Source organism: Labrus bergylta, chromosome 4 (genome assembly GCF_963930695.1).
Source record: "Labrus bergylta chromosome 4, fLabBer1.1, whole genome shotgun sequence".
Classification (NCBI taxonomy): Eukaryota; Metazoa; Chordata; class Actinopteri; order Labriformes; family Labridae; genus Labrus; species Labrus bergylta.
In genome coordinates, this window is record NC_089198.1 from 1,469,881 (window position 1) to 1,541,969 (window position 72,089).

Sequence of the window (72,089 nt, forward strand, 5' to 3'; positions counted from 1 at the left end):
GAATGTATGGCACAAAAAGACAACGTGCTGCAACCAGAAGGAGATGTGACTGCTACTGAAGGAGAGGCAGTAACTCTTGGCTGTCAATACAACAGCAGTTCATCAAATGAGTATCTCTACTGGTACAAACAGGATGGAAACAACAGCCCCAAATTCATACTGAGCCGCTTTAAGATTGGAGAAGGGAAAACAATAAAAGAGTTTGAGGAGAGATTTTCATCCACACTGGATTCTACTTTGAGATCAGTTCCTCTGAAGATCCAGAAGCTTCAGCTGACTGACTCTGCTGTGTACTACAGTGCTCTGAGGCCCACAGTGACAGGAAACACCACAACTCTGTACAAAAACCTCTGGAGAGAAGACAACACAATACTCCACAACATCCACTAGAGGGAACATCAGACCGAACAACTCAGCACCAACTCATACTAGTTCTTCCTTTACAGCACCTCACCTCTGTAAATGTGGGAGAACTCACAATGGCCTCCAGTTAAAAACAAGTTCAACTTCTAAATAAGGTGTTCCTCTGGCCACGCCCACTGAGGCAAACCAATGAGATTGTCTGTATCTTCAGAGCAGAAAAGTTTGAGGAAGTCAAATTAAAATCATGTCAAAGTAGAGGAGAACATCTGTGCAGCACAGAGGCTGTTTAGTTTAGAAGAACATTACTCATCTGCTGTCTGTTCGTCTTCAACAACTCCAAAGACATGCTGCTTTACCTCTTTTTACTTTGCTCTCACTTTATAGGTGAGTGTTACAACACACATCAAACTCTAATTTCACCTGCTGTTTAGACCAGATATCTGAACAACGATTTCAAAGTAGATGTTTATCTGTGGGAGCTACAAATTCCACTGATAGAAAAAGACTTTTGTTTTCTTCATGAATCTCAATGTGATCAAAGATGACTGATGAAGTAGAGGACTGATTTTCAGTCTCTTGATGTCTGAATCTCTTGCAGACTAACAGACATGTATAATACTTATTTTGCAGCCCTGGGCTCCATGAACAGCATAAACCCAGAAACAACTGAAGAAAAGGTTGAAGAGGGAGGAAACATCAACCTGACCAACATCCAGTGGTACAGACAAAACCAGAGATCCAGACCAGAGTTCCTGCTCTACATCACAGAGGGAGGATCGATTCATCCAACAGATTCTGATTTCTCAGCTTACATTAACAAAACGGAGAAACGAGTAAATCTGGAGATCTCCTCTGCTGCACTGACTGACTCTGCTGTGTACTACTGTGCTCTGCAGCCCACAGTGACAGGAAACACCACAACTCTGTACAAAAACCTCTGGAGAGAAGACAACACAATACTCCACAACATCCACTAGAGGGAGGCACACACTGATAAACTTCAACTGTAGGTATGGAGATGTTGGCTCGACTGTTTTGTAGTGATGATAAAGAGGCTCTCTGACAGGAGATAAACTAATACTACTCTGAATATAATATTAATGATCTACAAAGTACAGCTTGTTTATCATCATATCTACTCTGGTGTTTAATTTTACCACTGTTGAAGTGTATCATTTAAATAAAGTAACTTATTAAACAGCCTGCATTACAGATTCTGGTGTTGATTTCTTTTGTCTTCATATTTATTAAAGAAGTTTCTCTTTTGTTCTTTGTGGGCTTTAATTTCTTGAGGTGTTCCACAGGGTTCATTCCTGGGTCCTCTCAATTTTTAATTATATGCTGACCATAATATTTTTAAATTATTTGATCAGGTTTCCTTTGTTTTGGTTTAGATTAATTGGTCTTGTAAAACTGTTCAAAGCCTTCATAGAGTCCGGACAAAAACTTGCTGGAAGTCCCTTTTATACACAATTGTAATATTTTTTATCTCCACTAGAGGCAACATTATCAAGGGGGAAGATTACCTCAGCACTCTTTTCAAGCTTTCATGCGTAACAGCTGCTGTAAAGTGAACTATTCTCACACTTCTGGCTGAACATTAGCTCGGTTCTCTTGTTGGTTCAAACCTTGTTGTAGAGATGGAACTTTGACTGTGGATTTTTCTGGCTGCTCTTTTATTTGGTGAGATAAAAAGAACAACACATTTTAATGATTCTATTTATTAAATAAGTAAACTGGAGTTCAGAGCAGGAATCTCTGAACTGTTGACATGTGTCTGTTCTGACTATAACTATAGAGTTGACACTATTCACTGTCTTCCCTTCAGCCTCACTAACAATGTTTAGACTCATGGTGTCCATTCCTACACTTTTTACAGGATCAGCAGCTGGAGACAAAATCTATCCTGCAGTCGATGAAGTCAGAGGAACAGAAGGAGAATCTGTCACACACTTACATGTAACTATGAGACAACATCAGAATATGTTTACCTCTACTCAGTTGAAATGACCATGAGAGCTAACCCCTGAAGACACAGCTCTCTACTACTATGCTTTAGAAACACTGATACAAAGTGTAGACGAGCATGTACAAAAACCTGAACACAGATAACTGACTACTCTTCAAAGAAGAGGGAAGTGGGATTTAAACCACAGCTTCATGTCAAATGGATTCTGATGATTCATGTTTGATCAGAGTCTCTGTGGTTACAGCTGCTGATGAGACACTGAGGGAGGATTCACATGAGCATCACATATATAAAAGAAAATGAGTCTAGAATATGAGCCAAATCAGTCACGCTTTAGAGGGGCCAGTCTACTGAGCTTCTCATACCACTCGTATGCTGACGATACCCAGCTCTTCCTGTCATTCTCACCAGATGACGTTACAGTCTCAGAAATAATTTCCTCATGCCTCAAACCACAACTCTGTACAAAAACACAAACTGACAAACTGCTGAAAGCCGTTTGTACACAATGTAATGCCAAACTTTGAACCTCCACTAGAGGGCGAATGCTTCTGCACTGTGTTGAACCCCTCTGTTAATAAAAACTGTTGCTGAGAAGAAAAGTAATCTTTCTGTGAATGTTGAACATCAGAGAGTTCCTCCAGTTGGTTCAAACCTTGTTGTAGAGATGGAACTTTGGTTGTGGATCATTCTGGCTGCTGTTTTCTTTGGTGAGAAAGAAACTATAGCATAACAATTGTTCATGACCTTCTATTTTGAGTGTTTGTTCTTAACGCTAGGGAACTTATTTAACCTGAAGCCCTTTTTTCATGAATCAACAATTTATCTCTTCCTCTTTCTGTTCTCTTCTCAGAGTGTAAAGGAGAAGACAGAGTGATCCAGCCAACAGAAGATGTCTTTGCTTCTGAAGGAGACACAGTCACACTTGACTGTAAAGTTGAGACCACTGACACAACCCTCTATTTGTTCTGGTACAGACAAGAAATGGGTAATTTCCCAAAGTACCTGTGGAAAAGCTATGTAGGAATTTCAGAAAATGCTCCTGGGATCTCCAGAGAGAGATTTAAAGCTACAACAAACGGGACATCAGTTCCTCTGAAGATCCAGAAGCTTCAGCTGACTGACTCTGCTGTGTACTACTGTGCTCTGAGGCCCACAGTGACAGGAAACACCACAACTCTGTACAAAAACCTCTGGAGAGAAGACAACACAATACTCCACAACATCCACTAGAGGGAGTCACACACTGATAAACTTCAATGGTATGTAATGATACAGACCATCATCTTAACAGTGATTAAAACTAAAGACATGATGTAGAAAATGTGGTCATCTTAAAATAATTTGATCCCGTTTTAGATTCTATTAAAATCCAGTCATAGATTCAACCACTTTATAACATGAATTTCTGCTGTTCCAAACATTCACACTCTTTACAAACAGATGGAAGACTTCTCCCACATTGCTCTCCTGACATGTTTACCTCAGCTAGACAGCATCAACCTCCACTAGAGGGCGACATTATCTAGTAGGTGGTACAAAACCCAGATACTGAGCTCAACCTGTCTTTGAATAATAACTTCTGCTGAGAAGAGAACAAACGTCACTCTGAATGTTGAACATCAGAGAGTTCCTCCTGTTGGTTCAAACCTTGTTGTAGAGATGGGACTTTGGCTGTGGATTATTCTGGCTGCTCTTTTATTTGGTGAGATAAAAAGAACTACACATTTTAATGATTCTATTTATATAAGTAATTTATATAGTATAAGTAAACTAGAGTTCAGAGCAGGAATCTCTGAACTGTTGACATGTGTCTGTTCTGACTATAACTGTAGAGTTGACACTATTCACTGTCTTCCCTTCAGCCTCACTAACAATGTTTTGACTCATGGTGTCCATTTCTACACTTTGTGCAGGATCAGCAGCTGGAGACAAAATCTATCCTGCAGTCAATGAAGTCAGAGGAACAGAAGGAGAATCTGTCACACTCAGATGTAACTATGAGACAACAGACAATGATGTTTACCTCCACTGGTACAGACATCATTCTGACCTCCAGGCACCTCAGTTTATACTCTTGAAAGGAGCCAGATCAAGGAGTGGTGAATATATTCCAGATAAACGATATGAATCTCAAACATCACGCAGCTCAACTGAACTGACCATTAGAAAGCTAACCCCTGAAGACACAGCTCTCTACTACTGTGCTTTAGAAACACAGTGATACAAAGTGTAGAAGAGGCTGTACAAAAACCTGAAAACAGATATCTGACTACTCTTCAAAGAGGAGGGAAGTGGGATTCAAACCACAGCTTCATGTCAGATGGATTCTGATGATTCCTGTTTGATCAGAGTCTCTGTGGTTACAGCTGCTGATGAGACACTGAGGGAATTAAATACTCAGCTACTAACTACACATTTTGTATAGCACCAAATCATAACAAGTGTCATCTCAAGACACTTTACAAAAGAGCAGGTCGAGACCTTACTCAATGTTATATTAAGATAATCTGCATATTTTCAAAGTGCCATCAAATAACTACTCAAAATGAATCACAAAGTAGATAATGCTTGAAAGTTAGGTAGCTAATGTAACTAGCCCGGACGCAAGCTAATCTTTCTGTGAAGTCAATTAGAACTAGCTAATACATGTTTCTCAGAGTTAAATCTGTATTTGGGTGTGGTTATGTGTATCAAAGTACAAAGAAATATGAAATAATGCTAAAGCCACCTAGCTAATTGTTGTGGTTTTCTGTATTGGAGATGTCACAAAAATGTAGCGTAGCATTAGTTCAGGCAGGCCACAGAGTCACGCTCTTCTATTATGCCAGAGATTTTGGTAACAGCTGATCTCACGCAAACTTCATCAGCTGATTTGCTTCAAAGCATCCTATTGGCCAAATAGTACTTATGCTGCCTTATTATAACTGCTCTAGACTGCCTACTCTTTGCTGCTCCCTCTGCAAGCTACATTTACAAACCTCCTCCACCCCAGCTCCTCCTTTTATTCTGTTCTGACTTAATCAATGTCATGCTGTTGTCATTGATGCCTGCTCTGTTTGGGTGTGCTGCTTCTCTCCCTGCCTTAAGCTTTCCTTGTATGCACGGGGAGGGCAGGAATGTGTGCTGTTCCTGCCTAATGCTTTCCACATAAAGATGTGGACGGGCAGGGAGATCCCAGAACAACTGCTGAATATAAATAATTGCAATAAAGTTTTTGTTTTTTTTGACAAAGTGGTCCTGACTGAACTCTAGTTCTGTACGATCATTTACTTTAACTGTTCTTAAGAGTTAATGAGTTTGAATATGGCCACCGGTGATGTCATCAGAATTCACAGCACCCTTCAATTATATTAAATACAGCCTAATGAAGTGATGTTGAGGAAGGACGTTTTCATCTTGTCCTAACAACTTTAAAACCAATGAATGTGTACGAAACCCCAAAGGATTTTGGTATGTGAACTTCCATTAAAAAAATCAGCATGGTTTGTCCGTTAATGACCCCTTCAAGATGATACTCTACATGTTAAATGTGGTTTGGTGGTTGGTGCTGGGTTGATTTCATGTGCATCTTTTTCAGAATCCTCTCCTGCGATGGTGTTTTTGTCACAACCCTTTAAAAGTGACATATCCTGATAGATCAGACCTAGACCTCTACATCCAAGTAATCCAAGCCACCCCACAGCATCAACTGGAACATTTGTGTCCCCTGTCATGTATTAACAGATGAATCTTTATAGAGTCCACTCAGATCAACCAACCAACCAACCTGTAATAGTGGCTATGCATCCCTGGAAGAAGACCTTCTCCGGATCCACAACGGACCTCAACCAGGAGCGACAGGATGACACATAGATTTAACGGTACTGTGTCTGTATGTGCTGGCAGAGGAAAGAAGACTGCTTGGATACTTGGAAGTCTCTCCCAGAGGTGACGGATGGACGGTGGGTCTGGGACACACTTCTGCATATTTGCATCATAGTTGTAGGTTGATGCATTATGTAAGCATACAGAACCAGCAGGCTCACTGCAGAAGAACTGATCTGATCTATTTAACGTTTCTCCTCCACTTGAGGGCGACATTATCAGGTAGGCAGTTCATCACCTCTGCACTGAGTTCAACCTTTCTGTCAATACAAACTGCTGCAAGGAAGAGAACTTTTCTCACTCTGCATGTTGAACATCAGAGAGTTCCTCCTGTTGGTTCAAACCTTGTTGTAGAGATGGGACTTTGGCTGTGGATTATTCTGGCTGCTCTTTTCTTTGGTGAGAGACAAAGAACATATTCTGATTACTCTGTACATGTTTGTGTGTCTGATTCTCTAGCTACATAACTTTTTTAACATAGTGAGTATTTTTGGCAACAATTAAAATCTCCCTCCTCATGTTCTATTTTTTCTCAGAGTGTAAAGGAGAAGACAGAGTGATCCAGCCAACAGAAGATGTCTTTGCTTCTGAAGGAGACACAATCACACTTGACTGTAAAGTTGAGACCATTTCAACGACCCCCTCTTTGTTCTGGTACAGACAAGAAATGGGTGATTTCCCAAAGTACCTGTGGAAAAGCTATGCAGGATCTTCAGAAAATGCTCTTGGGATCTCAGACGACAGATTTAATGCAACAATCAACGGAAAATCTGTTCCTCTGAAGATCCAGAAGCTTCAGCTGACTGACTCTGCTGTGTACTACTGTGCTGTGAAGCCCACAGTGACAGGAAACACCACAACTCTGTACAAAAACCTCTGGAGAGAAGACAACACAATACTCCACAACATCCACTAGAGGGAGTCACACACTGATAAACTTCTATGGTATGTCACGATGAAGGTTTGATGTTTCTCAATTCAGAAATGAAACTAGTTCAACAGATGAGTCTCCTCCCAATGACTGCAGAGGTGTTTGATGACAGAGAACTGTTTGATTCCAGCTGTGAACATCAGACCAAACTCTACTCACAAAACTGAATCATACTGAACATTCAGTTACAGCATCTCACCTCTACAAACATGGAACAACTCACTGTTATTTTGTTCTTCTCAGCTCTCATAGGTATGTATGTAATAAATGGACAGTGTGTTGTGATTTTGAAAATAAAGAGTATTTCAGTTTGGACAGCAGCTGTCATTATAACATTAAATATGTTGGATGTAAAGTGCTGTAGTGATGCTGTAAAGATGCTGTAATTCACAAATTTCCCCCATGGGGGATCAATAAAGTTTATCTTTATCTTTATCTTTATGTTTGTTCAATATTTAGATTTAATGACATGACTTTGATTTATATCTATATCTTTTTTAGGTGTCAGCTGTGAAGAACTCACTCCAATGAAGAATGAAGAGCACAGTTTAGAAGACAGCACCGTCACTCTGTCCTACAGTTACTCCAAACAAGCTGATGGCAGTGATTATTTCTTCTGGTATCAACAATATCCAGGAAAACAACCACAGTTTATCGCCTCTCACATATTAACAGGACCACTTTCAGAACCCATCTCAAGACTGTCTGTTTCAGTGAGGGAGGATAAAAAACATCTGGATCTACAGATCTCCTCTGCTGCACTGACTGACTCTGCTGTGTACTACTGTGCTGTGAGGCCCACAGTGACAGGAAACACCACAACTCTGTACAAAAACCTCTGGAGAGAAGACAACACAATACTCCACAACATCCACAAGAGGCAGTCACTGTTCATTGTTTAAACATACTGTTCATAGTCTGATCGAAATATCAAAACTTGAGCTTTTCTTACATTTCAAGGAGGAGCACAGTTTAGAGTTAAGACGTCACTTTTTAGCTGCTATGACACACCGACCAATTACCTATTTAACAACTCAGCAGCCTGTCATGGGGCCTTTGATGATACATGGATGATTGCATCGTCGACATACGACTGGCAACAAACATTTTCACAGCTGTCTGGTAATTGGTTAATGTATAGGCAAAAGAGCAGCAGCCCCAGAATGGAGCCTTGTGGTACGCCAACATTACAGTGTTGAGGGGATGATATTGAACTATTGATTTTAACTCATTGCTTTCAAAATTCCAGACATGACTTAAATCACCTGAGAGCTTGATTACAGAAATGTAGATTTTTTTGAGTATTATAAATCAAGTCATGGTTTACAGTATCAAAGGCCTCTTTCAGGTCTAGAAATACTGCTCCCAAAACTTTACCGTCACCTGTGATGTGTGTTAGGGGCTTTACAAGTGAAGAATGCTTATTTATGAATTCAGTACCTAATCCAAACATATCTTTAGCCTGAGAGGTATTAGATTAATTATTTGTTGAATGTTGCCTTCATTAGTCTGTGTAATGAAGAATGAGTTTGATGCATCTGTAGGTAGTATCGCTTTCATTGTGCAGGTCTGAAAAAGAAGCCGATGCCAGACGCTGTCACACGTATCAGAAAGTATACATGTTAAAAACATATCTAAAACTGTGTAACAGAGAGACATGACAAATGCATAAACAGCAAATGTGCAGCAAATACATGAACCATGCAAATTTACAGCACCTCAACTAAATGAGTACATATATTCAGTCACTTTTCTCTCTCTCTTTCTGGGAATATGCATTTTTGACTTTAGAATCAATTCTGAATTTCAGTCCTGTCTCTCCAAATGGAAATCTCTTGACCTGTTGCAGCGTGGTTTCATTCCTCAGCCACAGTCCTACATAAGTAACAAACAAAGATGATTTTAGAGTTGAGTGGAGGGAGGGGTTAAAGGGAGGAGTCAAACTGTGACTCAACGACCAAAAAGAGAAACTTTCACAAATATGGTTCATAGAAAAGGAGACTATTTATGTTTAAAGATGCTTTCAGTATATTTGAGTCAGTTTGTGACTTTGTTTCTGCTCACATTAACAGGTAGGTCACTAAGAATATCAGAGCTTTATTCATTAAAAAAGATGATTTTGAATCAGAAGCACTTCTTTGTTCCTACTGGAAATCACATTAAGACAGTAAGTGTTATTGTTCCTTCAGGTGTTATCTGTGATGATCTCACTCCAGTCAAGAATGAAGTGTTCGGTTCAGAAGACAGCACTATAACTCTGTCCTACAGATACTCCAAGACTGTTTCTAGTGGTGATGATTTCATCTGGTACCAACAACATCCAGGAAAACCACCAGAGTTTATTCTGTATCTCTGGGCTTAATTCTTCAACACCAGCAGAATCTATCAAATCAGACTCAGAGTTCTCGACTAAGGTGTCTGGAAAGAACCATCTGGATCTACAGATCTCCTCTGCTGCACTGACTGACTCTGCTGTGTACTACTGTGCTGTGAGGCCCACAGTGACAGGAAACACCACAACTCTGTACAAAAACCTCTGGAGAGAAGACAACACAATACTCCACAACATCCACTAGAGGGAGTCACACACTGATAAACTTCAACCATAGTATGGAGATGTAGGCTCGACTGTTCTCTGTGCTCTAAAGATAAACTGAAGGTCTGAATATAATATTAATTATCTACAAAGTACATCTTGTTTGTCATCATATTTACTCGTGTTTAATTTCACCACTGTTGAATTGTATAATTTAAATAAAGTAACTCAGTAAACTTCCTGCATTCTTTTGTCTTGCGCTTTATTAAAGAAGTTTGTCTTTTGTTCATTGTAAGCTGCGATTTCTCGAGGTGTTCCACAGGGTTCATTCCTGGGTCCTCTCAGTTTTTACTTATATGCTGGCAGCGATATTGTTAATATTATTTGATCAAGTTTCCTTTGTTTTGGTTTAGATTAATGGATCTTGTAAAATTGTTCAAGACATTCATTGGCCCTTTTTCAAACCGGCCACTACACCCTACCTCTACGCACTATACCTCCGTATGCGCGTCCCTGCGGAGGGTCTGCCATATTAAGTCCATCCCAAACCAATTAGCGGGGAGTGGTAGTGGGTTATAAAACCCTCCACCAGCAAGTGTGCACCGATGCCGACTTTCGGATCACGTGCAATGCCTATTGTGTCTGGCCGTTATGGATGAAGCAACCTGTGAGTTCTGTGCAAGTGCCTATAAACACTGCTCCAACTAAGATAGACATTTAATATCCTCATACAGGCGTTAACAACTTCAGATGTGTATTGTATTGAGGATCAAATATATGTTTATTTATTGTGTTTCATATTTACAGGGACTGTTGCAAAAACAAAAGCATATTAAATCACGTTGCAGACAACTTTGTTGTGAACATTTATTTCTTATTTTTCTACTTTTGATGTCTTTGTGAAATCTCAATTCAACAATAAAAAATAAACTTTTTGCTGCTCTGATGTTCAACAATATTATCCTTCTCTTTGCATTTATTTAGGACACCCTGTTCTATGAAATTACAATAAATTAACTGAAATTATAAATTACAATAAACAATGTAGGCTCAATCTAATAGTTTTGTTATCAGTCTACACTAACATAACTGAAAAAGAGGAATAATCTAGGCTAAATAAAAAATTTTAAAGAATGCATTAGCTACAAAAAAAAGTCGTTCCCGCAAGATACCGCTGAGTAACCATGGTAACATACAGTTCCTGTTTCCACCTGAGAGAGGGAAGTTTTTCCTAAAGCCTGCCGCTGTATTTCTACCCTACACCTTGATGAAGGAGAAGGAGGGTTTGGTTTGAAGAAGGGCCATAGAGTCTGGAAAAAACTTGCTGGATGTAACTTTTAAACACAATTGTAATATTTTTTATCTCCACTAGAGGCAACATAATCAAGGGGGAAGATCACCACAGCACTCTGTTCAAACATTCATATGTAACAGCTGCTGTAAAGTGAACTATTCTCACACTTCTGGCTGAACATCAGATCAGGTCTCCTGTTGGTTTAAAACTTGTTGTAGAGATGGAACTTTGGCTGTGGATTATTCTGGCTGCTCTTCTATTTGGTGAGAAACTATAGCATAACATATTTCCTTTACTCCTCACTTGTTTGTGTGTCTGTTCTAAACGCTACGTAACTTATTTAACCTCAATCCTTTTTTTAATCAATCAAAAATTAATCTCTTCTTCTTTCTGTTCTCTTCTCAGAGTGTAAAGGAGAAGACAGAGTGATCCAGCCAACAGAAGATGTCTTTGCTTCTGAAGGAGACACAGTCACACTTGACTGTAAAGTTGAGACCATTTCAACGACCCTGTATTTGTTCTGGTACAGACAAGAAATGGGTGATTTCCCAAAGTACCTGTGGAAAGGTTATGCAGGATTGTCACAAAATGCTCTTGGGATCTCAGAAGACAGATTTAATGCAACAATCAACGGGAAATCAGTTCCTCTGAAGATCCAGAAGCTTCAGCTGACTGACTCTGCTGTGTACTACTGTGCTCTGAGGCCCACAGTGACAGGAAACACCACAACTCTGTACAGAAACCTCTGGAGAGAAGACAACACAATACTCCACAACATCCACTAGAGGGAGTCCCACACTGATAGACTTCTATGGTATGTCATGATGAAGTCTTGATGTTTCTCATTTCAGAAATGAAACTAGTTCAACAGATGAGTCTCCTCCCAATGACTGCAGAGGTGTTTGATGACAGAGAACTGTTTGATTCCAGCTGTGAACATCAGACCAAACTCTACTCACAAAACTGAATCATACTGAACATTCAGTTACAGCATCTCACCTCTACAAACATGGAACAACTTACTGTTATTTTGTTCTTATCAGTTCTCATAGGTATGTATGTAATAAATGGACAGTGTGTTGTGATTTTGAAAATAAAGAGTATTTCAGTTTGAACAACAGTCGTTATTATCACATTAAATATGTTAGATGTAAAGTGCTGTAGTGATGCTGTAAAGATGCTGTAATTCACAAATTTCACCCCTTTGGGGATCAATAAAGTTTATCTTTATCTTTATCTTTATCTTTATGTTTGTTCAATATTTAGATTTAATGACATGACTTTGAATTATATCTACATCTTTTTTAGGTGTCAGCTGTGAAGAACTCACTCCAATGAAGAATGAAGAGCACAGTTTAGAAGACAGCACCGTCACTCTGTCATACAGTTACTCCAAACAAGCTGTTGGCAGTGATTATTTCTTCTGGTATCAACAATATACAGGAACACCACCGCAGTTGATAATTTCTCATTCTGGAACAGGACGACTTATATCAGATCCAGTCTCTGGACTGTCTGTTTCAGTGAGGGAGGATAAAAAACATCTGGATCTACAGATCTCCTCTGCTGCACTGACTGACTCTGCTGTGTACTACTGTGCTGTGAAGCCCACAGTGACAGGAAACACCACAACTCTGTACAAAAACCTCTGGAGAGAAGACAACACAACATCCACTAGAGGGAGTCACACACTGCTAAAATTCAACTGTAGGTATGGAGATGTAGGCTTGACTGTTTTGTAGTGATGATAAAGAAGATCTCTGATAGGTGCTCTCCACATATCCACAACTGTTTGAATATAACATGAATTTAGTTTGCAAACTATAGATATAAATGAAGCTCTTAATATACAAAAAGTTAATATGATGTGATGGTTTGTCATCATATTTAATCTGGATCAAATCATTAGAATAAAATACCATCATAAACAGTTGGAACGACAAAATTAGAAGTGAGTTTATTTTGTTCTGTCTTTGATAAACACGTTCTTCTTTGGCTGTGATTTCTCGTGGTGTACAACAGGGTTGAGTTATAGGCCCGGCCTTTTTATTTGCAAGTTTATTTTGATTTAAAATAAATTGGTCTAGTTTCTTTTTTGTTGTTATTGATGAACAGATCTTATCTTAATCCAGTCATAGATGCCTCTATGTTACTACATCTGAGATGTAAGTGTTAAGAGGAGGAGCTACACAAATGAATATGAACAGTGTCACTTTGGAACAGAAGAGCTGCTGTGTTCTCTCTACTGTTCATTTATCACAGGAACAACAATGCAGCTTCCTTTGGTTTGGATGATGATAGTATTCTTTCATACTGGTAAGTACTAAGAAGACGTAATAAGATCTAAGACATGAAACATGTCTGTCCAGATAGACAACTACAGTCACAGTGAAATATATGTCTTTCTTTTTAGGATCCTCTGAGGAATTAGTGACACCATTCAGAGAGGTAATGATGGCTGTTGATGGAGAAAATGTGACTCTCTCCTGCAACTATTCAGGCTCTGCCAACAACCTCTACTGGTATCAGCAGAAATCAGGTTCATCTCCACAACTTCTCATAGGTGGATATTCAGAAAAAACAGAGAAGTTGTCTACAAGACATGACAAACAATCTAATGAGTTTCATCTGGAGATCTCCTCTGCTGCACTGACTGACTCTGCTGTGTACTACTGTGCTCTGCAGCTCACAGTGAGCAGAGTGTCAGTAAAAGATGTTCAGTGTAAAGTTGTCAGTCGGGGAATAACACAGGGCTGTGAATGAGACCTGTCTCTGTGATCAGGCTCCTCCTTCTAATCCTCTAACTTAGTGTTGATGTGGACTAAACACAGAGATCACAGCCTTCTTTATACTCTCTGTAACTCAGAGTTATTAACACTGCAGATATGATGTCTCTGGTTATCTCAGTGTTGCTGGCTGCTGTGTGTCTTGGTATGAACTCTGTTTCTTTGATATCAATCCAACACTGACATGATTCTTTAACAGCACACTAATACTATTTGTTACTGCTTTACAGAATGTATGGCACAAACAGACAATGTGCTGCAACCAGAAGGAGATGTGACTGCTACTGAAGGAGAGGCAGTAACTCTTGGCTGTCAATACAACAGCAGTTCATCAAATGATTATCTCTACTGGTACAAACAGGATGGAAACAACAGCCCCAAATTCATACTGAGCCGCTTTAAGATTGGAGAAGGGAAAACAATGAAAGAGTTTGAGGAGAGATTTTCATCCACACTGGATTCTACTTTAAGATCAGTTCCTCTGAAGATCCAGAAGCTTCAGCTGACTGACTCTGCTGTGTACTACTGTGCTCTGAAGCCCACAGTGACAGGAAACACCACAACTCTGTACAAAAACCTCTGGAGAGAAGACAACACAATACTCCACAACTAGAGGAAGTAACACGCTGATAAACTTTGATTAGATGTGTTGATACTGGATTATTTTTTAATGCTGATAGAAACTAAGTTGTTTTCATTAAAAACAAAACTGTTGTGAATGAGGTGCATTGTGATTTTATTTCCATGAACAATACCTCATCATATTTGTGTGTTACTCTGGTGTTTAATTTTACCATTGTTGAATTGTATCATTTAAATAAAGTAAGCCAGATAACTGCCAGCATTACAGATTCTGGTGTTGATTTCTTTTGTCTTGATCTTTATTAAAGAAGTTTCTATTTTTTTCTTTGTGGGCTGCGATCTCTTGAGGTGTTCCACAGGGTTCATTCCCGGGTCCTCTCAGTTTTTAATTATATGCTGGCAGTGATATTGGTAAAATGATTTAATGAGGTTTCCTTTGTGTTTGTTAAGATTAGTGGATTTTGTAAATATGTACAAGGCCTCCACAGAGTCTGAAAAAACACATGCTGGAAGTACCTTTAACACAATTGTAATATTTTTTATCTCCACTAGAGGAAACATAATCAAGGGGGCAGATCACCTAAGCACTCTGTTCAAGCATTCATATGTAACAGCTGCTGTAAAGTGAACTATTCTCACACTTCTGGCTGAACATCAGCTCGGGTCTCATGTTGGTTCAAACCTTGTTGTAGAGATGGAACTTTGGCTGTGGATTATTCTGGCTGCTCTTTTCTTTGGTGAGAGTCAAAGCATGTTATTCTAATTATTCTGTACATGTTTGTGTGTCAGATTATTTTGCTTCAAAAATCATTTAACCTTTTTTAATCTAGTAAGTATTTTTGTCAACAATTAATTTCTCCCTCCTCATGTTCTATTTTTCTCAGAGTGTAAAGGAGAAGACAGAGTGATCCAGCCAACAGAAGATGTCTTTGCTTCTGAAGGAGACACAGTCACACTAGATTCTAAATTTGAGACCTCAACGACCCCCTATTTGTTCTGGTATCGACAAGAAATGGGTGATTTCCCAAAGTACATGTGGAAAGGCTCTGGAGGATTTTCAGAAAATGCTCCTGGGATCTCAATAGAAAGATATAAAGCTGCAATCAATGGGACATCAGTTCCTCTGATGATCCAGAAGCTTCAGCTGTCTGACTCTGCTGTGTACTACTGTGCTCTGAGGCCCACAGTGACAGGAAACACCACAACTCTGTACAAAAACCTCTGGAGAGAAGACAACACAATACTCCACAACATCCACTAGAGGGAACATCAGACCAAACAACTCAAAACCAACTCATACTAGTTCTTCCTTTACAGCACCTCACCTCTGTAAATGTGGGAGAACTCACAATGGCCTCCAGTTAACAACAAGTTCAAGTTCTAAATAAGGTGTTCCTCTGGCCCCGCCCACTGAGGCAAACCAATGAGATTGTCTGTATCTCCAGAGCAGAAAGGTTTGAGGAAGTCAAATTAAAATCATGTCAAAGTAGAGAAGAACATCTGTGCAGCACAGAGGCTGTTTAGTTTAGAAGAACATTACTCATCTGCTGTCTGTTTGTCTTCAACAACTCCAAAGACATGCTGCTTTACCTCTTTTTACTTTGCTCTCACTTTATAGGTGAGTGTTACAACACACATCAAACTCTAATTTCACCTGCTGTTTAGACCAGATATCTGAACAACTATTTCAAAGTAGATGTTTATCTGTGGGAGCTACAAATTCCACTGATAGAAAAAGACTTTTGTTTTCTTCATGAATCTCAAAATGATCAAAGATGACTGATGAAGTAGAGGACTGATTTCCAGTCTCTTGATGTCTGAATCTCTTGCAGACTAACAGACATGTATAATACTTATTTTGCAGCCCTGGGCTCCATGAACAGCATAAACTCAGAAAGAACTGAAGAAACGATTGAAGAGGGAGGAAACATCAACCTGACCTGGAGATATGATGGTGTTATTGACAACATCCAGTGGTACAGAGAAAACCAGAGATCCAGACCAGAGTTCCTGCTCTACATCACAGAGGGAGGATCGATTCATCCAACAGATTCTGATTTCTCAGCTTACATTAACAAAAAGGAGAAACGAGTAAATCTGGAGATCTCCTCTGCTGCACTGACTGACTCTGCTGTGTACTACTGTGCTCTGCAGCCCACAGTGACAGGAAACACCACAACTCTGTACAAAAACCTCTGGAGAGAAGACAACACAATACTCCACAACATCCACTAGAGGGAGTCACAGACTGTGAAACATCAACTGTAGGTATGGAGATGTAGGCTTGACTGTTTTGTAGTGATGATAAAGACCCTCTCTGATAGGCGCTCTCCACATATCCAGAACGGTTTGAATGTAACATGAATTTGGTTTGCAAACTATAGATATAAATGAAGCTCTTAATATACAAAAAGTTAATATGATGTGATGGTTTGTCATCATATTTAATCTGGATCAAATCATTAGAATAAAATACCATCATAAACAGTTGGCACGCCAAAATTCAGAGTCAATTTCTGTCTTTGATGAGGAAGTTATTCTTTGACTGTAATTCCTCATGGTGTACAACAGGGTATAGTTCTAGGCCTGGTCATTTTTATTTGTAGGTTGAATTTGATTTAAAATAAATTAGTCTAGTTTCTTTTTTGTTGTTATTGATGAACAGATCTTATCTTAATCCAGTCATAGATGGTCCTTTGTTACTACATTTGAGATGTTAGTGTTAAGAGGAGGAGCTACACAAATGAATATGAACAGTGTCACTTTGGAACAGAAGAGCTGCTGTGTTCTCTCTACTGTTCATTTATCACAGGAACAACAATGCAGCTTCCTTTGGTTTGGATGATGATAGTATTCTTTCATACTGGTAAGTACTAAGAAGACGTAATAAGATCTAAGACATGAAACATGTGTGTCCAGATAGACAACTACAGTCACAGTGAAATATATGTCTTTCTCTTTAGGATCCTCTAAGGAATTAGTGACACCATTCAGAGAGGTAATGATGGCTGTTGATGGAGACGATGTGACTCTCTCCTGCAATTATTCAGGCTCTGTCACCAACCTCCACTGGTATCAGCAGAAATCATCTCCACAACTTCTCATAGGAGGATATTCAGAAAAAACAGAGAAGTTGTCTACAAGACATGACAAACAATCTAATGAGTTTCATCTGGAGATCTCCTCTGCTGCACTGACTGACTCTGCTGTGTACTACTGTGCTCTGCAGCTCACAGTGACAGGAAACACCACAACTCTGTACAAAAACCTCTGGAGAGAAGACAACACAATACTCCACAACATCCACTAGAGGGAGTCACACACTGATGAACTTTAGTTGTATATGTTGATACAGTTTAGATTCTTTTCCCTCATAATACAGTTGTGATAAAACTCTTCAGAAATGAAAATGATTTGATATGAGTCTCCTCCTACTGACTGCAGAGGAGCCTTATGACAGAGAACTGGGTCTTTGTAATATAACAATGAGTAAGGTCTTTTACCTGTTCTTTTGTAAAGTGTCTTCAGATAACATTTGTTATGAATTGGTGCTATACAAATAAACATTGATTGAGAACTCTTTTAATCAAGCTGTGAACATCAGACCGAACAACTCAGCACCAACTCAAACTAGTTCTTCCTTTACAGCACCTCACCTCTGTAAATGTGGGAGAACTCACAATGGCCTCCAGTTAAAAACAAGTTCAAGTTCTAAATAAGGTGTTCCTCTGGCCCCCCCCACTGAGGCAAACCAATGAAATTGTCTGTATCTCCAGAGCAGAAAGGTTTCAGGAAGTCAAATTAAAATCATGTCAAAGTAGAAGAGAACATCTGTGCAGCACAGAGGCTGTTTAGTTTAGAAGAACATTACTCATCTGCTGTCTGTTTGTCTTCAACAACTCCAAAGACATGCTGCTTTACCTCTTTTTACTTTGCTTTCACTTTATAGGTGAGTGTTACAACACACATCAAACTCTAATTTCACCTGCTGTTTAGACCAGATATCTGAACAACTATTTCAAAGTAGATGTTTATCTGTGGGAGCTACAATCCGACAATCCTCTCAGCCGTCTTCACAACCCGCTGCAGATCTTTTTTTTCTGCAGCAGTGCAGCTGGAGAACCACATAGTACAACAATAAGTTAAAATGTTCTCTATTGTGCAGCGGTAGAAGCTTATCAACAACTTCTGGGGAAGCCTGTTGCCTTTCAGGGTCCTCAGGAAGAACAGTCTCTGCTGGGCTCTTTTGATGATGTGGGAGGTGTTCAGGCTCCAGGTCTGGTCCTCATCAATATGCACACCTAGGAACTTAAAACTTCCCCGTTGATACCCAGTGATGGCTGATCCTGAGATGCTGAGGTCTGTAGGTGAGAAAGTCTTTAATCCGATGGCGGAAAGGGGCTCCCAGGCCCAGCGTTTGCAGTTTGTTGACCAGTTTTATTGGGTTGATGGAGTTGAATGCAGAACTGTAATCCACAAACAGCATCCTGACGTAGCTGTTGGGGTTTTCCAGGTGTGTGAGGGCTGCGTGCAGTGCGATTGAGATGGCGTCGTCTGAGGATCTGTTGGTCCTGTGTGCAAACTGGTGTTGGTCGAGGTCAGGAGGGATGCATGCTTTAATGTGGGGCTGTACCAGTCTCTCAAAGCATTTCATAATCACCGGGGTAAGAACAACCGGACGGTAATCATTCATGCTGGTGATGGCTGAGGTTTTGGGTACGGGGATTATGGTTGCGGTTTTCAGACAGGTGGGGACAGTGGCATCTGGATCTGGTCATGTTTACCTCAGCTAGACAGCATCAACCTCCACTAGAGGGCGACATTATCTAGTAGGTGGTACAAAACCCAGATACTGAGCTCAACCTGTCTTTGAATAATAACTTCTGCTGAGAAGAGAACAAACGTCACTCTGAATGTTGAACATCAGAGAGTTCCTCCTGTTGGTTTAAACCTTGTTGTAGAGATGGAACATTGGCTGTGGATTATTCTGGCTGCTCTTTTCTTTGGTGAGATAAAAAGAACAACACATTTTAATGATTCTATTTATTAAATAAGTAAACTGGAGTTCAGAGCAGGAATCTCTGAACTGTTGACATGTGTCTGTTCTGACTATAACTGTAGAGTTGACACTATTCACTGTCTTCCCTTCAGCCTCACTAACAATGTTTTGACTCATGGTGTCCATTTCTACACTTTTTACAGGACTAACAGCTGGAGACAAAATCTATCCTGCAGTCGATGAAGTCAGTGGAACAGAAGGAGAATCTGTCACACTCAGATGTAACTATGAGGCAACATCAGAATATGTTGAGCTCTACTGGTACAGACATCATTCTGACCTCCAGGCACCTCAGTTTATACTCTGGAAAGGAGCCAGATCATGGAGTGATAGCAAATACAAATATATTCCAGATAAACGATATGAATCTCAAACATCACGCAGCTCAACTGAACTGACCATTAGAAAGCTAACCCCTGAAGACACAGCTCTCTACTACTGTGCTTTAGAAACACAGTGATACAAAGTGTAGAAGAGGCTGTACAAAAACCTGAACACAGATATCTGACTACTCTTCAAAGAGGAGGGAAGTGGGATTCAAACCACAGCTTCATGTCAGATGGATTCTGATGATTCCTGTTTGATCAGTGTCTCTGTGGTTACAGCTGCTGATGAGACACTGAGGGAATTAAATACTCAGCTACTAACTACACATTTTGTATAGCACCAAATCATAACAAGTGTCATCTCAAGACACTTTACAAAAGAGCAGGTCGAGACCTTACTCAATGTTATATTAAGATAATCTGCATATTATCAAAGTGCCATCAAATAACTACTTAAAATGAATCACAAAGTAGATAATGCTTGAAAGTTAGGTAGCTAATGTAACTAGCCCGGACGCAAGCTAATCTTTCTGTGAAGTCAATTAAAACTAGCTAATACATGTTTCTCAGAGTTAAATATGTATTTGGGTGTGGCTATGTGTATCAAAGTACAAAGAAATATGAAATAATGCTAAAGCCACCTAGCTAATTGTTGTGATTTTCTGTATTGGAGATATCACAAAAATGTAGCGTAGCATTAGTTCAGGCAGGCCACAGAGTCACGCTCTTCTATTATGCCAGAGATTTTGGTAACAGCTGATCTCATGCAAACTTCATCAGCTGATTTGCTTCAAAGCATCCTATTGGCCAAATAGTACTTATGCTGCCTTATTATAACTGCTCTAGACTGCCTACTCTTTGCTGCTCCCTCTGCAAGCTACATTTACAAACCTCCTCCACCCCAGCTCCTCCTTTTATTCTGTTCTGACTTAATCAATGTCATGCTGTTGTCATTGATGCCTGCTCTGTTTGGGTGTGCTGCTTCTCTCCCTGCCTTAAGCTTTCCTTGTATGAACGGGGAGGGCAGGAATGTGTGCTGTTCCTGCCTAATGCTTTTGTAACCCAGGTTATTTCTGTAGTTTCATATTTACAGATGTTCCTTAAACACATCATAGATTTATGCAAGTTACTTGAATGTACCACCTGCAGGCCAGTGGTACAACCTGAAGCATAGGCAGAATTATGTTTTTTCTCCGTGATTTCTACAGACTGTGAAGTAAAATAGACACATAAAAAGGAAGATGTTACACATGAAGATGAATAAGATACGTTCATGAGCTGTTTCAAGAGTTAAAAAGCTTTTAGTGAAGCTGACAGTTTCGCCAGTTACAGTGTAGGAGAAGTTCACCGGCAGAAACTCAAAAGGTGTTCTCACCTTTAATGTGGATCTCCAGGCTGGTTTTTGTTTGAGGGACGATTCAACCACCGTCCGGGTCTTTGCTGCTTGAGGGTGCTGTCGTCTCATCTGGATGCTGATCTGCAGATAATGTGTTGTTCCAAAGGGTGGTAGGAAGCACAAGGATTTAACTGAAAGGACTTTTAATTTTATTTGCACTTCCTTTTTCCTGAGATCTCAGTATTTTTTTGTTTTGAGCCTAAAATTTAACATTAAAGGAACTCTCTTTTCATAACCGAAAAACAAAGTTGAAACAGACAAAGACTGAAACCTTAAAAGGGGATTTATTTCATTTTGTTAAAAAGGTGTTTTTTCCATCTTGTCTTTTTGTTTTGTTTAATTTAAGATATATGGAAGAGGTATTTTTTATTTTTAAGTGTATACATATTTCATATATGTGAACAGGAAAAGAACTGTAATCAAACCTCTTAAATACGTTTCTCTTTTATATCCATACATCAGTGTTGTGTGTGTTTGTGTGGACTGGAGGTCTTATTGCTCTTTATTGAGTCTGCTACTACCAATCTCCTTAAACAACCTAGTGAATCACAAGGTTTGAGTAACCTGAACAACTGAAACTCTAACATTCTGAAACTGTTCATTTAGAGATAATTTGATATTGATACTTAGAATATTTGATCTAGAGTATTCTGAATTGACAACCTATTTTAGGTTTAACCCCCCCCCCCCCCCCCCCCCCCCCCCCGGTTAGAGGAGTTACATTTCCACATAAAGATGTGGACGGGCAGGGAGATCCCAGAACAACCGCTAAATATAAATAATTGCAATAAAGTTTTGTTTTCTTGACAAAGTGGTCCTGACTGAACTCTAGTTCTGTACGATCATTTTCTTAAACTGTTCTTAAGAGTTAATGAGTTTGAATATGGCCACCGGTGATGTCATCAGAATTCACAGCACCCTTCAATTATATTAAATACAGCCTAATGAAGTGATGTTGAGGAAGGACGTTTTCATCTTGTCCTAACAACTTTAAAACCAATGAATGTGTACGAAACCCCAAAGGATTTTGGTATGTGAACTTCCATTTAAAAAATCAGCATGGTTTGTCCGTTAATGACCCCTTCAAGAAGATGCTCTAGATGTTAAATGTGGTATGGTGGTTGGTGCTGGGTTGATTTCATGTGCATCTTTTTCAGAATCCTCTCCTGCGATGGTGTTTTTGTCACAACCCTTTAAAAGTGACATATCCTGATAGATCAGACCTAGACCTCTACATCCAAGTAATCCAAGCCACCCCACAGCATCAACTGGAACATTTGTGTCCCCTGTCATGTATTAACAGATGAATCTTTATAGAGTCCACTCAGATCAACCAACCAACCAACCTGTAATAGTGGCTATGCATCCCTGGAAGAAGACCTTCTCCGGATCCACAACGGACCTCAACCAGGAGCGACAGGATGACACATAGATTTAACGGTACTGTGTCTGTATGTGCTGGCAGAGGAAAGAAGACTGCTTGGAAACTTGGAAGTCTCTCCCAGAGGTGAAGGATGGACGGTGGGTCTGGGACACACTTCTGCACATTTGCATCATAGTTGTAGGTTGATGCATTATGTAAGCATACAGAACCAGCAGGCTCACTGCAGAAGAACTGATCTGATCTATTTAACGTTTTTCCTCCACTTGAGGGCGACATTATCAGGTAGGCGGTTCATCACCTCTGCACTGAGTTCAACCTTTCTGTCAATACAAACTGCTGCAAGGAAGAGAACTGTTCTCACTCTGAATGTTGAACATCAGAGAGTTCCTCCTGTTGGTTTAAACCTTGTTGTAGAGATGGGACTTTGGCTGTGGATTATTCTGTCTGCTCTTTTATTAGGTGAGAGACAAAGAACATATTCTGATTACTCTGTACATGTTTGTGTGTCTGATTCTCTAGCTACATAACTTTTTTAACATAGTGAGTATTTTTGGCAACAATTAATCTCTCCCTGCTCATGTTCTAGTTTTCTCAGAGTGTAAAGCAGAAGACAGAGTGATCCAGCCAACAGAAGATGTCTTTGCTTCTGAAGGAGACACAGTCACACTTGATTGTAAATTTGAGACAACTGACACAACCCCCTCTTTGTTCTGGTTCAGACAAGAAATGGATGATTTCCCAAAGTACCTGTGGAAAAGCTATGGAAGTTTTTCAGGAAATGCTCCTGGGATCTCCGGAGACAGATTTAAAGCTACAACAAACGGGACATCAGTTCCTCTGAAGATCCAGAAGCTTCAGCTGACTGACTCTGCTGTGTACTACTGTGCTCTGAGGCCCACAGTGACAGGAAACACCACAACTCTGTACAAAAACCTCTGGAGAGAAGACAACACAATACTCCACAACATCCACTAGAGGGAGTCACACACTGATAAACTTCTATGGTATGTCATGATGAAGGCTTGATGTTTCTCAATTCAGAAATGAAACTAGTTCAACAGATGAGTCTCCTCCCAATGACTGCAGAGGTGTTTGATGACAGAGAACTGTTTGATTCCAGCTGTGAACATCAAACCAAACTCTACTCACAAAACTGAATCATACTGAACATTCAGTTACAGCATCTCACCTCTACAAACATGGAACAACTCACTGTTATTTTGTTCTTCTCAGTTCTCATAGGTATGTATGTAATAAATGGACAGTGTGTTGTGATTTTGAAAATAAAGAGTATTTCAGTTTAGACAGCAGCTGTCATTATAACATTAAATATGTTGGATGTAGATTTATGTTTGTTCAATGTATAGATTCAATGACATGTGACTTTGAATCATTTCTTTGGCTTCATCTTTTTTAGGTGTCAGCTGTGAAGAACTCACTCCAGTCAAGATTGAAGAGCACAGTTTAGAAGACAGCACCGTCACTCTGTCATACAGTTACTCCAAACAAGCTGTTGGCAGTGATTATTTCTTCTGGTATCGACAATATCCAGGAAAACAACCACAGTTCATCATCTCTCACACAGGAACAGGACGACTTATATCAGATCCAGTCTCTGGACTGTCTGTTACAGTGAGGGAGGATAAAAAACATCTGGATCTACAGATCTCCTCTGCTGCACTGACTGACTCTGCTGTGTACTACTGTGCTGTGAGGCCCACAGTGACAGGAAACACCACAACTCTGTACAAAAACCTCTGGAGAGAAACATGTATTTGGGTGCGGTTATATGTATCAAAGTACAAAGAAATATGAAATAATGCCAAAGTCAGCTAGCTAATTGACGAGGTAAGTAAGACGTTTTTAGTAATGTCATTGTTTAAGCGTTATTTTTTATATCCCGAAGATATGCACCTGTGTTAGGAGCTATTTTTTTTATTCTACTCCGGAGTAGGCGAATGTAATTTGTAGCTTGCAGTTTGCACTGCTACTGCTAGTTAGCCTTATTTTACCATAAAATGCTAGAAACAGCAATGAATAAGTGTTTTCACTTCAATCCCTCTGAATGTTTGCCATTTCTTTACAGTCGGATATCGGTATGGCTGCTGAAGAGAGGCCGGTCGGGGGTCCGAGGCCATTGCTTCAGCCATTTGGCATCATTCTCCCTGTGCTGCCTTGATGCAGATGTTTTGCGGGTCCACAGGAACTTTAGGGAGGACATCACTCTACTTGACATGCCGCTTTGCTGCATACAGAAGCTTTATATATTGGAAACCGGTTGGTAATTCCCAGCTGCTCTGTGTGGAGGATCAGGGATAAGTGGCCTGATCCCTATGTTCAGTATACTGGATATATTCTTGGCCACTAGCAAAACTTCTTTTACATGTGGCTACATGCACACTACTACTGCTACTCCTCACACTGTGGGGGGGGTGAATTTTTTTATAACTCATCGGATTTTATTCTATTAAGGAAAACGACTATGCCCATATTTGGTTGTGTCAGATTTGATTGACAGCTCTGCACGGTCAGCTGGTCAGGAGGCTAACAGCTTGATCCGTCTGATTTCTCCTCTTTCTTACATCGTTTGGAGAGTTTGTTTAACACATATCTGACAACATACACGGCTTGCTGTGCGGTTAACAGACCATCCAACAAGTTGATGCTTCAGTTTTTTTCGGTAAGTGATATAGTAGTGTTATATTTACTGTATACTCGTGTTTATATTTACGGACCTAGCTTGTTCAGCGTTAGCTTGTAAACCAGTCGGCTAACTGTGTAGCTCATTATTTACGGTCAATGGTTTAGAGATGTTTGTTGTTAAGATGTTGTTGTTGAAAATAGTGAGTTTGTGTGATGTTAGAAGCTAAAGGTTCACCTCGGTGGTTAACCACAGACTGTAAATATGGTTATCTGATGTTATGATGAATGTTATACTCCACGTAAATGTGGACATTAAAAAACAAACTTTGTGTAGTAATTATCCGTCAGTAACATAAACTGAACTGAACCTAATGTGCTGTGTAGGTTATAGAGGATGACATTAATGTTACATGGTTGATGTGCTGTCTTAAGATTTGAGCAAACTGTTAACAAATTTAAAAAAACGTCACTTTGTAAGAGCATCTGTAACCATTAAGAACTATATTAATAACCATATTAATTTTCACTGAACTCATACACAGAATATAGCTGTAGAAATATAAAATATAAATAACATATGGAATGAAAATAAGATTTAAAGCACATAGATATAAAGTATAAGAAATAGTTTGAAGAATACAGTCATGTACTGAGCTCATGTTAATAATAAATGAGTTACTGTATGTTTTGTACTAAAGCACAGAGAGTTGGGACCTGTTAATGATTTAAATAATTCAGGTTATATTTGTTTCATGTAGATGAAGTACTATTCACAATAAACTGCTGAATTTTTCCTCACACAAAATCTGAGACCATTTGATGTGGAATATCATTGTGTGAGTGAGAGAGCTGAAAACAGCATGATTACAATAATGTTTATCTTCTTAACTTTGAATAGATGTTGATTACCTGAATACTGGACCTTTGTTGTCTGGGTAGTACACTGTTGAATTTATAAATGTGCTCTTACACACACATGAATACAGAAAAATAGATGAGAACAAAAAAATGATTTAATGAATAACTGATATTTTCTCTCTTTCTTTGTCATCCTGAAGACCCCTCACTAAAAGTCCATGTTCTCCTGGATCCATGTCACATGCTCGAGCTTCTTCTGAATGACTTTTCAACAGTTGAAGTTCTGCTGAGAGAAGATGGCCAGCAGATAAGACAGCAGTACATGAAGGAGCTCCACAAGCTTCAGGAGGAGGAGGAGGGTTTGCACCTTGGAAGACTGTATTCATGCTGTTCAAATAAAAATAGATCTCCTCCAAACAACTTGCAATCAAACCATTTTCTTCCCATTTTAAAACCCTTTGTCCAGTTTAGATGGGAGAAGTTGATATTATGTGATATTGATCTGGGAAGACTACATTTCTAAATCATTTTTAACTGTGCTTTTATTCACAAGTTATTGATCTTATTTACTCTCCATGTATCTTGATTTAAGAATGGGGCTGTGTTTGAGGGCACATTTTTGCAATGACTCTGTTCCATCCCACTTTCAGAAATGAACTGCATTAGTATTTATCAAAAGAATAAGAAGTTGTGTAAAAGTAGACTTCCTTCCCTAAGCTATTGAGTTGAGCATTAATCTGAAATGTATACTCATAAGTAGACATAAAGGAGTGAACTTATATAGAAATATTTATTTAATCTGAAAAACAACATTAAAAAAAGTCTGTTTTTACAGCAGAGATGAACATGTTTACAGCTTGGTACAAAACAAACAAATAGGTGTGATTAGCTCATGTCTGGATGGACACACACTGTACGGGGGGGGGGGGTGAATGTTTTGATGACTCATCAGTTTTGATTTGATGAAGGATAAGAGTTATTCACAATAAGGCGTGTAGCTGACCTGATTGACAGGTGGGCGCGGTGTAACGGTTTGTCAGGAGGTTTAAAACCCGCCTCAGCTCTCAGCCTGTGGGTGTCATCACTCAGGCCATCCGGGGGAGACCTCCCTCACAGCGAGCTGTTGAAGAGAAGCAACTGAAGTCCACCCCAGAAGAACCAACAAATACAGATGTTGTTGAGGCTCAGGTTTCTTCCTCTGTCTCTGCAGCTCTCTGGGCACCTCGACGGACCAGTCACCAATAATCCACACTGTGTCTATAGGAGAAATACAAAGGTGTTCAATTAATGCCTCAGACAACATGTACAGTTAACTACATGTGACAGCTCAGGCTGTTTTTTTGTTATGAGCCACATCTGCAGGAATAATATTGAACAAGGTAGCTGCAACTCATAATAATAGATGCCAGTCTTAAACACTATTTTTTCTAATACTTAAAGTTTTTGGTGTGAAGCTGACAGTGTCCACAGACTCCATGACTTCACAGGTTCAATAGAAAACAAATGTCTTATAATAAATACTAAATAATTATTTTTCAGTTGTCATGTTCACCTCATCGCTGTTGACATCAGTAAATATAAAACACAGACATTCCTCTTTTTGTCAGAACAGTAACATGAACTGTATGCTTTGTAATATTGATTTCTTCTGGATGTCTCATTTATTTACAGTTTATGGATAAAACTTTGTTAATGTATTTCTCTGCTAACACTGACAAAGTCTAACTTCTCTAACAAATAACTAATAACCATAGTTGTATATTTAACAAAGTGTAGTTTTAAGACTTTAATTAAATATTTGTGTTGAATATAATTAGTTTTAACTGTGTTGTAGAAAAGTTAAATGATAAACTTACTGTTTATAGAGTTTTCTCAGGATGAGCAGGAATAGTTGATGATAGCAGCCTAGCTGTTAGCGATGCTGTGAAGTGGACTGCTGACGTCGAGCTGAATGGGCGGAGTTAAGTCCCGCCGGTCCCGCCTTACTGCTGTTGCTAGGTTGATCCGAAGTTAGGTTGAGACTGCAAATCCAATATGGATGCGGCCGTCGATTGGACTCATTTTCTGCCTATGTAACAGACGGGTCAGGGTTCGTCCAGTAATATTTACAGTCTATGGTGAAAACACATAAGTAAGCCACAGTTTTCTTGCTTATAATTACATGACAGTGAGCTGTTAATATTTACAAAGCAGAAGCATGTATGCATATTTTTGACATGTCTACACAGACAAGTATAGTCATTACAGCATGTGACTATCATACTGTAATTGAGTTCAATTTTTGGGGGGACAAAGATTAAAAACATTCGAAGCAGTCTTCTAAAAATAAAAGATCATCATTTACAGATACAGACTAAATAAGCCAACCAATTTACAGAAAAAAACAATTAAAAAGCTGTTGATAAGTATTTATTTATTGCAATAATGCTCTGAACATTTACACAAAAAATGCTAAATGTGTTCGTACAAAAAATAGACCATGCTGATATTATTGAACTTAGCAGCCTGTGATAAAACAGCACGATTGGTGCAAAATGGATATTTGTTTGACAAAGTCCATAAAGTCATAGTGCATTAAAAAAAAAGGTGCGTTTGAAGTGATTGGTTCGAGGGTCGTAGAAAAAGGCACTTTTGTTTTGATGCGGGGAGCAAATTGCTGGTTTTACCACAGCATGCGGTCCTCCTATATTACAGCAGCTGTACTTGTAGCCAGAAACTGCAGATGAATGTTCGTACAAAAGGAGGCCATGTGCTTTCACAGCAGCTCTTGTTGTCTGGCTGTGCTGGATCTGCAAATGGGGACCAAAAATATCAAATTGTAAGTAAATGATTATAAATTTAATTCAAATATTCACATCTAATACTCTTCAGTTAGTCACATTTTTATGAATTACATACCAAGACCTTGTCTGAGTTGTTTCTCAGCAAGTTCTGCAGTGGGTGGGGGGGAATGGGTGCCAATGGTCCAAGCTTCCGAGGGTCGTCTGGACGCTGTTCATGTACATGTTTATGTTTCTGATTCTCAGGCAAGTTAACTAGAATCCTAAATATTCATTTATTGAATCATTAAACAATAAATATCTTCTTTCTGTTCTCTTATCAGAGTGTAAAGGAGAAGACAGAGTGATCCAGCCAACAGAAGATGTCTTTGCTTCTGAAGGAGACACAGTCACACTTGATTGTACATTTGAGACCACTAGAACAAGCCCCACTCTGTTCTGGTATCGACAGAAATGTAATGATTTTCCGAGATACATGTTGAAATCTTACTCAGACAACGCAGAAAAGGCTTCTGAGTTCCAGACAGACAGATTTAATGCTGCAATCAACGGGACATCAATTCCTCTGAAGATCCAGAAGCTTCAGCTGACTGACTCTGTTGTGTACTACTGTGCTCTGAAGCCCACAGTGACAGGAAACACCACAACTCTGTACAAAAACCTCTGGAGAGAAGATAACACAATACTCCACAACATCCACTAGAGGGAGTCACACACTGATGAACTTTAGTTGTATGTGTTGATACAGGTTAGATTATTTTCCCTCATGATACAGTTGTGATAAAACTCTTCAGAAATGAAAATGATTTGATATGAGTCTCCTCCTACTGACTGCAGAGGAGCCTTATGACAGAGAACTGGGTCTTTGTAATATAACAATGAGTAAGGTCTTTAACCTGCTCTTTTGTAAAGTGTCTTCAGATAACATTTGTTATGAATTGGTGCTATACAAATAAAGATTGATTGATTGAGTTCAAGTTCTAAATAAGGTGTTCCTCTGGCCCCGCCCACTGAGGCAAACCAATGAGATTGTCTGTATCTCCAGAGCAGAAAAGTTTGAGGAAGTCAAATTAAAATCATGTCAAAGTAGAAGAGAACATCTGTGCAGCACAGAGGCTGTTTAGTTTAGAAGAACATTACTCATCTGCTGTCTGTTTGTCTTCAACAACTCCAAAGACATGCTGCTTTACCTCTTTTTACTTTGCTCTCACTTTATAGGTGAGTGTTACAACACACATCAAACTCTAATTTCACCTGCTGTTTAGACCAGATATCTGAACAACTATTTCAAAGTAGATGTTTATCTGTGGGAGCTACAAATTCCACTGATAGAAAAAGACTTTTGTTTTCTTCATGAATCTCAAAATGATCAAAGATGACTGATGAAGTAGAGGACTGATTTTCAGTCTCTTGATGTCTGAATCTCTTGCAGACTAACAGACATGTATAATACTTATTTTGCAGCCCTGGGCTCCATGAACAGCATAAACCCAGAAACAACTGAAGAAAAGGTTGAAGAGGGAGGAAACATCAACCTGACCTGTACATATGATGGTGTTATTGACAACATCCAGTGGTACAGACAAAACCAGAGATCCAGACCAGAGTTCCTGCTCTACATCACAGAGGGAGGATCGATTCATCCAACAGATTCTGATTTCTCAGTTTACATTAACAAAACGGAAAAAAGAGTAAATCTGGAGATCTCCTCTGCTGCACTGACTGACTCTGCTGTGTACTACTGTGCTCTGCAGCCACAGTGACAGGAAACACCACAACTCTGTACAAAAACCTCTGGAGAGAAGACAACACAATACTCCACAACATCCACTAGAGGGTATGTATGTAAAGGAAAATGTGGGTGTTTAGGGAAACACATGTTTAAAGGAGTTGAATTTCAATAACATACAATTCTGTATAATTTCTCTTTCTTTTTAGATTTCAGTTATGAGGAGCTCACTCCAGTTAGAAGGCAGCACTGTTACTCTGTCATACAGTTACTCTGAACTGTCAACTGGTGATTATTTCTTCTGGTATCGACAAAAACGTCTGGAGAGAAGACAAGACAATACTCCACAACATCCACTAGAGGGAGTCACACACTGACAAACTTGATATGTCATGATGAAAGTTTGATGTTTCTCAATTCAGAAATGTTCTTCTCTCTTCTCTTCTCTCTTTTCTTTTGTTCTTCGGAGGCTGACATTTCTTGAGGTGTTCCACAGGGTTCATTCCTGGGTCCTCTCAGTTTTTAATTACAGGCTGACCATGATATTGTTAAAATAATTTGATCAGGTTTCCTTTGTGTTGGTTAAAGAGCCCATATTATGCTCTTTTTGGGGTTCATATATTTAATCTATGTACCTACTAAAGTATGTTCACAATAGCTAAAGTTCTGTACTGCCGCTCCATGCACCGGCTCCCTTCTGACTCTCTAAGGCTCTGAAGTGCCCACGTTCAGAGTCCCCACGTGTGTTAAGTCTGATCTGATTGGTCGGCCTGTTGGCTGAGCCGTAATTGGTCAGTCGCTCAGCACGGTTCTCGGAAATCAATTTCAATCAATCTATCAATTTTTATTTGTATAGCGTCAACTCATAACAAGTGTTATCTCGAGACACTTTACAAAAAGCAGGTAAAATACCTTACTCTTTGTCTTTTAACATTACAAAAGAGCAGGTAAAAAGACCTTACTCATTGTTATGTTACAAAAAGCAGGTAAAAGACCTTACTTATGCTATATTACAAAGACCCGGCCTATCCATCATGAGCACTTTAGCAAAGCAGCAAAAGTTACAGTGGTAAGAAAAAACTGCCTTATTAAAAGGCAGAAATCTTCGGCCGGATCCCCGGCTCATGACGAAACAGCCTTCACAGGCCTAGACTGCACCGGGCTTGGAAGGGGATAGGGGGAGAGATGGGATAAGATGCAGGAAGAGGGATAGGGAGCAAGGGGGTGGGGGGAGGCACGCCGCCCATCAACAATCCGGTGGGGAGGGGGGAGGGGGGGTTGTTCTGGCAGGCCGTCAACCAACGATCTCGAGGTGCCAGTTCCCCCGGTAGTTTAAGCCTATAGCAGCATAACTAAGAGCTGGTCTACACCAGCACCAGCCCTAACTATAACATTTATCAAAAAGGAAAGTTTTAAGTCTATTCTTAAAAATACAGACTGTGTCTGCCTCCCGGACCCTGGCTGGAAGACGATTCCAGAGGAGAGGAGCCCGATAACTGAAGGCTTTACCTCCCATAGTACACTTAGAGACTGTAGGTACCACTAGCAGGCCTGCATTCTGGGACCGTAATGTTCTTGAGGGGCAGTACGGCACTAGTAGCTCCTTAAGATAAGATGGTGCCTGGCCATTTAGAGCTTTGTAAGTGAGAAGAAGGATCTTGAATTCTATTCTAGACTGTATAGGGAGCCAGTGCAGAGAAGCCAACACAGGAGTAATGTGGTCCCTTTTCCTAGTTCTAGTCAGTACACGAGCTGCAGCGTTCTGGACCAGTTGAAGAGTCTTTAGAGATTTGCCAGAGCACCCTGATAAAAGAGAGTTACAATAAACCAATCTGGAGGTAACAAATGCATGAACTAGTTTTTCTGCATCATTTTGCGACAGGATATTCCTGATCTTGGCTATATTACGAAGGTGAAAATAGGCTGTTCTTGAAATTTGCCTGATGTGAGAGCTAAAGGACATATCTTGATCAAAAAGAACTCCTAGATTCCTAACAGTGGTGCTAGATGCCAGGCTGATGTCACTAAGGACAGTCACATCACTAGAAAAAGTCTCTCTGAGGTTTTTAGGGCCTAGCACAATAACTTCAGTCTTGTCTGAGTTAAGGAGCAAAACATTTCTGGTCATCCAGGTCCTAACGTCCTTAAGGCACGTTTCTAGCTTACATAACTGACTGGTGCCATCGGGCTTCATTGATACATAAAGCTGAGTATCATCTGCATAACAATGAAACTGTATGGAGTGTTTCCTCATAATATTTCCCAGAGGAAACATATATAATGTAAAGAGAATTGGTCCAAGCACTGAACCTTGTGGCACTCCATTGCTAACTTTGGTGTGCATAGAGGACTTATCATTAACATGTACAAACTGAGATCGGTCTGATAAGTAGGATTCAAACCAACTTCTAGCTACAGCACTATCAGATAAACTTCTAGAGAGCACATTTTTATTAAGCAGAGATAATTCTGGTAGGACAAAGTCGAAAGTAATAAGGAAATGGTCTGATAGTCACACTGGCAAAACATTTTCGAGGGGGGCTAGAACCAAGCGTTACATGCAGCTATTGCTGCAGCTAACAGGAGGACGTAGGAGTAGCCGCGTTTCCGTGGACTTTGAATTTTTGCAAATAGATGAACCTAAACATGCACAGGACACTTGGAAAACACACTAAAGAGCAGATAAAACCAGAAGAAGAAGAATATGGGCCCTTTAAGAGAAATGGATCTTGCAAAACTGTTCAAGACCTTCATAGAGTACTCACAAAAACCTGCTTGAAGTCCCTTTTATACACAATTGTAATATTTTTTATCTCCACTAGAGGCAACATTATCAAGGGGGAAGATCACCACAGCACTCTGTTCAAGCATTCATATGTAACAGCTGCTGTAAAGTGAACTATTCTCACACTTCTGGCTGAACATCAGATCAGGTCTCTTGTTGGTTCAAACCTTGTTGTAGAGATGGAACTTTGGCTGTGGATTATTCTGGCTGCTCTTCTATTTGGTGAGAAACTATAGCATCATACATTTTTTTTACTTCTCACTTGTTTGTGTGTCTGTTCTTAAGGCTATGTAAATTATTTAACCTCAATCCTTTTTTTCATCAATCAACAATTCATCTTTTATTTTCTGTTCTCTTCTCAGAGTGTAAAGGAGAAGACAGAGTGATCCAGCCAACAGAAGATGTCTTTGCTTCTGAAGGAGACACAGTCACACTTGGTTGTACATTTGAGACCACTGAACCATATCCAAATTTGTTCTGGTACAGACAAAAACTGGGTGATTTCCCAAAGTACATGTTGAGATGCTACTCAAAAGACGTATATAAAGCTCCTGAGTTCCAGACAGACAAATTTAATGCTGCAATCAACGGGACATCAGTTCCTCTGAAGATCCAGAAGCTTCAGCTGACTGACTCTGCTGTGTACTACTGTGCTCTGCAGCCCACAGTGACAGGAAACACCACAACTCTGTACAAAAACCTCTGGAGAGAAGACAACACAATACTCCACAACATCAACTAGAGGGAGTCACACACTGATAGACTTTAGTTGTATATGTTGATACAGTCTAGATTCTTTTCTCTCATGATACAGTTGTGATACAACTCTTCAGAAATGAAAATGATTTGATATGAGTCTCCTCCTACTGACTGCAGAGGAGCCTTATGACAGAGAACTGGGTCTTTGTAATATAACAATGAGTAAGGTCTTTAACCTGCTATTTTGTCAAGTGTCTTCAGATAACATTTGTTATGATTTGGTGCTGTACAAATAAAGATTGATTGAAAACTCTTTTAATCAAGCTGTGAACATCAGACCGAACAACTCAGCACCAACTCAAACTAGTTCTTCCTTTACAGCACCTCACCTCTGTAAATGTGGGAGAACTCACAATGGCCTCCAGTTAAAAACAAGTTCACATTCTAAATAAGGTGTTCCTCTGGCCCCGCCCACTGAGGCAAACCAATGAGATTGTCTGTATCTCCAGAGCAGAAAAGTCAAAGTAGAGGAGAACATCTGTGCAGCACAGAGGCTGTTTAGTTTAGAAGAACATTACTCATCTGCTGTCTGTTTGTCTTCAACAACTCCAAAGACATGCTGCTTTACCTCTTTTTTACTTTGCTCTCACTTTATAGGTGAGTGTTACAACACACATCAAACTCTAATTTCACCTGCTGTTTAGACCAGATATCTGAACAACTATTTCAAAGTAGATGTTTATCTGTGGGAGCTACAAATTCCACTGATAGAAAAAGACTTTTGTTTTCTTCATGAATCTCAAAATGATCAAAGATGACTGATGAAGTAGAGGACTGATTTTCTGAATCTCTTGCAGACTAACAGACATGTATAATACTTATTTTGCAGCCCTGGGCTCCATGAACAGCATAAACCCAGAAACAACTGAAGAAAAGGTTGAAGAGGGAGGAAACATCAACCTGACCTGTACATATGATGGTCGAATCCAGAACATCCAGTGGTACAGACAAAACCAGAGATCCAGACCAGAGTTCCTGCTCTACATCACAGAGGGAGGAACGATTCATCCAACAGATTCTGATTTCTCAGCTTACATTAACAAAACGGAGAAACGAGTAAATCTGGAGATCTCCTCTGCTGCACTGACTGACTCTGCTGTGTACTACTGTGCTCTGAAGCCCACAGTGACAGGAAACACCACAACTCTGTACAAAAACCTCTGGAGAGAAGACAACACAATACTCCACAACATCCACTAGAGGGAGTCACACACTGATAAACCTATGATTATTTCATTCATGATACAGTTGTGATAAAACCTTTAAGGAATTAGAGTAGTTTAAAGAGTCTCCTCCTCCTGACTGCAGAAGAGCCTGATGACAGATAACTCTTTAAATCAAGCTGTGAACATCAGACCAAACAGCTCACCAAACTTACTCATACTTGTTCTTCACTTACAGCGTCTCACCTCTACAAACATGGAACAACTCACTGTTATCTTCATTTTAACTCTCCTTGGTATGTTTGTGTTTAATAAGAAATCTAAATGACAAAGAAGCTTTTAAAGAATTTCAGATCCAGTATGAATTTTTGGATCAGCCACAGATCAATTTAACATTTCAAAAACACTTTCTAGAAAACAACACTTCTTTACTGATGACTGTTTCTAGTATTGTTTGTTTGAACACAAGATGTTTATTGTGTGATATCTTTAAACTACAGTATGTCTGATGTTGAAACATCATGTGTTTGTCTCCATCAGGTAACACCTTGGAGGATGATATTACTGCCAGCAGTGCTGAAGTGTTTTCATCAGAGGGTCACAGTGTTACTCTGTCCTGTAAATACTCAGTTAAAGCTGATAATCTCCAGTGGTATCAACAGGATCCTGGATCAGCTCCTCAGTTCCTTCTCCTGATCAGCGACACTTCAGATCCAACTGTAGTGACAGCAAAACCTCCACACCCTCGACTGACTGTTAAACTGAATGAGGAGAGAAACCGTGTGGATCTACAGATCTCCTCTGCTGCACTGACTGACTCTGCTGTGTACTACTGTGCTCTGCAGCCCACAGTGACAGGAAACACCACAACTCTGTACAAAAACCTCTGGAGAGAAGACAACACAATACTCCACAACATCCACTAGAGGGAGCATCAGACCGAAACAACTCGGCACCAACTCATACTAGTTCTTCCTTTACAGCACCTCACCTCTGTAAATGTGGGAGAACTCACAATGGCCTCCAGTTAACAACAAGTTAAAGTTTTAAATAAGGTGTTTCTCTGGCCACGCCCACTGAGACCAAGGGCCCGTTTCAGAAAGAAGGTTCAACAAACTCTAACTCTGAGCTCTGAGTTGATTTACCCTCAGGTGGGAAACTCTGAGTTTTGGGTTCCAGATCAGCTGATTTGAGTTAAATCAACTCTGAGTAGGTTCACTCAGTGTTCAGCGTGTGCACCACTACTATAAAAAGACAACATTAATGGAGCCATGGCAACAGGTGACAAAAAAGAGATCCTCTTACTTTAACCATCTGGAAATATAACCTTTCTACATCTTCATGCAGACACACTACAAATATAAACCAGTTTTAAGAAAGAAAGAAAAAGTAACACTGCTGCAGCAGCACAGGAGAGAAAGAAGTGGTGAAGGAGAAAACTGCTGCTCGCGTCAGCATGTAATGAAGTCTATTCATCTAATATTTAATCAGAATAATAGTTTTGCAGGTAAAAACCAGTGTAATGGTGTTTAAACTAACATTTATTGACATGAAGATTCAATTAAGCAGGAGAAAAGCAACTTTAAAGCAGCTCAAGATGAAATAGGCTATAAGAACAAACTAGGCTCATGGTGGGAGCCAACCTTATTTTATTCATATTTGACAAAGTAAACTTAGCCTAATTCATTTGAAAGTGCATTATCAAATGTTCTTTTTATACGCTATAGCCTTCCTAATATATAACATTAAAACAACCTGGATTTTTATTCAGACAAAGCGGTGAATCTTCACTAATATTCACGTGATACGGACTGAATGAAAGAATGAGGAAAACCCAGTTTCCCTCATGTCATGGTTAACTGACTCAGTGTTTGTTAAAAACCTGCTTACTGAAACAGGCCCCAGGATTAAAGTATTTCAGAATATCCAAACAGTACTTGACATAAATATACAATATCTGAACAGTACGTCTGATATGTTGCTTTTTCATATTAATTCTTTAGGGCAATTCATCGATAGTTTGGTATCAAATTTCTGAATAAATTATCCCTGTAAACATCTAGAAACACATGATTGATTACTGTGTACCACATGGTTCAACCCTGTGTCCTCATTTCTTCTTTATGTGTTGACTTTGATATTTTAAAAATGATTTGATCTATTTTCATTTGTGTAATAATAGTAAGAATGGATTATATATAAATTCATTAACATGTGCATCAGGTTCAGAACATTTTAAATGTGTTCCAGTATGCAGTTCAGAGACGCGTTCCAGGATGTCACTTCTAGAATTTCTGCACTACATTTTTACAATTCCTCCAGGGGGAGACATTATTGACCAGGTAATGAACTACTGTGTTCAAACATTATATTAATACCAGCTGCTGCTGTAAAGAGAACACTTCAACACAGTGAACATTGAACATCAGAGAGTTCCTCCTGTTGATTTAAACCTGGTTTTAGAAATGGAAATTTGGCTTTGGATTATTCTGGCTGCTCTTTTCTTTGGTAAGATATAAAGCACAACATGTCTTCAGTGTTTTTAAGTTCTGAGCAGGAATCTATGAACATTTGAATTATTTTGTTCTTGCAGTAAGACCGAACAACTGATATTTTCCACTGTCTCATCTTCTCAGTCTCTTGAACAATATTTAATCTAATGGCTTCATTTTCTTTACGTTTTACAGGACTAACAGCTGGAGACAAAATCTATCCTGCAGTCGATGAAGTCAGAGGAACAGAAGGAGAATCTGTCACACTCAGATGTAACTATGAGACAACATCAGAAGATGTTTTCCTCTACTGGTACAGACATCATTCTGACCTCCAGGCACCTCAGTTTATACTCTGGAAAGGAGCCAGATCAAATAGTGATGAATATATTCCAGATGAACGATATGAATCTCAAACATCACGCAGCTCAACTGAACTGACCATTAGAAAGCTAACCCCTGAAGACACAGCTCTCTACTACTGTGCTTTAGAAACACAGTGATACAAAGTGTAGAAGAGGCTGTACAAAAACCTGAACACAGATATCTGACTACTCTTCAAAGAGGAGGGAAGTGGGATTCAAACCACAGCTTCATGTCAGATGGATTCTGATGATTCCTGTTTGCTCAGAGTCTCTGTGGTTACAGCTGCTGATGAGACACTGAGGGAATTAAATACTCAGCTACTAACTACACATTTTGTATAGCACCAAATCATAACAAGTGTCATCTCAAGACACTTTACAAAAGAGCAGGTCGAGACCTTACTCAATGTTATATTAAGATAATCTGCATATTATCAAAGTGCCATCAAATAACTACTCAAAATGAATCACAAAGTAGATAATGCTTGAAAGTTAGGTAGCTAATGTAACTAGCCCGGACGCAAGCTAATCTTTCTGTGAAGTCAATTAGAACTAGCTAATACATGTTTCTCAGAGTTAAATATGTATTTGGGTGTGGTTATGTGTATCAAAGTACAAAGAAATATGAAATAATGCTAAAGCCACCTAGCTAATTGTTGTGGTTTTCTGTATTGGAGATATCACAAAAATGTAGCGTAGCATTAGTTCAGGCAGGCCACAGAGTCACGCTCTTCTATTATGCCAGAGATTTTGGTAACAGCTGATCTCAAGCAAACTTCATCAGCTGATTTGCTTCAAAGCATCCTATTGGCCAAATAGTACTTATGCTGCCTTATTATAACTGCTCTAGACTGCCTACTCTTTGCTGCTCCCTCTGCAAGCTACATTTACAAACCTCCTCCACCCCAGCTCCTCCTTTGATTCTGTTCTGACTTAATCAATGTCATGCTGTTGTCATTGATGCCTGCTCTGTTTGGGTGTGCTGCTTCTCTCCCTGCCTTAAGCTTTCCTTGTATGCACGGGGAGGCCAGGAATGCTTTTAATGCTTTTGTAATCCAGGTTATTTCTGTAGTTTCATATTTACAGATGTTCCTTAAACACATCATAGATTTATGCAAGTTACTTGAATGCACCACCTGCAGGCCAGTGGTACAACCTGAAGCATCGGCAGAATTACGTTTTTTCTCCGTGATTTCTACAGACTGTGAAGTAAAATAGACACATAAAAAGGAAGATGTTAGACATGAAGATGAATAAGATACGTTCATGAGCTGTTTCAAGAGTTAAAAAGCTTTTAGTGAAGCTGACAGTTTCGCCAGTTACAGTGTAGGAGAAGTTCACCGGCAGAAACTCAAAAGGTGTTCTCACCTTTAATGTGGATCTCCAGGCTGGTTTTTGTTTGAGGGACGATTCAACCACCGTCTGGGTCTTTGCTGCTTGAGGGTGCTGTCGTCTCATCTGGATGCTGATCTGCAGATAATGTGTTGTTCCAAAGGGTGGTAGGAAGCACAAGGATTTAACTGAAAGGACTTTTAATTTTATTTGCACTTCCTTTTTCCTGAGATCTCAGTATTTTTTTGTTTTGGGCCTAAAATTTAACATTAAAGGAACTCTCTTTTCATAACCGAAAAACAAAGTTGAAACAGACAAAGACTGAAACCTTAAAAGGGGATTTAATTCATTTTGTTAAAAAGGTGTTTTTTCCATCTTGTCTTTTTGTTTTGTTTAATTTAAGATATATGGAAGAGGTATTTTTTATTTTTAAGTGTATACATATTTCATATATGTGAACAGGAAAAGAACTGTAATCAAACCTCTTAAATACGTTTCTCTTTTATATCCATACATCAGTGTTGTGTGTGTTTGTGTGGACTGGAGGTCTTATTGCTCTTTATTGAGTCTGCTACTACCAATCTCCTTAAACAACCTAGTGAATCACAAGGTTTGAGTAACCTGAACAACTGAAACTCTAACATTCTGAAACTGTTCATTTAGAGATAATTTGATATTGATACTTAGAATATTTGATCTAGAGTATTCCGAATTGACAACCTATTTTAGGTTCAACCCCCCCCCCCCCCCCCCGGTTAGAGGAGTTACACTTTCCACATAAAGATGTGGACGGGCAGGGAGATCCCAGAACAACCGCTAAATATAAATAATTGCAATAAAGTTTTTTTGTCTTAAAAAAGTGGTCCTGACTGAACTCTAGTTCTGTACGATCATTTACTTAAACTGTTCTTAAGAGTTAATGAGTTTGAATATGGCCACCGGTGATGTCATCAGAATTCACAGCACCCTTCAATTATATTAAATACAGCCTAATGAAGTGATGTTGAGGAAGGACGTTTTCATCTTGTCCTAACAACTTTAAAACCAATGAATGTGTACGAAACCCCAAAGGATTTTGGTATGTGAACTTCCATTTAAAAAATCAGCATGGTTTGTCCGTTAATGACCCCTTCAAGATGATACTCTAGATGTTAAATGTGGTATGGTGGTTGGTGCTGGGTTGATTTCATGTGCATCTTTTTCAGAATCCTCTCCTGCGATGGTGTTTTTGTCACAACCCTTTAAAAGTGACATATCCTGATAGATCAGACCTAGACCTCTACATCCAAGCAATCCAAGCCACCCCACAGCATCAACTGGAACATTTGTGTCCCCTGTCATGTATTAACAGATGAATCTTTATAGAGTCCACTCAGATCAACAAACCAACCAACCTGTAATAGTGGCTATGCATCCCTGGAAGAAGACCTTCTCCAGATCCACAACGGACCTCAACCAGGAGCGACAGGATGACACACAGATTTAACGGTACTGTGTCTGTATGTGCTGGCAGAGGAAAGAAGACTGCTTGGAAACTTGGAAGTCTCTCCCAGAGGTGAAGGATGGACGGTGGGTCTGGGACACACTTCTGCATATTTGCATCATAGTTGTAGGTTGATGCATTATGTAAGCATACAGAACCAGCAGGCTCACTGCAGAAGAACTGATCTGATCTATTTAACGTTTCTCCTCCACTTGAGGGCGACATTATCAGGTAGGAAGTTCATCACCTCTGCACTGAGTTCAACCTTTCTGTCAATACAAACTGCTGCAAGGAAGAGAACTTTTCTCACTCTGCATGTTGAACATCAGAGAGTTCCTCCTGTTGGTTTAAACCTTGTTGTAGAGATGGGACTTTGGCTGTGGATTATTCTGGCTGCTCTTTTATTAGGTGAGAGACAAAGAACATATTCAGATTACTCTGTACATGCTTATGTTTCTGATTCTCAGGCAAGTTAACTAGAATCCTAAATATTCATTTATAGAATCATTAAACAATAAATATCTTCTTTCTGTTCTCTTCTCAGAGTGTAAAGGAGAAGACAGAGTGATCCAGCCAACAGAAGATGTCTTTGCTTCTGAAGGAGACACAGTCACACTTGATTGTACATTTGAGACCACTAGAACAAGCCCCACTCTGTTCTGGTATCGACAAAAATGTAATCATTTTCCGAGATACATGTTGAAATCTTACTCAGACAATGCAGAAAAAGCTTCTGAGTTCCAGACAGACAGATTTAATGCTGCAATCAACGGGACATCAGTTCCTCTGAAGATCCAGAAGCTTCAGCTGACTGACTCTGCTGTGTACTACTGTGCTGTGAGGCCCACAGTGACAGGAAACACCACAACTCTGTACAAAAACCTCTGGAGAGAAGACAACACAATACTCCACAACTAGAGGAAGTAACACGCTGATAAACTTTTATTAGATGTGTTGATACTGGATTATTTTTTTTAATGCTGATAGAAACTAAGTTGTTTTCATTAAAAACAAAACTGTTGTGAATGAGGTGCATTGTGATTTTATTTCCATGAACAATACCTCATCATATTTGTGTGTTACAACAAATCCTCTGTTACCTATCAGAGTGTAAGTTTACCTAAATGGATCAGTCAGATCAGGAGCTCTCTGCTGGGTTCTCTCTTCATAATCAGACCCACTGATTGACAAACAATTGTACCGTAAACTAAAGATCTGATTAAAATATGAAATATCTTCAAAGTAGGTCTTGTTTTTCATCATATTTACTCTGGTGTTTAATTTCACCATTGTTGACTTGTATCATTTAAATAAAGTAACTCAGATAACTGCCAGCATTACAGATTCTGGTGTTGATTTCTTTTGTCTTGATCTTTATTAAAGAAGTTTCTATTTTTTTCTTTGTGGGCTGCAATCTCTTGAGGTGTTCCACAGGGTTCATTCCCGGGTCCTCTCAGTTTTTAATTATATGCTGGCAGCGATATTGGTAAAATGATTTAATGAGGTTTCCTTTGTGTTTGTTAAGATTAGTGGATTTTGTAAATATGTACAAGGCCTCCACAGAGTCTGAAAAAACACATGCTGGAAGTACCTTTAACACAATTGTAATATTTTTTATCTCCACTAGAGGAAACATAATCAAGGGGGAAGATCACCTAAGCACTCTGTTTAAGCATCGATGTGTAACAGCTGCTGTAAAGTGAACTATTCTCACACTTCATTCTGTACATCAGCTCGGGTCTCCTGTTGGTTTAAACCTTGTTGTAGAGATGGAACTTTGGCTGTGGATTATTCTGGCTGCTCTTTTCTTTGGTGAGAGTCAAAGCATGTTATTCTAATTATTCTGTACATGTTTGTGTGTCAGATTATTTTGCTATAAAAATCATTTAACCTTTTTTAATCTAGTAAGTATTTTTGTCAACAATTAATTTCTCCCTCCTCATGTTCTATTTTTCTCAGAGTGTAAAGGAGAAGACAGAGTGATCCAGCCAACAGAAGATGTATTTGCTTCCGGACGAGACACAGTCACACTTGATTGTACATTTGAGACCACTGACACAAATCCCTTTTTGTTCTGGTACAGACAAGAAGCAGGGGACTTTCCAAAATACATGTTGAGATGCTACTCAAACAAAGCAGAAAATGCTCCTGGGATCTCGGAAGACAGATTTAAAGCTGCAATCAACGGGAAATCTGTTCCCCTGAAGATCCAGAAGCTTCAGCTGACTGACTCTGCTGTGTACTACTGTGCTCTGCAGCCCACAGTGACAGGAAACACCACAACTCTGTACAAAAACCTCTGGAGAGAAGACAACACAATACTCCACAACATCCACTAGAGGGAGTCACACACTGATAAACTTCTATGGTATGTCATGATGAAGGCTTGATGTTTCTCAATTCAGAAATGAAACTAGTTCAACAGATGAGTCTCCTCCCAATGACTGCAGAGGTGTTTGATGACAGAGAACTGTTTGATTCCAGCTGTGAACATCAGACCAAACTCTACTCACAAAACTGAATCATACTGAACATTCAGTTACAGCATCTCACCTCTACAAACATGGAACAACTCATTGTTATTTTGTTCTTCTCAGCTCTCATAGGTATGTATGTAATAAATGGACAGTGTGTTGTGATTTTGAAAATAAAGAGTATTTCAGTTTGGACAACAGTCGTTATTATCACATTAAATATGTTAGATGTAAAGTGCTGTAGTGATGCTGTAAAGATGCAGTAATTCACAAATTTCCCCCATGGGGGATCAATAAAGTTTATCTTTATCTTTATCTTTATCTTTATCTTTATGTTTGTTCAATATTTAGATTTAATGACATGACTTTGAATTATATCTACATCATTTTTAGGTATCAGCTGTGAAGAACTCACTCCAATGAAGAATGAAGAGCACAGTTTAGAAGACAGCACCGTCACTCTGTCATACAGTTACTCCAAACAAGCTGTTGGCAGTGATTCTTTCTTCTGGTATCAACAATATACAGGAACACCACCGCAGTTGATAATTTCTCATTCAGGAACAGGACGACTTATATCAGGTCCAGTCTCTGGACTGTCTGTTTCAGTGAGGGAGGATAAAAAACATCTGGATCTACAGATCTCCTCTGCTGCACTGACTGACTCTGCTGTGTACTACTGTGCTCTGAGGCCCACAGTGACAGGAAACACCACAACTCTGTACAAAAACCTCTGGAGAGAAGACAACACAATACTCCACAACATCCACTAGAGGGAGTCACACGCTGTTAAACTACGATGGTATGTAATGATACAGACCAGATCATCTGAACACTTATTAAAACTGAAGACATGATATAGGAGGGATGCATGCTTTAATGTGGGGTTGTACCAGTCCCTCAAAGCATTTCATAATCACCGGGGTGAAAGCAACCAGACGGTAATTGTTCATGCTGGTGATGGCTGAGGTTTTGGGTACGGGGATTATGGTTGCGGTTTTCAGACAGATGGGGACAGTGGCTTGCTGTAGTGACAGGTTGAAGATGTGTTTGAATACTGTAGTGAACTGGTCAGCACACGCCTTCAGTACTCGTCCTGAAACGCCTTCAGGCCCGGCTGCTTTGTTGCAGTTGATGTTGAGTAGTGCTCTCTTTACCTCATATGTCTGGAGAGTGAGTGGCTGGTCACTCTCAGGAAAGCTGGTTATGGCATCTGGATCTGGTCATGTTTACCTCAACTAGACAGCATCAACCTCCACTAGAGGGCGACATTATCTAGTAGGTGGTACAAAACCCAGATACTGAGCTCAACCTGTCTTTGAATAATAATTTCTGCTGAGAAGAGAACAAACGTCACTCTGAATGTTGAACATCAGAGAGTTCCTCCTGTTGGTTTAAACCTTGTTGTAGAGATGGAACTTTGGCTGTGGATTATTCTGGCTGTTTGTTTGTTTGGTGAGAGGCTGAGCAAATCTTATTTTTAATGTCTCTAAAATGTTTGTGTTTGATCCTCTGACTAGGTAACTCCTTCATAATAAATATTTTTATTCAATCAACAATTAATCTCTTCCTCTTTCTGTTCCCTTCTCAGAGTGTAAAGGAGAAGACAGAGTGATCCAGCCAACAGAAGATGTATTTACTTCTGAAGGAGACACAGTCACACTTGATTTTAAATTTGAGACTTCAACGACCCCCTATTTGTTCTGGTACAGACAAGAAATGGGTGAAATCCCAAGGTACCTTTGGAGAGGCAATGCAGGCTTTTCAGAAAATGCTCCTGGGATCTCAGGAGATAGATTTAAAGCTACAATAAACGGGACATCAATTCCTCTGAAGATCCAGAAGCTTCAGCTGACTGACTCTGCTGTGTACTACTGTGCTCTGAGGCCCACAGTGACAGGAAACACCACAACTCTGTACAGAAACCTCTGGAGAGAAGACAACACAATACTCCACAACTAGAGGAAGTAACACGCTGATAAACTTTTATTAGATGTGTTGATACTGGATTATTTTTTTTAATGCTGATAGAAACTAAGTTGTTTTCATTAAAAACAAAACTGTTGTGAATGAGGTGCATTGTGATTTTATTTCCATGAACAATACCTCATCATATTTGTGTGTTACAACAAATCCTCTGTTACCTATCAGAGTGTAAGTTTACCTAAATGGATCAGTCAGATCAGGAGCTCTCTGCTGGGTTCTCTCTTCATAATCAGACCCACTGATTGACAAACAATTGTACCGTAAACTAAAGATCTGATTAAAATATGAAATATCTTCAAAGTAGGTCTTGTTTTTCATCATATTTACTCTGGTGTTTAATTTCACCATTGTTGACTTGTATCATTTAAATAAAGTAAGCCAGATAACTGCCAGCATCACAGATTCTGGTGTTGATTTCTTTTGTCTTGATCTTTATTAAAGAAGTTTCTATTTTGTTCTTTGTGGGCTGCGATCTCTTGAGGTGTTCCACAGGGTTCATTCCCGGGTCCTCTCAGTTTTTAATTATATGCTGGCAGTGATATTGGTAAAATGATTTAATGAGGTTTCCTTTGTGTTTGTTAAGATTAGTGGATTTTGTAAATATGTACAAGGCCTCCACAGAGTCTGGAAAAACACATTCTGGAAGTACCTTTAACACAATTGTAATATTTTTTATCTCCACTAGAGGAAACATTATCAAGGGGGAAGATCACCTAAGCACTCTGTTTAAGCATCGATATGTAACAGCTGCTGTAAAGTGAACTATTCTCACACTTCATTCTGTACATCAGCTCGGGTCTCCTGTTGGTTCAAACCTTGTTGTAGAGATGGAACTTTGGCTGTGGATTATTCTGGCTGCTCTTTTCTTTGGTGAGAGTCAAAGCATGTTATTCTAATTATTCTGTACATGTTTGTGTGTCAGATTATTGTGCTACAAAAATCATTTAACCTTTTTTAATCTCGTAAGTATTTTTGTCAACAATTAATTTCTCCCTCCTCATGTTCTATTTTTCTCAGAGTGTAAAGGAGAGGACAGAGTGATCCAGCCAACAGAAGATGTCTTTGCTTCTGAAGGAGACACAGTCACACTTGATTGTAAATTTGAGACAATTGACACAACCCCCTCTTTGTTCTGGTACAGACAAGAAATGGGTGATTTCCCAAAGTACATGTGGAAAGGCTCTGGAGGATTTTCAGAAAATGCTCCTGGGATCTCAATAGAAAGATATAAAGCTGCAATCAATGGGACATCAGTTCCTCTGACGATCCAGAAGCTTCAGCTGACTGACTCTGCTGTGTACTACTGTGCTGTGAAGCCCACAGTGACAGGAAACACCACAACTCTGTACAAAAACCTCTGGAGAGAAGACAACACAATACTCCACAACATCCACTAGAGGGAACATCAGACCGAACAACTCAGCACCAACTCAAACTAGTTCTTCCTTTACAGCACCTCACCTCTGTAAATGTGGGAGAACTCACAATGGCCTCCAGTTAAAAACAAGTTCAAGTTCTAAATAAGGTGTTCCTCTGGCCCCGCCCACTGAGGCAAACCAATGAGATTGTCTGTATCTCCAGAGCAGAAAAGTTTGAGGAAGTCAAATTAAAACCATGTCAAAGTAGAGGAGAACATCTGTGCAGCACAGAGGCTGTTTAGTTTAGAAGAACATTACTCATCTGCTGTCTGTTTGTCTTCAACAACTCCAAAGACATGCTGCTTTACCTCTTTTTACTTTGCTCTCACTTTATAGGTGAGTGTTACAACACACATCAAACTCTAATTTCACCTGCTGTTTAGACCAGATATCTGAACAACTATTTCAAAGTAGATGTTTATCTGTGGGAGCTACAAATTCCACTGATAGAAAAAGACTTTTGTTTTCTTTCTCAAAATCAGAATCTCAAAATGATCAAAGATGACTGATGAAGTAGAGGACTGATTTTCAGTCTCTTGATGTCTGAATCTCTTGCAGACTAACAGACATGTATAATACTTATTTTGCAGCCCTGGGCTCCATGAACAGCATAAACCCAGAAACAACTGAAGAAAAGGTTGAAGAGGGAGGAAACATCAACCTGACCTGTACATATGATGGTCGAATCCAGAACATCCAGTGGTACAGACAAAACCAGAGATCCAGACCAGAGTTCCTGCTCTACATCACAGAGGGAGGATCGATTCATCCAACAGATTCTGATTTCTCAGCTTACATTAACAAAACGGAGAAACGAGTAAATCTGGAGATCTCCTCTGCTGCACTGACTGACTCTGCTGTGTACTACTGTGCTCTGCAGCCCACAGTGACAGGAAACACCACAACTCTGTACAAAAACCTCTGGAGAGAAGACAACACAATACTCCACAACATCCACTAGAGGGAGTCACACACTGATAAACTTCTATGGTATGTAATGATGAAGGCTTGATGTTTCTCAATTCAGAAATGAAACTAGTTCAACAGATGAGTCTCCTCCCAATGACTGCAGAGGTGTTTGATGACAGAGAACTGTTTGATTCCAGCTGTGAACATCAGACCAAACTCTACTCACAAAACTGAATCATACTGAACATTCAGTTACAGCATCTCACCTCTACAAACATGGAACAACTCACTGTTATTTTGTTCTTCTCAGCTCTCATAGGTATGTATGTAAAGGAAAATGTGGGTGTTTAGGGAAATAATATGTATCTACATTTTAAAAGAAGTTGAATTAAAACAATAGATTTTTGAGGTGTGATGGATTGTGTTGCATTAAGAGTTGAATTTCAATAACATATTATTTTGTATAATTTCTCTTTCTTTTTAGATTTCAGCTATGAAGAGCTCACTCCAGTTAAAAATGACGAGTACAGTTTAGAAGGCAGCACTGTTACTCTGTCATACAGTTACCCTGAACTGTTAACTAATGATTATTTCTTCTGGTATCGACAACATCCAGGAAAACAACCACAGTTCATCATCTCTCACTCATCAACAGGACGACTTATATCAGATCCAGTCTCTGGACTGTCTGTTACTATGAGGGAGGATGAAAAACATCTGGATCTACAGATCTCCTCTGCTGCACTGACTGACTCTGCTGTGTACTACTGTGCTGTGAAGCCCACAGTGACAGGAAACACCACAACTCTGTACAAAAACCTCTGGAGAGAAGACAACACAATACTCCACAACAACCACTAGAGGGAGTCACGGACTGTGAAACATCAACTGTAGGTATGGAGATGTAGGGTTGACTGTTTTGTAGTGATGATAAAGAAGATCTCTGATAGGTGCTCTCCACATATCCAGAACTGTTTGAATGTAACATGAATTTGGTTTGCAAACTATAGATATAAATGAAGCTCTTAATATACAAAAAGTTAATATGATGTGATGGTTTGTCGTCATATTTAATCTGGATCAAATCATTAGAATAAAGTACCACCATAAACAGTTGGCATCACAAAATTCAATGTCAATTTGTTTTGTTCTGTCTTTGATAAACACGTTCTTCTTTGGCTGTGAATCCTCATGGTGTACCACAGGGTTTATTTCGAGGCCTGGTCATTTGTATTTGTAGGTTGAATTTGATTTAAAATAAATTAGTCTAGTTTCTTAATCGTTGTTGTTGATGAACAGATCCTATCTAAATCGAATCATAAATGCCCCTATGTTACTACATTTGAGATGTTAGTGTTAAGAGGAGGAGCTACACAAATGAATATGAACAGTGTCACTTTGGAACAGAAGAGCTGCTGTGTTCTCTCTACTGTTCATTTATCACAGGAACAACAATGCAGCTTCCTTTGGTTTGGATGATGATAATATTCTTTCATACTGGTAAGTACTAAGAAGATGTAATAAGATCTAAGACATGAAACATGTGTGTCCAGATAGACAACTACAGTCACAGTGAAATATATGTCTTTCTCTTTAGGATCCTTTAACTCATTGCTTTCAAAATTCCAGACATGACTTAAATCACCTGAGAGCTTGATTACAGAAATGTAGATTTTTTTGAGTATTATAACTCAAGTCATGGTTTACAGTATCAAAGGCCTCTTTCAGGTCTAGAAATACTGCTCCCAAAACTTTACCGTCACCTATGATGTGTGTTAGGGGCTTTACAAGTGAAGAATGCTTATTTATGAATTCAGTATCTAATCCAAACATATCTTTAGCCTGAGAGGTATTAGATTAATTATTTGTTGAATGTTGCCTTCATTAGTCTGTGTAATGAAGAATGAGTTTGATGAATCTGTAGGTAGTATCGCTTTCATTGTGCAGGTCTGAAAAAGAAGCCGACGCCAGACGCTGTCACACGTATCAGAAAGTATATGTGACGCCCACAAAATGTGTCGTCACATTTTATGTAATGTGTCTGTGTTTTTATTTTGGAATAATATTGCCAGGAAAGATCATCACTAATATGTGCTATAATAGCCAGGTAACAGTACACTTCAGTGTCGCCAGCAAGAGGCAGTGTGGCGCTGGGCTTCTCCCATGCATGGACTCTCTTCGTTACGGGACTCTCGTTTCCTCCTCATTCTACCGAGTGAAGCTGAACTGAATAGAAGCACAGTTGCCTGTCTCATTCTTTTCTTCTGTTTATACAGGTTTGTATGGTTAAAACACATGTGTAAGTGCATATAAATATTGATAAACACAAAGGAAACATTCTACATCGCATTTGTAAAGGTAGTTGAACTTTATGTGTTTGTGAACTAGTGGATACTATGCTAAGGTTACCGCGTGCGGGCCAAGATGGCGCCGGCGATCGTCGTGTCTTTTGTGTTGATTTAAATTAGCTCCTGCACATCTCATTTCGAAACAGATATTATATTAACAGTGTGATTAAGTGTTCTGAAGGTTATGGATATTGTTGTTATTGTCATATGTGTACGGTTTCAATGTTATAAGGAGTTACAGTTGTCAGTCTTCAGCTATTGTACTAGGAGCAACATGCTAGTCTCCCTTTATTTACATCTGTGAGTGAGGTTACATTCAATTACCTTTTAATAGCCCGGGAAATTATACAGCTGAGGTTAATATTGTCCTCAAGTAGTTTTAGAGTAAAAGTAAACTCTAGTTCAGTTATAGAGCTGATTAAATGTGTGTTTATGTCGTTTAACACCCGTAGCATATTGGATCATTTTGTAGAAACCGTAAATATAAGTTTTATCTTGAAAACCAGATATGGAATTGGTCGACAGTTGGTATTGTGATTATTTGTGATGTTGTGAATTCTGTATTAATGAAGCACTATTAAGATACAGAAAACAAAACACAAAGTGTCAGAAAAAGAAGCATTTATTTTGAATACTGTTTAATAAAGATTCTACCGAGTGAAGCTGAACTGAATAGAAGCACAGTTGCCTGTCTCATTCTTTTCTTCTGTTTATACAGAAATTCTCATCTGCTTATGGGATCTCATTTTGAGACCTACAACATATACATGTTAAAAACATATCTAAAACTGTGCAATAGAGAGACATGACAAATGCATAAACAGCAAATGTGCAGCAAATACATGAACCATGCAAATTTACAGCATATCAACTAAATTAGTACATATATTCAGTCACTTTTCTCTCTCTCTTTCTGGGAATATGCATTTTTGACTTTAGAATCAATTCTGAATTTGAGTCCTGTCTCTCCAAATGGAAATCTCTTGACCTGTTGCAGCGTGGTTTCATTCCTCAGCCACAGTCCTACATAAGAGACAAACAAAGATGATTGTAGAGTTGAGTGGAGTGAGGGGTTAAAGGGAGGAGTCAAACTGTGATTCAACGACCAAAAAGACAAACTTTCACAAATGTGTTTTATACAAGAGGAGACTCTTTATGTTTAAAGATGCTTTCAGTATATTTGAGTCGGTTTGTGACTTTGTTTCTGCTCACATTAACAGGTAGGTCACTAAGAATAACAGAGCTTTATTCATTAAAAAAGATGATTTTGAATGAGAAGCACTTCTTTGTTCCTACTGGAAATCACATTAAGACAGTAAGTGTTATTTTTCCTTCAGGTGTTATCTGTGATGATCTCACTCCAGTCAAGAATGAAGTGTTCGGTTCAGAAGACAGCACTATAACTCTGTCCTACAGATACTCCAAGACTGTTTCTAGTCTTGATAATTTCTTCTGGTATCGACAACATCCAGGAAAACCACCAGAGTTTATTCTGTATATCTCTGGGCTTAATTCTTCAAGACCAGCAGAATTTCTCAAATCAGACTCAGAGTTCTCGACTAAGGTGTCTGGAAAGAACCATCTGGATCTACAGATCTCCTCTGCTGCACTGTCTGACTCTGCTGTGTACTACTGTGCTGTGAAGCCCACAGTGACAGGAAACACCACAACTCTGTACAAAAACCTCTGGAGAGAAGACAACACAATACTCCACAACATCCACTAGAGGGAGTCACACACTGATAAACCTATGATTATTTCATTCATGATACAGTTGTGATAAAACCTTTAAGGAATTAAAGTAGTTTAAAGAGTCTCCTCCTCCTGACTGCAGAGGAGCCTGATGACAGAGAACTCTTTAAATCAAGCTGTGAACATCAGACCAAACAGCTCAGCAAACTTACTCATACTTGTTCTTCACTTACAGCGTCTCACCTCTACAAACATGGAACAACTCACTATTATCTTCATTTTAACTCTCCTTGGTATGTTTGTGTTTAATAAGAAATCTAAATGACAAAGAAGCTTTTAAAGAATTTCAGATCCAGCATGAATTTTTGGATCAGCCACAGATCAATTTAACATTTCAAAAACACTTTCTAGAAAACAACACTTCTTTACTGATGACTGTTTCTAGTATTGTTTGTTTGAACACAAGATGTTTATTGTGTGACATCTTTAAACTACAGTATGTCTGATGTTGAAACATCATGTGTTTGTCTCCATCAGGTAACACCTTGGAGGATGATATTACTGCCAGCAGTGCTGAAGTGTTTTCATCAGAGGGTCACAGTGTTACTCTGTCCTGTAAATACTCAGTTAAAGCTAATAATCTCCAGTGGTATCAACAGGATCCTGGATCAGCTCCTCAGTTCCTTCTCCTGATCAGCGACACTTCAGATCCAACTGTAGTGACAGCAAAACCTCCACACCCTCGACTGACTGTTAAACTGAATAAGGAGAGAAACCGTGTGGATCTACAGATCTCCTCTGCTGCACTGACTGACTCTGCTGTGTACTACTGTGCTCTGCAGCCCACAGTGACAGGAAACACCACAACTCTGTACAAAAACCTCTGGAGAGAAGACAACACAATACTCCACAACATCCACTAGAGGGAGCATCAGACCAAAACAACTCAGCACCAACTCATACTAGTTCTTCCTTTACAGCACCTCACCTCTGTAAATATGGGAGAACTCACAATGGCCTCCAGTTAAAAACAAGTTAAAGTTCTAAATAAGGTGTTTCTCTGGCCACGCCCACTGAGACCAAGGGCCCGTTTCAGAAAGAAGGTTCAACAAACTCTAACTCTGAGCTCTGAGTTGATTTACCCTCAGGTGGGAAACTCTGAGTTTTGGGTTCCAGATCAGCTGATTTGAGTTAAATCAACTCTGAGTAGGTTCACTCAGTGTTCAGCGTGTGCACCACTACTATAAAAAGCCAACATTAATGGAGCCATGGCAACAGGTGACAAAAAAGAGATCCTCTTACTTTAACCATCTGGAAATATAACCTACTACATCTTCATGCAGACACACTACAAATATAAACCAGTTTTAAGAAAGAAAGAAAAAGTAACACTGCTGCAGCAGCACAGGAGAGAAAGAAGTGGTGAAGGAGAAAACTGCTGCTCGCGTCAGCATGTAATGAAGTCTATTCATCTAATATTTAATCAGAATAATAGTTTTGCAGATAAAAACCAGTGTAATGGTGTTTAAACTAACATTTATTGACATGAAGATGCAATTAAGCAGGAGAAAAGCGACTTTAAAACAGCTCTAAATGAAATAGGCTATAAGAACAAACTAGGCTCATGGTGGGAGCCAACCTTATTTTAATCATATTTGACAAAGTAAACTTAGCCTAATTAATTTAAAAGTGCATTATCAAATGTTCTTTTTATACGCTAGCCTTCCTAACATATAACATTAAAACAACCTGGATTTTTATTCAGACAAAGCGGTGAATCTTCACTAATATTCACGTGATACGGACTGAATGAAAGAATGAGGAAAACCCAGTTTCCCTCATGTCATGGTTAACTGACTCAGTGTTTGTTAAAAACCTGCTTACTGAAACAGGCCCCAGGATTAAAGTATTTCAGAATATCCAAACAATACTTGACATAAATATACAATATCTGAACAGTACGTCTGATATGTTGCTTTTTCATATTAATTCTTTAGGGCAATTCATCGATAGTTTGGTATCAAATTTCTGAATAAATTATCCCTGTAAACATCTAGAAACACATGATTGATTACTGTGTACCACATGGTTCAACCCTGTGTCCTCATTTCTTCTTTATGTGTTGACTTTGATATTTTAAAAATGATTTGATCTATTTTCATTTGTGTAATAATAGTAAGAATGGATTATATATAAATTCATTAACATGTGCATCAGGTTCAGAACATTTTAAATGTGTTCCAGTATGCAGTTCAGAGACGCGTTCCAGGATGTCACTTCTAGAATTTCTGCACTACATTTTTACAATTCCTCCAGGGGGAGACATTATTGACCAGGTAATGAACTACTGTGTTCAAACATTATATTAATACCAGCTGCTGCTGTAAAGAGAACACTTCAACACAGTGAACATTGAACATCAGAGAGTTCCTCCTGTTGGTTTAAACCTGGTTTTAGAAATGGAAATTTGGCTTTGGATTATTCTGGCTGCTCTTTTCTTTGGTAAGATATAAAGCACAACATGTCTTCAGTGTTTTTAAGTTCTGAGCAGAAATCTATGAACATTTGAATTATTTTGTTCTTGCAGTAAGACCGAACAACTGATATTTTCCACTGTCTCATCTTCTCAGTCTCTTGAACAATATTTAATCTAATGGCTTCATTTTCTCTATCTTTTACAGGACTAACAGCTGGAGACAAAATCTATCCTGCAGTCGATGAAGTCAGTGGAACAGAAGGAGAATCTGTCACACTCAGATGTACCTATGAGACAACAACAGAATATGTTTACCTCAACTGGTACAGACATCATTCTGACCTCCAGGCACCTCAGTTTATACTCTGGAAAGGAGCCAGATCAAGGAGTGATAGAAAATATATTCCAGATGAACGATATGAATCTCAAACATCACGCAGCTCAACTGAACTGACCATTAGAAAGCTAACCCCTGAAGACACAGCTCTCTACTACTGTGCTTTAGAAACACAGTGATACAAAGTGTAGAAGAGGCTGTACAAAAACCTGAACACAGATATCTGACTACTCTTCAAAGAGGAGGGAAGTGGGATTCAAACCACAGCTTCATGCCAGATGGATTCTGATGATTCCTGTTTGATCAGAGTCTCTGTGGGTACAGCTGCTGATGACAGTGCACAGGCTGCCTGTTGCAGTTGCTCCTGTTTGTTTTTTAACTTTCTAGTACTTTACTGTCAGAGTCAGAGGGAGTATCGGGAGTGCAGCTTGATGTGCATCATTAAAATGCGGTTGCATCAGGATGTTCCCGACAACAACGTCTCTTTGGACCAGGATGCCAGAAAACAGAAAACACTACAACTCTGTACAGAAACACAAGCTGACATGATGACAACCTGCTGCTGGGAGCATTTCCTAAATGTTAAAACTGCAATTTCAATCTCCACCAGAGGGCGGCATTACTACTGCAGCAATGAGTTCAACCCTTCTTGAAATAAAAACTGTTGTTGAGAAGAAAACAAATCACAGACTGAATGTTGAACATCAGAGAGTTCCTCCTGTTGGTTTAAACCTTGTTGTAGAGATGGGACTTTGGCTGTGGATTATTCTGGCTGCTCTTTTATTAGGTGAGAGTCAAAGAACATATTCTGATTACTCTGTACATGTTTGTGTGTCTGATTCTCTAGCTACGTAACTTTTTTAACCTACTGAGTATTTTTGTCGAAAATTAATCTCTTCCTCTTTTTGTTCTCTTCTCAGAGTGTAAAGGAGAAGACAGAGTGATCCAGCCAACACAAGATGTCTTTGCTTCTGAAGGAGACACAGTCACAATTGATTGTCAGTTTGAGACTTCAACGACCCCCTCTTTGTTCTGGTACAGACAGAAAATGGGTGAAATCCCAAGGTACCTTTGGAGAGGCAATGCAGGCTTTTCAGAAAATGCTCCTGGGATCTCAGGAGATAGATTTAAAGCTACAATCAACGGGACATCAGTTCCCCTGAAGATCCAGAAGTTTCAGCTGTCTGACTCTGCTGTGTACTACTGTGCTCTGAAGCCCACAGTGACAGGAAACACCACAACTCTGTACAAAAACCTCTGGAGAGAAGACAACACAATACTCCACAACAACCACTAGAGGGATTCACACACTGATAAACTTCTATGGTATGTCATGATGAAGGCTTGAGTCTCCTCCCAATGACTGCAGAGGTGTTTGATGACAGAGAACTGTTTGATTCCAGCAATCCAAGCCATCCCACAGCATCAACTGGAACATTTGTGTCCCCTGTCATGTGTTAACAGATGAATCTTTATAGAGTCCACTCAGATCAACAAACCAACCTGTAATAGTGGCTATGCATCCCTGGAAGAAGACCTTCTCCGGATGCACAACGGACCTCAACCAGGAGCGACAGGATGACACATAGATTTAACGGTACTGTGTCTGTATGTGCTGGCAGAGGAAAGAAGACTGCTTGGAAACTTGGAAGTCTCTCCCAGAGGTGAAGGATGGACGGTGGGTCTGGGACACACTTCTGCACATTTGCATCATAGTTGTAGGTTGATGCATTATGTAAGCATACAGAACCAGCAGGCTCACTGCAGAAGAACTGATCTGATCTATTTAACGTTTTTCCTCCACTTGAGGGCGACATTATCAGGTAGGCGGTTCATCACCTCTGCACTGAGTTCAAACTTTCTGTCAATACAAACTGCTGCAAGGAGGAGAACTTTTCTCACTCTGAATGTTGAACATCAGAGAGTTCCTCCTGTTGGTTTAAACCTTGTTGTAGAGATGGGACTTTGGCTGTGGATTATTCTGGCTGCTCTTTTATTAGGTGAGAGACAAAGAACATATTCTGATTACTCTGTAGATGCTTATGTTTCTGATTCTCAGGCAAGTTAACTAGAATCCTAAATATTCATTTATAGAATCATTAAACAATAAATATCTTCTTTCTGTTATCTTCTCAGAGTGTAAAGGAGAAGACAGAGTGATCCAGCCAACAGAAGATGTCTTTGCTTCTGAAGGAGACACAGTCACACTTGATTGTAAATTTGAGACAACTGACACAACCCCCTCTTTGTTCTGGTACAGACAAGAAATGGATGATTTCCCAAAGTACCTGTGGAAAAGCTATGGAAGTTTTTCAGGAAATGCTCCTGGGATCTCGGATGACAGATTTAAAGCAGCAAAAAATGGGACATCAGTTCCTCTGAAGATCCAGAAGCTTCAGCTGACTGACTCTGTTGTGTACTACTGTGCTGTGAAGCCCACAGTGACAGGAAACACCACAACTCTGTACAAAAACCTCTGGAGAGAAGACAACACAATACTCCACAACATCCACTAGAGGGAGTCACACACTGATAAACTTCAACCATAGTATGGAGATGTAGGCTGGACTGTTCTCTGTGCTCTAAAGATAAACTGAAGGTCTGAATATAATATTAATTATCTACAAAGTACATCTTGTTTGTCATCATATTTACTCGTGTTTAATTTCACCACTGTTGAATTGTATAATTTAAATAAAGTAACTCAGTAAACTTCCTGCATTCTTTTGTCTTGCGCTTTATTAAAGAAGTTTGTCTTTTGTTCTTTGGAAGCTGCGATTTCTCGAGGTGTTCCACAGGGTTCATTCCTGGGTCCTCTCAGTTTTTAATTATATGCTGGCAGCGATATTGTTAATATTATTTGATCAGGTTTCCTTTGTTTTGGTTTAGATTAATGGATCTTGTAAAATTGTTCAAGACATTCATTGGCCCTTTTTCAAACCGGCCACTACACCCTACCCCTACGCACTACCCCTCCATTTGCGCGTCCCCGCGGAGGGTCTGCCATATTAAGTCCATCCCAAACCAATTAGCGGGGAGTGGTAGTGGGTTATAAAACCCTCCACCAGCAAGTGTGCACCGATGCCGACTTTCGGATCACGTGCAATGCCTATTGTGTCCAGTCGTTATGGATGAAGCAACCTGTGAGTTCTGTGCAAGTGCCTATAAACACTGCTCTAACTAAGATAGACATTTAATATCCTCATACAGGCGTTAACAACTTCAGATGTGGATTGTATTGAGGATCAAATATATGTTTATTTATTGTGTTTCATATTTACAGGGACTGTTGCAAAAACAAAAGAATATTAAATCACGTTGCAGACAACTTTGTTGTGAACATTTATTTTTTATTTTTCTACTTTTGATGTCTTTGTGAAATCTCAATTCAACAATAAAAAATACGCTTTTTGATGCTCTGATGTTCAACAATATCATCCTTGTCTTTGCATTAATTTAGGACACCCTGTTCTATGAAATTACAATAAATTAACTGAAATTATAAATTACAATAAACATTGTAGGCTCAATCTAATAGTTTTGTTATCAGTCTACACTAATATAACTGAAAAAGAAGAATAATCTAGGCTACATAAATATTTTTACAGAATGCATTAGCTACAAAAAAAGCCGTTTCCGCAAGATACCGCTGAGTAACCATGGTAACATACAGTTCCTGTTTCCACATGAGAGAGGGAAGTTTTTCCTAAAGCCTGCCGCTGTATTTCTACCCTACACCTTGATGAAGGAGAAGGAGGGTTTGGTTTGAAGAAGGGCCATAGAGTCTGGAAAAAACCTTTGTGGATGTAAATTTTAAACACAATTGTAATATTTTTTATCTCCACTAGAGGCAACATAATCAAGGGGGAAGATCACCACAGCACTCTGTTCAAGTATTCATATGTAACAGCTGCTGTAAAGTGAACTATTCTCACACTTCTGGCTGAACATCAGATCAGGTCTCCTGTTGGTTTAAACCTTGTTGTAGAGATGGAACTTTGGCTGTGGATTATTCTGGCTGCTCTTCTATTTGGTGAGAAACTATAGCATAACATATTTCCTTTACTCCTCACTTGTTTGAGTGTCTGTTCTAAACTCTACATAACGTATTTAACCTGAAGCCTTTTTTTAATCAATCAACAATTAATCTCTTCCTTTTTCTGTTATCTTCTCAGAGTGTAAAGGAGAAGACAGAGTGATCCAGCCAACAGAAGATGTCATTGCTTATGAAGGAGACACAGTCACACTTGATTGTACATTTGAGACCATTACTCAAAATCCCTCAATGTTCTGGTACAGACAGGAAACAGTTGACTTTCCAAAGTACATGTTCAGATGCTATTTAAAACATGTATATAAAGCTCCTGAGTTCCAGACAGACAGATTTAAACCTGCAATTAACGGGACATCAGTTCCACTGAAGATCCAGAAGCTTCAGCTGACTGACTCTGCTGTGTACTACTGTGCTCTGAAGCCCACAGTGACAGGAAACACCACAACTCTGTACAAAAACCTCTGGAGAGAAGACAACAGAATACTCCACAACATCCACTAGAGGGAGTCACACGCTGTTAAACTACGATGGTATGTAATGATACAGACCAGATCATCTTAACACTTATTAAAACTGAAGACATGATGTAGGAGGGATGCATGCTTTAATGTGGGGCTGTACCAGTCTCTCAAAGCATTTCATAATCACCGGGGTGAGAGCAACCAGACGGTAATTGTTCTTGCTGGTGATGGCTGAGGTTTTGGGTACGGGGATTATGGTTGCGGTTTTCAGACAGATGGGGACAGTGGCTTGCTGTAGTGACAGGTTGAAGATGTGTGTGAAAACTACAACATCCACTAGAGGGAGTCACACACTGATAAACTTCTATGGTATGTCATGATGGCTAGATGTTTCTCAATTCAGAAATGAAACTAGTTCAACAGATGAGTCTCCTCCCAATGACTGCAGAGGTGTTTGATGACAGAGAACTGTTTGATTCCAGCTGTGAACATCAGACCAAACTCTACTCACAAAACTGAATCATACTGAACATTCAGTTACAGCATCTCACCTCTACAAACATGGAACAACTTACTGTTATTTTGTTCTTCTCAGTTCTCATAGGTATGTATGTAATAAATGGACAGTGTGTTGTGATTTTGAAAATAAAGAGTATTTCAGTCCGGAAAGCTGTCATTATAACCTTAAATATGTTAGATGTAGATTTATGTTTGTTTATTAAAATATTCAATGACATGTGACTTTGAATAATTTATTTTACTTATTCTTTTTTAGGTGTCAGCTGTGAAGATCTCACTCCAGTTAAGAATGAAGAGCACAGTTTAGAAGACAGCACCGTCACTCTGTCCTACAGTTACTCCAAACAAGCTGTTGGCAGTGATTCTTTCTTCTGGTTTCGACAATATCCAGGAAAACCACCACAGTTTATCATCTCTCACTCAGGAACAGGACGACTTATATCAGATCCAGTCTCTGGACTGTCTGTAACTATGAGAGCGGATGAAAAACATCTGGATCTACAGATCTCCTCTGCTGTACTGACTGACTCTGCTGTGTACTACTGTGCTCTGAGGCCCACAGTGACAGGAAACACCACAACTCTGTACAAAAACCTCTGGAGAGAAGACAACACAATACTCCACAACATCCACTAGAGGGAGTCACGGACTGTGAAACATCAACTGTAGGTATGGAGATGTAGGCTTGACTGTTTTGTAGTGATGATAAAGAGCCTCTCTAATAGGCGCTCTCCACATATCCAGAACTGTTTGAATGTAACATGAATTTGGTTTGCAAACTATAGATATAAATGAAGCTCTTAATATACAAAAAGTTAATATGATGTGATGGTTTGTCATCATATTTAATCTGGATCAAATCATTAGAATAAAGTACCATCATAAACAGTTGGAATGACAAAATTAGAAGTGAGTTTCTTTTGTTCTGTCTTTGATAAACACATTCTTCTTTGGCTGTGATTTCTCGTGGTGTACCACAGGGTTGAGTTCAAGGCCAGGCCTTTTTATTTGCAAGTTGAATTTGATTTAAAATAAATTAGTCTAGTTTCTTTTTTGTTGTTATTGATGAACAGATCTTATCTTAATCCAGTCATAGATGCCTCTATGTTACTACATTTGAGATGTAAGTGTTAAGAGGAGGAGCTACACAAATGAATATGAACAGTGTCACTTTGGAACAGAAGAGCTGCTGTGTTCTCTCTACTGTTCATTTATCACAGGAACAACAATGCAGCTTCCTTTGGTTTGGATGATTATAGTATTCTTTCATACTGGTAAGTACTAAGAAGACGTAATAAGATCTAAGACATGAAACATGTCTGTCCAGATAGACAACGACAGTCACAGTGAAATATATGTCTTTCTCTTTAGGATCCTCTGAGGAATTAGTGACACCATTCAGAGAGGTAATGATGGCTGTTGATGGAGACGATGTGACTCTCTCCTGCAACTATTCAGGCTCTGCCAAGTACCTCTACTGGTATCAGCAGAAATCAGGTTCATCTCCACAACTTCTCATCGGAGAATATTCAGAGACAATAGAGAAGTTGTCTACTAGACACGACAAGCAATCTAATGAGTTTCATCTGGAGATCTCCTCTGCTGCACTGACTGACTCTGCTGTGTACTACTGTGCTCTGGAGCCCACAGTGACAGGAAACAGCACAACTCTGTACAAAAACCTATGGAGAGAAGACAACACAATACTCCACAACATCCACTAGAGGGAGTCACACTGATAAACTTTAGTTGTATATGTTGACACAGTTTAGATTATTTTCCCTCATGATACAGTTGTGATAAAACTCTTCAGAAATGAAAATGATTTGAGATGAGTCTCCTCCTACTGACTGCAGAGGAGCCTTATGACAGAGAACTTGGTCATTGTAATATAACAATGAGTAAGGTCTTTAACCTGCTATTTTGTAAATTGTCTTCAGATAACATTTGTAATGAATTGGTGCTATACAAATAAAGATTGATTGAGAACACTTTTAATCAAGCAGTGAACATCAGACCGAACAACTCGGCACCAACTCATACTAGTTCTTCCTTTACAGCACCTCACCTCTGTAAATGTGAGAGAACTCACAATGGCCTCCAGTTAAAAACAAGTTCAAGATCTAAATAAGGTGTTCCTCTGGCCACGCCCACTGAGGCAAACCAATGAGATTGTCTGTATCTTCAGAGCAGAAAAGTTTGAGGAAGTCAAATTAAAATCATGTCAAAGTAGAGGAGAACATCTGTGCAGCACAGAGGCTGTTTAGTTTAGAAGAACATTACTCATCTGCTGTCTGTTTGTCTTCAACAACTCCAAAGACATGCTGCTTTACCTCTTTTTACTTTGCTCTCACTTTATAGGTGAGTGTTACAACACACATCAAACTCTAATTTCACCTGCTGTTTAGACCAGATATCTGAACAACTATTTCAAAGTAGATGTTTATCTGTGGGAGCTACAAATTCCACTGATAGAAAAAGACTTTTGTTTTCTTCATGAATCTCAAAATGATCAAAGATGACTGATGAAGTAGAGGACTGATTTTCAGTCTCTTGATGTCTGAATCTCTTGCAGACTAACAGACATGTATAATACTTGTTTTGCAGCCCTGGGCTCCATGAACAGCATAAACCCAGAAAGAACTGAAGAAAAGGTTGAAGAGGGAGGAAACATCAACCTGACCTGTAAATATGATGGTCTAATCAACAACATCCAGTGGTACAGACAAAACCAGAGATCCAGACCAGAGTTCCTGCTCTACATCACAGAGGGAGGAACGATTCATCCAACAGATTCTGATTTCTCAGCTTACATTAACAAAACGGAGAAACGAGTAAATCTGGAGATCTCCTCTGCTGCACTGACTGACTCTGCTGTGTACTACTGTGCTCTGCAGCCCACAGTGACAGGAAACACCACAACTCTGTACAAAAACCTCTGGAGAGAAGACAACACAATACTCCACAACATCCACTAGAGGGAGTCACACATTGATAAACCTATGATTATTTCATTCATGATACAGTTGTGATAAAACCTGTAAGGAATTAGAGTAGTTTGAAGAGTCTCCTCCTCCTGACTGCAGAGGAGCCTGATGACAGAGAACTCTTTAAATCAAGCTGTGAACATCAGACCAAACAGCTCACCAAACTTACTCATACTTGTTCTTCACTTACAGCGTCTCACCTCTACAAACATGGAACAACTCACTATTATCTTCATTTTAACTCTCCTTGGTATGTTTGTGTTTAATAAGAAATCTAAATGACAAAGAAGCTTTTCAAGAATTTGAGATCCAGTATGAATTTTTGGATCAGCCAAAGATCAATTTAACATTTCAAAAACACTTTCTAGAAAACAACACTTCTTTACTGATGACTGTTTCTAGTATTGTTTGTTTGAACACAAGATGTTTATTGTGTGACATCTTTAAACTACAGTATGTCTGATGTTGAAACATCATGTGTTTGTCTCCATCAGGTAACACCTTGGAGGATGATATTACTGCCAGCAGTGCTGAAGTGTTTTCATCAGAGGGTCACAGTGTTACTCTGTCCTGTAAATACTCAGTTAAAGCTAATAATCTCCAGTGGTATCAACAGTATCCTGGATCAGCTCCTCAGTTCCTTCTCCTGATCAGCGACACTTCAGATCCAACTGTAGTGACAGCAAAACCTCCACACCCTCGACTGACTGTTAAACTGAATAAGGAGAGAAACCGTGTGGATCTACAGATCTCCTCTGCTGTACTGACTGACTCTGCTGTGTACTACTGTGCTCTGCAGCCCACAGTGACAGGAAACACCACAACTCTGTACAAAAACCTCTGGAGAGAAGACAACACAATACTCCACAACGTCCACTAGAGGGAGCATCAGACCGAAACAACTCAGCACCAACTTATACTAGTTCTTCCTTTGCAGCACCTCACCTCTGTAAATGTGGGAGAACTTACAATGGCCTCCAGTTAACAACAAGTTCAAGTTCTAAATAAGGTGTTCCTCTGGCCCCGCCCACTGAGGCAAACCAATGAGATTGTCTGTATCTCCAGAGCAGAAAAGTTTGAGGAAGTCAAATTAAAATCATGTCAAAGTAGAGGAGAACATCTGTGCAGCACAGAGGCTGTTTAGTTTAGAAGAACATTACTCATCTGCTGTCTGTTTGTCTTCAACAACTCCAAAGACATGCTGCTTTACCTCTTTTTACTTTGCTCTCACTTTATAGGTGAGTGTTACAACACACATCAAACTCTAATTTCACCTGCTGTTTAGACCAGATATCTGAACAACTATTTCAAAGTAGATGTTTATCTGTGGGAGCTACAAATTCCACTGATAGAAAAAGACTTTTGTTTTCTTCATGAATCTCAAAATGATCAAAGATGACTGATGAAGTAGAGGACTGATTTTCAGTCTCTTGATGTCTGAATCTCTTGCAGACTAACAGACATGTATAATACTTATTTTGCAGCCCTGGGCTCCATGAACAGCATAAACCCAGAAACAACTGAAGAAAATGTTGAAGAGGGAGGAAACATCAACCTGACCTGTACATATGATGGTTTTATTGACAACATCCAGTGGTACAGACAAAACCAAAGATCCAGACCAGAGTTCCTGCTCTACATCACAGAGGGAGGATCGATTCATCCAACAGATTCTGATTTCTCAGCTTACATTAACAAAATGGAGAAACGAGTAAATCTGGAGATCTCCTCTGCTGCACTGACTGACTCTGCTGTGTACTACTGTGCTCTGCAGCCCACAGTGGCAGGAAACACCACAACTCTGTACAAAAACCTCTGGAGAGAAGACAACACAATACTCCACAACATCCACTAGAGGGAGTCACACACTGATAAACTTCTATGGTATGTCATGATGAAGGTTTGATGTTTCTCAATTCAGAAATGAAACTAGTTCAACAGATGAGTCTCCTCCCAATGACTGCAGAGGTGTTTGATGACAGAGAACTGTTTGATTCCAGCTGTGAACATCAGACCAAACTCTACTCACAAAACTGAATCATACTGAACATTCAGTTACAGCATCTCACCTCTACAAACATGGAACAACTCACTGTTATTTTGTTCTTCTCAGTTCTCATAGGTATGTATGTAATAAATGGACAGTGTGTTGTGATTTTGAAAATAAAGAGTATTTCAGTTTGGACAGCAGCTGTCATTATAACATTAAATATGTTAGATGTAGATTTATGTTTACTTATTAAAAGATTGAATGACATGTGACTTTGAATAATTTATTTTACTTATTCTTTTTTAGGTGTCAGCTGTGAAGATCTCACTCCAGTTAAGACTGAAGAGCACAGTTTGGAAGACAGCACCGTCACTCTGTCCTACAGTTACTCCAAACAAGCTGATGGCAATGATTATTTCTTCTGGTATCAACAATATCCAGGAAAACAACCAGAGTTCATCATGTTCATCTCAGGGTTGAACTTCACAAAAACAGCAGAATCTCTGAAATCAGAGAAAAGGTTTTGGACACGACTCTCTGAAGAAAAGGATCGTGTTGATCTACAGATCTCCTCTGCTGCACTGACTGACTCTGCTGTGTACTACTGTGCTCTGAGGCCCACAGTGACAGGAAACACCACAACTCTGTACAAAAACCTCTGGAGAGAAGACAACACAATACTCCACAACATCCACTAGAGGGAGCATCAGACCGAAACAACTCAGCACCAACTCATACTAGTTCTTCCTTTACAGCACCTCACCTCTGTAAATGTGGGAGAACTCACAACGGCCTCCAGTTAAAAACAAGTTCAAGTTTTAAATAAGGTGTTTCTCTGGCCACGCCCACTGAGACCAAGGGCCCGTTTCAGAAAGAAGGTTCAACAAACTCTAACTCTGAGCTCCGAGTTGATTTACCCTCAGGTGGGAAACTCTGAGTTTTGGGTTCCAGATCAGCTGATTTGAGTTAAATCAACTCTGAGTAGGTTCACTCAGTGTTCAGCGTGTGCACCACTACTATAAAAAGACAACATTAATGGAGCCATGGCAACAGGTGACAAAAAAGAGATCCTCTTACTTTAACCATCTGGAAATATAACCTTTCTACATCTTCATGCAGACACACTACAAATATAAACCAGTTTTAAGAAAGAAAGAAAAAGTAACACTGCTGCAGCAGCACAGGAGAGAAAGAAGTGGTGAAGGAGAAAACTGCTGCTCGCGTCAGCATGTAATGAAGTCTACTCATCTAATATTTAATCAGAATAATAGTTTTGCAGATAAAAACCAGTGTAATGGTGTTTAAACTAACATTTATTGACATGAAGATGCAATTAAGTCGGAGAAAAGTGACTTTAAAACAGCTCTAAATGAAATAGGCTATAAGAACAAACTAGGCTCATGGTGGGAGCCAACCTTATTTTAATCATATTTGACAAAGTAAACTTAGCCTAATTAATTTGAAAGTGCATTATAAAATGTTCTTTTTATACGCTATAGCCTTCCTAACATATAACATTAAAACAACCTGGATTTTTATTCAGACAAAACGGTGAATCTTCACTAATATTCACGTGATACGGACTGAATGAAAGAATGAGGAAAACCCAGTTTCCCTCATGTCATGGTTAACTGACTCAGTGTTTGTTAAAAACCTGCTTACTGAAACAGGCCCCAGGATTAAAGTATTTCAGAATATCCAAACAATACTTGACATAAATATACAATATCTGAACAGTACGTCTGATATGTTGCTTTTTCATATTAATTCTTTAGGGCAATTCATCGATAGTTTGGTATCAAATTTCTGAATAAATTATCCCTGTAAACATCTAGAAACACATGATTGATTACTGTGTACCACATGGTTCAACCCTGTGTCCTCATTTCTTCTTTATGTGTTGACTTTGATATTTTAAAAATGATTTGATCTATTTTCATTTGTGTAATAATAGTAAGAATGGTTTATATATAAATTCATTAACATGTGCATCAGGTTCAGAACATTTTAAATGTGTTCCAGTATGCAGTTCAGAGACGCGTTCCAGGATGTCACTTCTAGAATTTCTGCACTACATTTTTACAATTCCTCCAGGGGGAGACATTATTGACCAGGTAATGAACTACTGTGTTCAAACATTATATTAATACCAGCTGCTGCTGTAAAGAGAACACTTCAACACAGTGAACATTGAACATCAGAGAGTTCCTCCTGTTGGTTTAAACCTGGTTTTAGAAATGGAAATTTGGCTTTGGATTATTCTGGCTGCTCTTTTCTTTGGTAAGATATAAAGCACAACATGTCTTCAGTGTTTTTAAGTTCTGAGCAGAAATCTATGAACATTTGAATTATTTTGTTCTTGCAGTAAGACCAAACAACTGATATTTTCCACTGTCTCATCTTCTCAGTCTCTTGAACAATATTTAATCTAATGGCTTCATTTTCTCTACGTTTTACAGGACTAACAGCTGGAGACAAAATCTATCCTGCAGTCGATGAAGTCAGAGGAACAGAAGGAGAATCTGTCACACTCAGATGTAACTATGAGACAACATCAGAAGATGTTGTTCTCTACTGGTACAGACATCATTCTGACCTCCAGGCACCTCAGTTTATACTCTGGAAAGGAGCAAGATATTATAGCAATGATAAATATATTCCAGATAAACGATATGAATCTCAAACATCACCCAGCTCAACTGAACTGACCATTAGAAAGCTAACCCCTGAAGACACAGCTCTCTACTACTGTGCTTTAGAAACACAGTGATACAAAGTGTAGAAGAGGCTGTACAAAAACCTGAACACAGATATCTGACTACTCTTCAAAGAGGAGGGAAGTGGGATTCAAACCACAGCTTCATGTCAGATGGATTCTGATGATTCCTGTTTGCTCAGAGTCTCTGTGGTTACAGCTGCTGATGACAGTGCACAAGCTGCCTGTTGCAGTTGCTCCTGTTTGTTTTTTTACTTTCTACTACTTTACTGTCAGAGTCAGAGGGAGTATCGGGAGTGCAGCTTGATGTGCGTCACTAAAATGCGGTTGCATCAGGATGTTCCCGACAACAACGTCTCTTTGGACCAGGATGCCAGAAAACAGAAAACACTACAACTCTGTACAGAAACACAAGCTGACATGATGACAACCTGCTGCTGGGAGCATTTCCTAAATGTTAAAACTGCAATTTCAATCTCCACCAGAGGGCGGCATTACTACTGCAGCAATGAGTTCAACCCTTCTTGAAATAAAAACTGTTGTTGAGAAGAAAACAAATCACAGACTGAATGTTGAACATCAGAGAGTTCCTCCTGTTGGTTTAAACCTTGTTGTAGAGATGGGACTTTGGCTGTGGATTATTCTGGCTGCTCTTTTATTAGGTGAGAGTCAAAGAACATATTCTGATTACTCTGTACATGTTTGTGTGTCTGATTCTCTACCTACGTAACTTTTTTAACCTAGTGAGTATTTTTGTCAAAAATTAATCTCTTCCTCTTTCTGTTCTCTTCTCAGAGTGTAAAGGAGAAGACAGAGTGATCCAGCCAACACAAGATGTCTTTGCTTCTGAAGGAGACACAGTCACAATTGATTGTCAGTTTGAGACTTCAACGACCCCCTCTTTGTTCTGGTACAGACAAGAAATGGGTGAAATCCCAAGGTACCTTTGGAGAGGCAATGCAGGCTTTTCAGAAAATGCTCCTGGGATCTCAGGAGAGAGATTTAAAGCTACAATAAACAGGACATCAGTTCCCCTGAAGATCCAGAAGCTTCAGCTGACTGACTCTGCTGTGTACTACTGTGCTCTGAGGCCCACAGTGACAGGAAACACCACAACTCTGTACAAAAACCTCTGGAGAGAAGACAACACAATACTCCACAACGTCCACTAGAGGGAGCATCAGACCGAAACAACTCGGCACCAACTCATACTAGTTCTTCCTTTACAGCACCTCACCTCTGTAAATGTGAGAGAAGTCACAATGGCCTCCAGTTAAAAACAAGTTCACGTTCTAAATAAGGTGTTCCTCTGGCCACGCCCACTGAGGCAAACCAATGAGATTGTCTGTATCTCCAGAGCAGAAAAGTTTGAGGAAGTCAAATTAAAACCATGTCAAAGTAGAGGAGAACATCTGTGCAGCACAGAGGCTGTTTAGTTTAGAAGAACATTACTCATCTGCTGTCTGTTTGTCTTCAACAACTCCAAAGACATGCTGCTTTACCTCTTTTTACTTTGCTCTCACTTTATAGGTGAGTGTTACAACACACATCAAACTCTAATTTCACCTGCTGTTTAGACCAGATATCTGAACAACTATTTCAAAGTAGATGTTTATCTGTGGGAGCTACAAATTCCACTGATAGAAAAAGACTTTTGTTTTCTTCATGAATCTCAAAATGATCAAAGATGACTGATGAAGTAGAGGACTGATTTTCAGTCTCTTGATGTCTGAATCTCTTGCAGACTAACAGACATGTATAATACTTATTTTGCAGCCCTGGGCTCCATGAACAGTATAAACCCAGAAACAACTGAAGAAAAGGTTGAAGAGGGAGGAAACATCAACCTGACCTGTACATATGATGGTCTAATCTACAACATCCAGTGGTACAGACAAAACCAGAGATCCAGACCAGAGTTCCTGCTCTACATCACAGAGGGAGGATCGATTCATCCAACAGATTCTGATTTCTCATCTTACATTAACAAAACGGAGAAACGAGTAAATCTGGAGATCTCCTCTGCTGCACTGAATGACTATGCTGTGTACTACTGTGCTCTGAAGCCCACAGTGACAGGAAACACCACAACTCTGTACAAAAACCTCTGGAGAGAAGACAACACAATACTCCACAACATCCACTAGAGGGAGTCACTTACTATAAACTGGAATCGGTCAGGAGGGAAACTTAGAAGACAGATCATTAAAAGCGAGCAGAGTGTCAGTAAAAGATGTTCAGTGTAAAGTTGTCAGTCGGGGAATAACACAGGGCTGTGAATGAGACCTGTCTCTGTGATCAGGCTCCTCCTTCTAATCCTCTAACTTAGTGTTGATGTGGACTAAACACAGAGATCACAGCTTTCTTTATACTCTCTGTAACTCAGAGTTATTAACACTGCAGATATGATGTCTCTGGTTATCTCAGTGTTGCTGGCTGCTGTGTGTCTTGGTATGAACTCTGTTTCTTTGATATCAATCCAACACTGACATGATTCTTTAACAGCACACTAATACTATTTGTTACTGTTTTACAGAATGTATGGCACAAACAGACAACGTGCTGCAACCAGAAGGAGATGTGACTGCTACTGAAGGAGAGGCAGTAACTCTTGGCTGTCAATACAACAGCAGTTTATCAAATGAGTATCTCTACTGGTACAAACAGGATGGAAACAACAGCCCCAAATTCATACTGAGCCGCTTTAAGATTGGAGAAGGGAAAACAATGAAAGAGTTTGAGGAGAGATTTTCATCCACACTGGATTCTACTTTAAGATCAGTTCCTCTGAAGATCCAGAAGCTTCAGCTGACTGACTCTGCTGTGTACTACTGTGCTCTGAGGCCCACAGTGACAGGAAACACCACAACTCTGTACAAAAACCTCTGGAGAGAAGACAACACAATACTCCACAACATCCACTAGAGGGAGTCCCACGCTGTTAAAATGTTTTAGAACGTGATCACACAGTCTAGATTCTCCTCTCTCATGAGGCAGTTGTTATGAAGAGCTTCAGAAATGTAACCAACAGATGAGTCTCCTCCTCCTGACTGAGCAGATGTTTTATAACAGAACTGTTTGATTACTGCTGTGAACATCAGACCAAACAAAACTCACTAAACGTATTCCTCCTGATCTCTCAGTTATAGCTTCTCAGCTCTGCAAACATGGACAAACTCACTGCTATATTTTTGTTATCAGCTGTCACAGGTATGTGAGACATGGCCAGTGTGACATATTTCACTTATTACAACAATCCTTCCACTTTAACATGTACATGCTCTCAACTATGTCTAACAGGTATTTTAGATGAAATGCAGAAATACAGACTAGATTCAATCAAATATGATTGTGATTTATAAATAACCTTTTTGAAATAAAATAACTGTTGTTTTATTTTTTAGGTGTCAGCTGTGAAGGACTCACTCCAGTTCAGAATGAAGAGTCCAGTTTAGAAGGCAGCACTGTTTTTCTGTCATACAGTTACTCTGAACTGTCAACTGGTGATTCTGTCTTCTGGTATCGACAATATCCAGGAAAACAACCACAGTTCATCATCTCTCACTCATCAACAGGACGACTTATATCAGATCCAGTCTCTGGACTGTCTGTTACTATGAGAGAGGATGAAAAACATCTGGATCTACAGATCTCCTCTGCTGCACTGACTGACTCTGCTGTGTACTACTGTGCTGTGAGGCCCACAGTGACAGGAAACACCACAACTCTGTACAAAAACCTCTGGAGAGAAGACAACACAATACTCAAAAACATCCACAAGAGGAAGTCACTGTTCAAACATACTGTTCATAGTCTGATTGAAATATCAAAACTTGAGCTTTTCTTACATTTCAAGGAGGAGCACAGTTTAGAGTTAAGACGTCACTTTTTATCTGTTATGACACACTGACCAATTGCCTATTTAACAACTCAGCAGCCTGTCATGGGGTCTTTGATGATACGTGGATGATTGTATCGTCGACATACAACTGGCAACAAACATCTTCACAGCTGTCTGGTAATTGGTTAATGTATAGGCAAAAGAGCAGAGGCCCCAGAATGGAGCCTTGTGGTACGCCAACATTACAGTGTTGAGGGGATGATATTGAACTATTGATTTTAACTCATTGCTTTCAAAATTCCAGATATGACATAAATCACCTGAGAGCTTGATTACAGAAATGTAGATTTTTTTGAGTATTATAACTCAAGTCATGGTTTACAGTATCAAAGGCCTCTTTCAGGTCTAGAAATACTGCTCCCAAAACTTTACCGTCACCTATGATGTGTGTTAGGGGCTTTACAAGTGCAGAATGCCTATTTATGAATTCAGTATCTAATCCAAACATATCTTTAGCCTGAGAGGTATTAGATTAATTATTTGTTGAATGTTGCCTTCATTAGTCTGTGTGATGAAGAATGAGTTTGATGAATCTGTAGGTAGTATCGCTTTCATTGTGCAGATCTGAAAAAGAAGCCGACGCCAGACGCTGTCACACCTATCAGAAAGTATATGTGACGCTCACAAAATGTGTCGTCACATTTTATGTAATGTGTCTGTGGTTTTATTTTGGAATAATATTGCCAGGAAAGATCATCACTAATATGTGCTATAATAGCCAGATAACAGTACACTTCAGTGTCGCCAGCAAGAGGCAGTGTGGCGCTGGGCTTCTCCCATGCATGGACTCTCTTCGTTACGGGACTCTCGTTTCCTCCTCATTCTACCGAGTGAAGCTGAACTGAATAGAAGCACAGTTGCCTGTCTCATTCTTTTCTTCTGTTTATACAGGTTTGTATGGTTAAAACACATGTGTAAGTGCATATAAATATTGATAAA

At 39.3% G+C, this 72,089-nt stretch overlaps 1 protein-coding gene and 2 long non-coding RNA genes across 3 annotated transcripts; 2 read left to right on the forward strand and 1 right to left on the reverse strand.

Moving 5' to 3' along the window:
* The first annotated feature begins 24,125 nt into the window (after window positions 1–24,125).
* Window positions 24,126–26,745, forward strand: LOC136178959 (uncharacterized). The gene is made up of 3 exons (XR_010666273.1): window positions 24,126–24,341; window positions 24,580–25,173; window positions 26,195–26,745. It is a non-coding gene; the product is annotated as an uncharacterized lncRNA (long non-coding RNA).
* Window positions 26,746–26,768: 23 nt separating this feature from the next.
* On the reverse strand, window positions 26,769–29,521 carry LOC114918184 (uncharacterized). The gene is made up of 3 exons (XR_010666272.1): window positions 28,893–29,521; window positions 27,851–28,783; window positions 26,769–27,251 (listed from the first exon to the last, which is right to left on the reverse strand). It is a non-coding gene; the product is annotated as an uncharacterized lncRNA (long non-coding RNA).
* Window positions 29,522–60,968: 31,447 nt separating this feature from the next.
* LOC114918201 (uncharacterized) lies at window positions 60,969–68,068 on the forward strand. Its single transcript, XM_065953346.1, has 5 exons — window positions 60,969–61,053; window positions 63,038–63,348; window positions 64,602–64,665; window positions 64,840–65,156; window positions 68,045–68,068. The coding sequence occupies exons 1-5, from the start codon at window positions 60,969–60,971 to the stop codon at window positions 68,066–68,068; spliced, it is 801 nt and encodes a 266-aa protein (XP_065809418.1).
* Window positions 68,069–72,089: the final 4,021 nt, after the last annotated feature.

Bases quoted from the DNA above. Each gene is read 5' to 3' on its own strand.
- LOC114918201 (XM_065953346.1), top strand. From the start codon at position 60,969: ATGGCTGTTGATGGAGACGATGTGACTCTCTCCTGCAACTATTCAGGC. The intron at 61,054-63,037 runs GTTCATCTCCAC...TGTCTCCATCAG, and splicing joins CTGGTATCAGCAGAAATCAG to GTAACACCTTGGAGGATGAT. The intron at 65,157-68,044 runs GTGACAGGAAAC...TTCTCTTCTCAG, and splicing joins ACTGTGCTCTGAGGCCCACA to AGTGTAAAGGAGAAGACAGA.